Source organism: Vigna unguiculata, chromosome 2, assembly GCF_037176805.1.
Source record: "Vigna unguiculata cultivar grain cowpea cultivar isolate G323 ecotype 2 chromosome 2, ASM3717680v1, whole genome shotgun sequence".
In the NCBI taxonomy this organism is placed as follows: Eukaryota; Viridiplantae; Streptophyta; class Magnoliopsida; order Fabales; family Fabaceae; genus Vigna; species Vigna unguiculata.
In genome coordinates this window covers 5,780,721-5,852,809 of record NC_140793.1, presented here as the reverse complement: position 1 = coordinate 5,852,809, position 72,089 = coordinate 5,780,721, and the positions used below count along the sequence as shown (strand labels likewise).

General features: G+C 31.1%; 3 protein-coding genes and 1 long non-coding RNA gene across 5 annotated transcripts; all 4 read left to right on the top strand.

Annotated features, from left to right (window-relative positions):
- The first annotated feature begins 22,518 nt into the window (after window positions 1-22,518).
- LOC114174346 (protopine O-dealkylase-like) lies at window positions 22,519-25,797 on the top strand. The gene is made up of 4 exons (XM_028059183.2): window positions 22,519-22,816; window positions 23,600-23,847; window positions 24,807-25,131; window positions 25,320-25,797. Exons 1-4 carry the CDS (start codon window positions 22,571-22,573, stop codon window positions 25,584-25,586), a joined length of 1,086 nt encoding a protein of 361 aa, XP_027914984.1. The 5' UTR covers window positions 22,519-22,570; the 3' UTR covers window positions 25,587-25,797.
- A 2,907-nt stretch (window positions 25,798-28,704) lies between these two features.
- Window positions 28,705-41,832, top strand: LOC114173581 (tobamovirus multiplication protein 3-like). Its single transcript, XM_028058067.2, has 11 exons — window positions 28,705-29,032; window positions 29,136-29,226; window positions 29,354-29,406; window positions 30,266-30,358; window positions 30,517-30,588; window positions 33,024-33,096; window positions 33,188-33,233; window positions 35,254-35,317; window positions 40,681-40,734; window positions 40,820-40,897; window positions 41,337-41,832. The coding sequence occupies exons 1-11, from the start codon at window positions 28,862-28,864 to the stop codon at window positions 41,427-41,429; spliced, it is 888 nt and encodes a 295-aa protein (XP_027913868.1). The 5' UTR covers window positions 28,705-28,861; the 3' UTR covers window positions 41,430-41,832.
- A 1,202-nt stretch (window positions 41,833-43,034) lies between these two features.
- LOC114168676 (Pentatricopeptide repeat (PPR-like) superfamily protein) lies at window positions 43,035-45,141 on the top strand. The gene has a single exon (XM_028053579.2). The coding sequence runs from the start codon at window positions 43,095-43,097 to the stop codon at window positions 44,919-44,921; it is 1,827 nt and encodes a 608-aa protein (XP_027909380.1). The 5' UTR covers window positions 43,035-43,094; the 3' UTR covers window positions 44,922-45,141.
- Window positions 45,142-55,834: 10,693 nt separating this feature from the next.
- On the top strand, window positions 55,835-58,106 carry LOC114182251 (uncharacterized). 2 transcript variants are annotated; one of them, XR_014986534.1, is made up of 7 exons: window positions 55,835-56,649; window positions 56,788-56,853; window positions 57,005-57,047; window positions 57,144-57,222; window positions 57,490-57,532; window positions 57,685-57,770; window positions 57,843-58,106. It is a non-coding gene; the product is annotated as an uncharacterized LOC114182251 (long non-coding RNA). The 2 variants fall into 2 exon arrangements; XR_014986533.1 differs by lacking the exon at window positions 55,835-56,649 and having other exon boundaries at window positions 56,677-56,853.
- Window positions 58,107-72,089: the final 13,983 nt, after the last annotated feature.

The following is a 72,089-nucleotide window of genomic DNA, read 5'->3' as shown; positions in this document are numbered from 1 at the left end:
ACTCTACGGACCTCCCCGCCCGTAGTCCAACTCTACGAACCTGCCCGCTCGTAGTCCAACATGCGTGAACACCTACTATGAACCTCCCCGCTCATAGTAGCCTCAAGTGTGAGCACGGAACATACGAACCTCCCCGCTCGTATCCCCACACAAGAGTACAACAGATACGGACCTCCCCGCCCGCATCAATCACGCATCTCAAATCTCCGTTACGAACCTCCCCGCTCGTAACTAATCCAGCATATCCCTGACCAAGCTATCAAACCCATCCATGCAAATCCATCTGCAATGGATCCATGCCCATGCACTATTGCCTGGCGGTGCCTGTAGACCGTCTGGCGGTCCAACCCACACCACTAGACACTACTCTAGTAACATAAATTGACTGGTTGTACTAGATTTTGGCATACCCCAATCATCGTGTGCAACCATAAAACACCCAACAGAAAATACAAGCACTTCCATTAAATTCCTATCGCACCTCATAGATCATATTCATAACATGAACAAACACTTATACATTCATAAATTTAAACCCATTACATTATTTGAAATTTGTGGTTAATAATATACACTGCACATATGAGTTAAAACAAAACAACCAATCATGGTTTTCTTACCATTATATTAATATCTATAATATAAATGTTAATTAAAGCGGACCATGAATTCAAACTTGAATTCCCGTAACTCATCACATAAAACAATATATGCTATTGTTTATTAGGCGTTTCAAAGGTTATAAACAACACACATATCAAGATACCACACTAACACTTAATGCATATTAACCACCACCGGGACCCGCGGCTAAAATAAAAGGAAGAATTTATATACATGGCCACTCAAAGAACACATACGCACTGCAACTTCCATGATAGAATTCCAAGACCCCACTTTGGTATACTGAAGTGAACCATTGAAACAAAATCCTGCCTCCATTTTTCTAATATACTATTGTAATACTAATACTACAAAAACAGTTTAACAATTCACAACCCCAACAGTTTATTTCCCACCCGATCCTTATTTACTTAATGTTAAAAGTATATAAAAAATCAAAGCTACAACTAACCCATAAAAGGATTTCATCCACGTCAGTAAAACTTTATTCACAACAATCCATTTTTTCCTTTTTTTTTTCTAAAATACTAACATAATATAACTAATTGGATATCCATATAATTTATCAAGCCCCAATTTACATCATCACCCCTGTATACGTCAACCACCTATAAGCACATTTATTTTATTATATAAAATTCAACTACCAATGCATGAATCATAGTAAAAACAAAGACTAAATCTATGAAAACCCTTTTTAGCCAAACTTTAACTCATAATAAATAAAAAATACTAAAAAGATATTTCCAGCGTAATGCTTTTGCCACTTTATAAGAATTCAACCCATGCTTTTTAACATCCATGAACTTTATATAATAATAAGGAACCAATATGGCACAATACTACCTTAGACTTGTGAGTTAAAAATAATAATAATATCTTATAGAATATTCATATTATATATTATACGTTCATTGATACCAACATCACAAATCAATACTAATTCACCAGGCAACATATACATGAAATCAAATATTTCCATATCCCCCAATGCGAATTATGCATAAAGTGAGGAAAGACCAAACCAATTTTCAAAACTATCAAGTTTTTCTATATTTATACATATTCTTATGATTTCCATCCATTACTACTGCAATCTCTTTCTAATTCCATATTATAATACAATAATTAAAAAAAAGAAATTGTACCTACTGATGCAAAATTAAACTCAAAGATCTTCGATAATTATTTTATCATGATCATACCTAACCATGATTATCTTTATAATTTCAATCAAAATTCCAACTGGCTAAAAAAATGCAGCATAAACAAAATATATGTTATTTATGCTTAACAGTCCCACCAATTTTCTTTTATTATGAGCAATATGTAATTGGAAAGGAAACCCAAAACTCAATAGCACAAATTGAACCCGTCTCAACAAAATTCCCCACCCAACTAAGTAATTACCCAAACAGCACATCAAATCCATCATGATCTTGAACCTCAATTTCAAGACACCACGAACATTGATTTTTCACAATTCTTCTCCATCCAATTATTTTTCAATGCCAACGAACAAAAATCAAACAAAATCATAATATAAGGTTAGCTCCCCTTACCTGGTGTTTTAGCTTCAACAATTCCAAATGAATTCTTTCTTGTTTCCCAAAGCTCCCCCTCCTTGCCTCCACTCTAATTCCCTCTCTGGATTGCAATTTCTCAGAACTCCCTAGCCACACAATATGACTCTTTGTTTTCTCACTCACTCCTCCCCCTCTCACCAATTCAGTCCAAAATAAATAAAAAATTATGAAAACGAAATTAATTTAAATTTAAAGTTTAATAGCCATTACTACACCTAAACTACTACCTTTTTGATTTCCAGAGAATTTCTACAGTTTCTAGATCATTTAACCACTTGGCAAAATAGTAAAAAACATAAGGATAATATTCACTCTAACCAAGATTCGAACCCATATCCTTCCTACCCATCAAACACATGCACACCAACAAACTATCACATGATTCCTATTAATTCACACATTCGTATGAACCTAATTCATGCTTTCACATTCACGATATAATTGCAAAATAAAATAGAATTAAATAAATCTACTAATGACATACTCAGGATTTGAACCCAAGTCCCTCAACATAATCAAGTGCTCTAAACCACTTAGGTTAACATTATTTCTTATCTAAAATTTATCAAAGAACTCTCTTATCGTAGTCTCAACCCCTCATTTCTTATACTCTATTAATTATTAATTTTTATGAATTTCCTGGATCTCACACTTTTCTTAACCAATATCACTTATGATTTTGTGTTTCCTCATATATAACTACCCTTGAGCTCATGTTGCTTTTGTTAATTTTAAGGAATTGAATTCAAGATGGGATATATTGAACTATCTCAAATATTTGCAAAAACTTAAAATGAGATCTTTATTAAGTTTGTTAATTGCAAGATTTGGCGTCTTTATATTCTATGCACAGGAACAAACCAATAATGACAAAAACCAAATGATAAAGAGAAAGAAAGGGAGAAAGAGAGCGTGAAAGAGAGAGAGGGAGGGAGGGAGAGAGATGTACACAATATTTTATATCGATTCACTCTTGTCCAAGAGCTAAATCTACTTGTTCAACCATACCATTTAATCTCACACTAAAATATAAACGATTTTACAAACATAGAACCATTACAATGAAAGTAAACAACTCAAGAAATCAAATCTTGAACCCTAGAAGATTCATTTACACACCTAGTAACTCTTGGTTATTATACTATATATGAAATCATATCCAGTAGCATTTGAAAGATACAAAACGAATTGAGAAAATAAAAATAAAATCACCTAAAACAAGATCAACGCAATAGGAAAGAATAAATCGGGTGGAACTCTATGTTCCCTTACAAACACAATATTTATAACAAAATTTGCAAAAATAAAACTTTAAGAACAGTTTTTAGCTAAGTTTAGACTTTCTCTCAAAAGTAGAAATTTTTTTATATATTTTGGTTTTGATCTCGTGTGAAATGGTTTAGAACTAAAAGAGTTATATAGATTCTAATTTGTTAGTTTTAATTTGATATGTTAATTTAACATACCAATGAAATTATCAAATAACTCGTTGTGTTAATAGATTAAAAATGAGAAGTGCAAAGCCTTCAATGAACTTTTGAGTGATTTTAATCTATTAAAAACTCACTTTATAACATATTGAAACATAGAGAATATAAGTGTTTTTTTTTGTTTTAAGTGATTCTAATAAATTAAAATGACTTTCTAATGAAATAAAATATTTCCAACAATCATTCCGACCAAATAAGAGCATTTTAATAGATTAAAAACATCTTTTAATCAATTAAAAAAATAGTTTATTACCAAAAAGAACCCTAGTTCATTTGGAAAAACTTTTTAACTACAACTTTAAGATCAATTCATGAAAAAGAAAATTACAACAATTATTAATAAACACAACACAACCTAAAACACTTCTAGAGCTTCATGATCATTACCAATTTTCAAATTCTTCACAAAGAAAGGTTCATTCATGAAATACATGAACCATGACTCCAAAAACTTCCCGTCAATGCTCTAACCATCATTTCCATTTTGTGTTTTATTTTGCACCCTTAACCTTACTAAGTGGTGCTTCCATTTGTAAGTGTCATTTTTCTTTATTGTCAAACCCCATCATTGAGATTGGTTATTCATATCTTCACATTGTTATTAAAATATAATTCATGGTTGATTTTAAGGATTTCAACCACAAGTGATTTTAAGGATTTCAACCACAAGTAATGAATGAATGACTTCGTAAAAATTGTTATTGTGTGCTTTGTTAATTATTCATTGTAAAAATATTCTTCAAATTTTGAGAAATTTTTCAAAAATACAATTGACTCTTTCCAAAAACCTTAAAAGTATAGAAACTAACACTAGTGCAAAATGGGCCTTTAATGTCACCATTTTAACTTCAGCCCAGTAAATCGTCAACGTCAAAAATGATCGGTGACATTTTCATAAATAAAACGTCAAAAATGACGTCAACCTCTTGAACCCCGACGTCAATTGTCGAAATGACGTCGGCAATCCAGAACCCTGATGTCAATTGACGTATGTGATGTCATCTTCGACATTATTTAACATCTGGCAAGCAAAACCCGACGTCAATTAACGTCTATAAGCTAAGCCCCGACTTCAAAATGTGTTTAACTAACAACGTGAGACCCATTTCAGTGCAATGTTCTTTCACATTCCTCTTCCCCGCCACGTCAATTAATGTTCTTTCACATTCCTCTTCCTCGTTTAAACTCAAATGTTTCTTGATTTCTTGCTTCCCCACCACCGTTCTTGCATTTTGAATCGATTATTTTAATGAACCTTGCGAGCACTGGCGACGACGACGAGAAACTAAGGTTAGTTGGGTTTCATTGAACTTAAATGCATGACTTGTGGATGGTTTTGAACAAAAATTTTGTGTTTTGAAGGCTCGTTTGGGGCGGTGCAAGATATCTCTCACGGGCACCTCTTCAGCAGTAGTTGCAAGGTTTTCAAGCCACCTCTAACTTCGTTAAAAAAATTGAGACATTTGGATGTAAGATTAGTTTTTGGTTTCCATATACTTTGATTGCGCACTTGTGTCTTGATTGTTCTTCACAAATATTTTAGCAATTTGAGGATTTTTTTTTTTTGAAAAACAGTTTCTTATAGATTAATAAAATAATTAGTATCAAAATTAGTTTGTGAAATTTTCTAGAGATTAGAACTGTTCTGGAAATTTTATTTTTCAGGTGTGGGAAAATTATAAATACAACAAAATTTTAAAAAACAAAACATTTTTTACATTTGTCGTTACACTGTCAGACGTAAAAAGACGTCGGACTGAGCAACAACTAACGTTAAGGGACGTCGGGGTTGCACTCTGACGTCAATTTTGACGTCACTCGATATGACGTCGGAGTTTGGACAAATGTTAAAAACTGAAAATTATTTTGGTCTCTAATAGACGTCAAAAGCCTTTTTGTGTTACTATAAATTATTTTGGTCTCTAATTTATTTTTTTTATCTATATGTGATATAGATATTAGTATGTAATTATTTAAAAATTTTGTTTTTGATTTTTTTTTCATGAATCATTGTTTTGTAATTCAAAAAAGTAAATAAAAAGTAATAATAAAATTTAAATTTAATCAATTTTTTTTAATGAACTTAGATAAAAGAAAATTACCTATAAGCCATTTTTTATTTTTATATTCTATTTATTTGGATGTTGTGTATAGATTATTGGATAAGACAAATACAACATATCTTAATAGTTATCACATGATCCTTGAAATGTCAAAGAGTATGTCGGTTGAGAAAGAGCCCTAAGTTTCATTGTAGTGAGTTGAGACCAAACTAATTTATAAATGTTTATGTTTAGAAAGTCTCATTTTGGTACATGTTGGGACGAAAGGTAAGGACCATGGTGGAGTCTATGGAGTATTTACCAATGAAGTAAATATTTGGATATTTTGAAACGCAGGACTATGGGATATTCATATGTCAAGCTTGAGACTATCTTATACTTGTTCAATATCACCAAGGTTAGGTAGTGAATATATATTTCTTTTGTAAGTTGATAACTAGTCGACATTTTCAACAAAAAATAATTATAATTGTACCAATACTTTTAATGAGAAATACTTAATTATCTAATCACTTTCAAAGTAACTTTTGATGTTTAGAGTAAATCATCAAAAGTGGAATATAGATTCACATGATTGATAAAATGAGATTTAGTCTTATAGTTGTGGGTCAAATCATTGGTCTTCATTGTTTGTATTATATGTTAAGTTTATTAAGATTGATATTTAGGACATAAAAAATCTCACTCCTTTTCGTGATTTTTTTTTTCATATGAGCCTATGGTACTAGTAAGACTATTTGAAAAATATTCTTTTTAGAATATTGACTCATGGAGAACTTAATATTAATATTTTTAAGAGATATTAATTATACAGATAGTCTTCTATTTCGATTTAGACTTCTTAACCTAGTACAATACTTATATGCCTTTATAATAGACTATGTATGATTATAAAGATATAAAATATTAACCTCACACACACACACATATATATATATGTATATATATATATATATATATATATATATATATAACATTATGTTATTATTAGTGTTCTCTTTAAGAAAATTATATTAGCATAAATACTTTTAATTTCTAATTAAATAACATCTATTTATATAATAGTTTAAGTGATACAATAATTTTACAAAAAATGCATTAATGTTATAAAATTGTTAAAAATGAACAGTGATAGAGTTTCTTATAGTTATAGGAAACTCTGGCCATTAGTACAAAAATCACTTTTAGCAACTTTTTATACATGTTATAATCCACTAGGTATAGAAAGTGGCACGATGACATAACTGTAAAATGTAACAGTTTTTATATCGTTGGAGTTAGAACAGTGGCAATTGGTAGTACAACAAAACACTTCTTCTATCAATTAGACCTATAACTAGTATAGAAAGTGATGTAGTGACACGTTTTGTAATATTGTAGAAGACTTTCTATATCGGATCTAGTTATTACTGGTATAGAAAGTAGTCTATATTTTTTTTACTTGTAAACACATAAATAGGGGTTGTTTAGTGTTTCTTCTTCCATGCTTCTTCTCGACCCAACACCAACACCTCACCTCACCTTCACATCCTTTTTTCTCTTTACCCAACTTTATCTTCACCCAATTATACCCTATCAAACATCCTCATCCAGAGAACCAATCATCTCATCCTTCCACCCTTTCACTGCCACCTCCTTGCCACTGCATCGCGGAGATGTTTCCCTACCACATTTGTTTGTCTTCACGAACGGTGTCGCTACAATTTTTGGCGATGCATGTGATGGTTGGAGTGTGGATATCTGATGTGATGGAGCTACGTTGTTGGCGTCATTCGTAGTGGTGCAAAGTTGGATTTGGGCTTGCACAGTCTCTTTTAAAGGTCGATGGTAGTGAGGCATGGTCAATATGCGATGATGGTGGCCAACTTGGAGCTCTATCTACTATTTCTGGTGGTGGTTGAAGATGCTACGTTTGCATGGTGGATCACATAAATGGTGGCATGACCTGCAACCGTGTGACACTCTTACATCGTGGTGAGTGTCAACAAGGTACTATGTAATGATGTGGCTTTTATTCATTTATTCATTTATTTATTTTAATTTATTCTTTGATTATAAGTAGCATTGAGAAAAAATGTAAGTTTTGTGGTTTGTGTTTAAGTGTTATGTATTGGAAATAAAGGATGAAGAATCATAGAGATTGAGGTTTATAAAGGTGAAAGTGATGGAGATGAATGGAAAGTGGTTTCTAATGGTGAAGAGCATGGGGTAAAGGTTTAAAACTTAGTTTAGGAGGTATAAAATTTGTATAATATTATGTTGTTTTTGTGTGTTCTACAAGTGAAGAATCGTGGAGATAAAATAGTTGGATGATATGGAAACTAAAGAAGAATAGTTTCACGGATGGAGAAGGAGGGTAATTATGAAGAAGTTGTTGGTCCGTTGAAGGAAAAATGTGTAGTGGAGCACTACTAAATAGCTTGGTTCACAAGTGAGTATTCATCAAAGTCCGACATCGAGTAACATGAAAAAGAGAGTCGTAGAAAAGTATTATAAAAATAAAGAGTAGCTTTTAGAATTGTCACCACAACTCAATAGGTCTCTTGAGTGTATAAAGGCTTGGGTAGTTGTGTGTTATTAGAAGGTTTGCAATTTTTGTTCGAAAAATTGCACTATAAAGGGTTTGCAGTTTTGGTCCATAAAAAAATTGTAAAAAGATTTGCAATTTTTGCCTGAAAAAACACTTGAGTGATAATGTTTTTTGTTGAGTATTTGTTGATGTAGACCTTAAGTTGCCGAACCACATTAAATTTTTTGTTTGTGTTAACACCCAATTTTTTCCGGGTCAATACATTTTATTTTGAGAATTAATTAAAACCGTATGTTCAATTTATTTGAGAAATTAAAGAAAAGTGAAATATAAAAAATAAAATAAAACAATAACCAACTAAGTCAAAAGGATTCAAAAATATTTCTTCTTACACCTACAAATTTTGTGTTTACATCCCTTTCAAAATGGACTTGGTCCAAAAGCTATTTTCAATACTCCCTTGTTTTTCTTCACACACCTCCTCAATCCTTTCACTCTCACGTTTCCACATGGCCCGCCTTTTCTCTCTCCCTTTTATTTCCCTATCCTAATACATCACTTAAAATCCTGTCTACTCCTTCCACTCACTCGTGCACACAAGAGAAAACTTTTCCACTCACTCACGCACACAAGAGAAAAAGGAGATAGTTCCATCACTTCAGTCTCCTCCCAATGCCACTTTTCCATATGCACATAACACCACCCTCACATTCACGCTGCACACCTCTTCCACCCTTCACTCTACGAGACATCACCATTTATTACCACCCATCACCTTTATCTTGGACTTACACTCTCAAGGACTTCTCCATGAACCAAGGAAAGGAAGATCCTCCATGACCATCATCTTCTTCCATCATATCTCCTCATCATATCTTCATTAACTGCCCACATCTTTTCCACCAACCACTGACACCCTCATATGATTATCTATCCAAGTTACCAACAGAAGACTCCATCATCCTCCTGATTACTACGATAGTTATCTACATTCTCTTTTACCTCTCTTTCTACGAGAACCAAAACGGACTCAGAACACACTCTTCTCATATATTTCTTCTTCCTCTCTGTTAACAAGGACACCATCACCTTCTCCATAACATAAACCTGATAACAAAACCCACACCTCCATCTCCTCTACACCACAAACCAAACCCTTCCGCCCATCATAATACACCATCATTCATCATGGCCATTACCACCTTCGAAACACACGAACCCACCACCACATAACAGACAACATCTTGTCCTCCAAACAGAGAGCCCCGCCCTCCATTTAAACACACACAAAATCTTCATCATCATACACGTATAAAAGAAGTCAAGAATCCATCTCCAACCTCCATTCATCTTCACACAAATTCACCTCCATTTTTATCTTCATCCAATGCATAAATTCATCCTCACGACAGAAATAAAAAAGCATAAGATAAGGAAGCCTCGTTGCGGAGATGGAGGAATGGTCGCACATTGTCTTGTCGCGGTGGTTTCCAATTAGAAAACAAATGGAGAAGAAGAGGTTGGTTCGGCAACATTGATGGACACTCTGGTGATGAATGGCTTCGCCGACAGCGTCTCTCTCCAGCCGTGGCACGTGCGGGGGCAACGCCCGCTACTGGAGTCGTGATGGTTTGCGAAGATGTCGAAGGAGGAAGCTGATGAAGAGTGGAGGAGCTTGATGACCACCGACACCTCCGACAATGATGGCAGGGTCGAAGACGATCGTGGGTGGCCATGGATGTGCAATAGTGATGGATCTGTGCAAAGAGGTTGTGCTCACGTGAGAGGGGAAAAGGAGAAACCTTTGGCGTGTTAGGTTTTTGAAAGAAGAGAAATTTGGATTTGGGAAAGTCTTTTACTGTGTGCACCCCCATTTACTTCATCCGCTTTTTTTTTTTCTTCGCACCTTTCACTTTTGCTTTCCATTATTTCTATTTGCCTTGATTATTTTATTATTGAGTTTTATTGGTTGCACCCACGTTTTCTCCCTACACCCTTCTTTGTCTACATTAATTATTAATTTCTGTTCAGTGCACCTCATAATCTCCTACTATTTACACCCCACATTTTATTAGTTACACCCAATGTTTTTAGCTTATTATTTATTATTTACTGCTTGCACTCCTATGATTCATTACTTGAACTCTTTTTTTCATTTTTAAGATAAGCTTTTATTTCAATTTCACGACACTTATTTTATTATTAATATTTTAACTTTGTTATCTTTATTTTAATATTTTAAACTACACTTTCAATTTGGTTATTTTAATATTTTAAACCATTTTAGACGAATTTCTAATTTGGTTATTTTAAGATTTTTAATCACTTTGCATGCACTTCTAATTTGATTATTTTAATATTTCTAAATCACTTTAGATGTACTTCTAATTTGGTTATCTCAATGATTTAAACCATTTTGGATGTACTTCAATTTGGTTATTTTAATATTTTAAATCACTTTATATACATTTCTAATTCGATTATTTTTATATTTTAAAATCACTTTGCATATATTTCTAATTTGGTTATTTTAAAATTATTGGAAATATCTTTTTATATTCATAATTCAGGTTTTACAAAATATTACACTAAAATTAAAAATTTTTCTACTCACAAATATTTCCTATAAAAGTTTTCTACCGACAAACGTTTTTCAAAGAAGTACGGTACGTGATCCCTGATTCTCCATTATTAATGGAGATACGTAGGACCGAGGTCAATCTTTGTCGGGTTCACTTTCCAAAAATTCAAAATATTTCAAAAGTGTTTTTCTAAATAGTCTTTTTTTTATCTAGAACTACGGGTCCCTGATTTTTTATTATGAATGGAAATACGTAGGATCGAGGTTAATCCTTGTTAGGCCCAAAAGTTAAAATATATATTTTTCTTTTATTTATATACTTTTATTTTTATTTCTGGGGAAAATAAAAATTTATAAAAATCACATCTATTTTGCATATTTGATTAAAGGTACCGTCTTAGGATGGACTTTGTAGGGTGTTAATACCTTCGCTACACGTAACCGATTTTCGAACCCAAATTCTGATTTTTGCAGACCAATTCTTATTTTATGGTTTTTTCGTAGTTTTTCAGAATAAACTATGGTGGCGACTCCAAACTGTTATTTTTCAACTATTTATCCCTTAGTCACTGTCCCGTTGCGATTTAGGTTGCGATAGTGTGCTTTTATTTATTTTTATGCTCTTATTAGGTTGCGATAGTTCACGAGATGCATAAGAGATAAGTCTTACTGACACCTTTTATATCAATTATGGCTTTAATCGGTATTAAAAAGAGAACTTTCTATACTGTTCTAAAACGGAAATAGAAAAGTGAAACTGCTTGTTTCTATACCAGTTTTGGAACCCGTACATAAAGCCTTTTTTAATCAGTATAGAAGACTTTTTGCACTAGTGAGTCCTCTAATTTTTTTATACATAAATTGACACATAAAAGTATTAATTTATTTTAGTTTTAGTACATTTTATGTATGTGATATCTCTAAATTCAAAATATTTACCGAAAATCCATCATTAAGGTAAATATATTATTCAATTTAAATTAAGGAACTTATTGGAGTTGTTTGATAGGAATACTTTCAAAAGGTTAATATATTATAACTACGAGATCAAGAAGATATTGGGTTAGATAAATATATTTCCGATAACAAAGAAGGATAAATATGTTTTTTCTTTCCTTATTTTTGTAGAAAACATTGAAATATGTGAAGAAGATAATTATATATTATTGACTGTGTATAAAATGTTACAAGAGATGTGTTATATATACACACACAAAGCTAACCCTATAAATTATAAGTAAATGGGCCTAAAACATGGGCCTATGCTAATATCCCCCTCAAACTCACAATGATATGGCTAAATGCATTGTCAAATAAAAAACGAAAGTGTAAAATGGAGTGCGAATTGGTAAATATTAGGGCTAGCCAAAAAGAACTAAATTGCACTACACCGTTAAATACTGCACTAAACTATAAAATAGTTCACCTAAACTGCACTGAAAAATAGTTCAGGCAAACTAAACTGAATTGTTTTTTATTCTAAGAAACTGAACTGAATAGAATTGCAGTGAACTAAATCGCACTGTAATATGAACTTAATTGAACTATTATAAATTAAATTGTTTTTCGAATTGTACTATTTTTGAATTGAACTATTTTCCGAATTACACTATTTTTGAATTGAACTGAACAATTTTTGAATTGAAATGCACTACTTTTAATAAACTATGTTATGTTTGAAGCATTTTTAAATTGAATTGCACAAATTTTGAATCGATATGCACTTTTTTTGAATTGAATTGTACTATTTTGAACCAAACTGCACTAATTTTATTGTATATGGTTGTACTATGCAATAATAATCTAACTTTTATAATTTAAAAGTGTTTTCGAAATAATGGTTAAAAGTGTTTAGGAAACTACAAGATCTTACACAACATGATAAGTTTTGTATTTCAGGTATTCTATTAAAAACAAGCATAATATATTAATACACCAAAATTAAAATATTAATATATTTGTCAGCACCCAATTTTGTCTGGGTTATAATGTATTTTACCTTTTTTTTCTCATAATCTTATTTTACTTTTATTTTATTTTTTTCTTTTCATCTTATTTTACTTTTATTTTATTTTTTATTTTTATTTTTATTATTATTCTATTTTTATTTTATTTTATTTTATTTTTTATTTTTATTTTTATTTTGTTTTATTTTATTTTATTATTATTTTTTCGTTTTAATCTTATTTTATTTATTTTTTTTATTTACAATTTTCTTTATTTTCCTTTTTTTTATTATTTAAGAAAAAAAATGAAAAAAAAAGAGAAGACCAAGAGGTTAACGTAAGGTCTTTGATAGTTATGGGTGGTAGCTAGCTGGCCATGGTCATGATGGCTGAAGAAGGAAGGAGCAGGAAGCAACATCTGTTTTCAGCCTTATCCCACGTCTTGAGGTGGGAAAGGAACAGAGCAGAGGCACAACAAATATCATTAGAGTTCCTTCATTCAGAAAATGGACCTTCTTCACTCTTGGGGGCTTTTTCTCATTCTTTTCTCTGCAAAACAAAAAACAACACCTTCATCCTCAGGATTCCAACTAAAACACCATAACCCATTGTTGCCCCTTGATTCACTCAACAGATTCTCCTCCTCCCAATCCCTCAATTATCACTTTCATCTTGAACTTGCACAAAACCAACATAACAGATTCATACCATCATCCTTCACCCTCCATTCCTTTCACCATCATCTTCACTATCATCCGCCACTTCTAACAATTGACACAATCACACGCGTTCAACATAGAACGGTAAGGCAAAGGAGAACAAAAACTCGACACCATCAGCAAGCCAAAAGCTCTGAGGGGTGCGACACCTATAATACTTGAGTGAGCATGCTGCAGGTGTGTTAGTTCCCGTTGCACTCACCACAAACACCAAATCCTCCAATTATCACTTACTTCCCAACCAAACTCCCATGGCCACACATTCCCTCCATTTATCCCTGCCTTCTCCATTCCAATCTCGCAGCATCCCATTCCAATCCCGCCGCACTCAACACGAACATCATACCAACACACGAACATAACCCAATCATCTTCATCTTCTACCTGCACCAAAATAATAAAAAAAAACAGAGATCCAGAACCCCCATTCCAGCACCAAACATTCACGTCTAATCGTCCATAATTCTCGCACATCCAACACGGGACAACAAAAACAGAGAGGAAAGGAAAATTGCGGGCGGCATTGAGTCTCGAACGGTGGTGGTCTTTGTTTCTCATTTTTGGGCTTGTGTTTATGCATTACTCGTTGCACCTCCCACATTACTCATGCACCCTACTATTGTTGTTTTTTTTTTTTACTTTTATCTTTTTTGTTATTAGTTTTTTTTCTTTTCTTTTCCTAAAAAAGAGAAAATGAAAATCTTTTAAATTATAAAAAATTATAAAAAAATAGAAAAATTTTAAAAATGAAAAATATTATTTTTTGCTTTATTGTGTCTGTCCGGTCGCCCGCACCGTGTGACACTCATTTTCAAAAATACCAAAAATAGTTTTCTTTCTCTTTTAGTGTCTATTCGACCGCTCGTGTCGTATGACACATATTTTCAAGTAATTCAAAAAAACACCAAAAAAAATACAAAATTTTCAAAATATAAAAATATCAACATTTTAAAAAAAAAAAGTCTTTCTTAAGAACTACGTGATCCTTGATTCTCCCTTGTGAGATACGTAGGAGGAAGGCCAATCCTTGTCAGGTTTACCTCAAAAAAATTAAATCATTTTCCAATTAGTTTTTTATTTTTAAAATATATTTTCAAGAACTACGTAACCCTATTTCTCACTTTAAATGAGAATACGTAGGACCAAGGTCAATCCTTGTTGGGCCCAAAAATAAAAAAAAAATATTTTTGTTTCTTTTTAGTATTATTTGTGTCATTATTTTTGGGAAAAAATAATATTTTGAAAATCACATCAACTTTGCATTTTTAATTAAAGGTACCGCCTTTGGGCGGGCGCTGTAGGGTGCTAACATCTTCCCTAAGCGTAACCGACTCCCGAATCCAAAAATCTGGTTTTTTGCAGACTTGCTTTATTTTTATGGTTTTCCATAGTTTTCCAAAAATAACTATGCTGGCGACGACTCCAATCTCTTTTTAAACTCGTTTTCTTTTTTGGTTTGTTTTCTCGTCGCGATTTCGGTTGCGACAATATCTTAATACATAAGTTTGTAACTAAAAATTAGTAAAATATATTAACTTTTATAATTTTATATATTTTTATTTTATGTAACTAAAATTAAATTGGAAACTAAATATAAAAATATAACTTAAATTTATATTTTTACATTTTTCTTTCTTAAAAATAGAATATCTTTACCATTTTGTTTCTAAATAAATATAACGTATTTGTATATTTATAAGTGTATTATTAATTTTATATAAATAAAAATTATTTTATTATATTTATTTTGTAAATAAATTTGAATTCCCGCTAATAGTTGTAATTCTTTTATAAATAGCCTTTTAAAAATATATTACTATTACTTATTTATTATTACTGAATTAATTTATTTTTAGTTAGAATATACTATATTTTTATTTTTCTATAATTACTCTATATGTCATTCCTTGGGAACTTAATTAATTTTGTTCACAATATTTACTGAACTAAATATACGCTAAACAATGTATTAACAAAAATCAATTTGTGAAAGAATATTATTATTTCCAAATATTAGTTTCTTTAAAAACAAAAAGTATTTTTCTTATAAAATATTAAAATTAAAATTTAATTATATTAAACTAAAAAAATGAAAAATCCATTTAAAATACCAAACCGAATTCTAAATTGATAAAAATAAACTAAATAGCTAAATTCGAGTGGTGAATAATCCATTATAATTGAGATAGTGGTTTTGTTAAGAATATAAAAAATAAATTTGGATAATATTGTAAAAAAAATATTTGGTTTATGGTAAAGCATGTGTTACATGGCTGTTGTATGGCTGTTGTGGGTAATACTAAGTGTTCATGAGAATCACGTGGCAGCAATAAGAATTAGTTCGGCTGTTACAGCAACAAAGAAATAAAGAGTTCAGTTATGTAAGTAGTTATCTGTTATGGGTTCGATTTTTCAAAACTTAAACTCATGAATAGTATAGTTCAGTTTTCCAATTAATAGTTTAGTTATTTTTAGTTTAATATAATTCAATTAATTATAGTTTAGTATAGTTAAGTTATTTTTTCCTAATCCTAGTAAATGTATCTGCAATTTGTAGAGTTGAAAGAAAAAATGGTAAAGATAAAATGTCAAGTTGAAGATGATGACGAGTAAGATGACAATTTGTTTGAATATGTCTTGTTCACTAGTGCAGAATGGGGTTTTTAACTCGCCTTATAGGCTTCGGTTACTGCGGGACCGAAGCCTATAAGGAGGCGGTGGCATTTTTGAAATTTTTCTCAGCATTCTGCCTCGGGTCCCAAACTAACCGAAGCATATAACCCATCTGTGTCACCCAGATTTACAAAACTGCCACTGACAACGCACGCTTTGGCCTCGGGTGACAAAAAAACGAGGCCTATAACAGAGATTTGGCCTCGGGTTGCGAAGAACCGGGGCCTATACACTTCCATTTGGCCTCGGGTGATTGAAAACCGGTGCCAAAATGCGTGCTCTTTTTTCTTCTTCTTCTTCCCCGCCGCAGTCTCCATTTCTCTAAACAACTCCATTTCTCTCTTCTCTCTCCCTGCAACCTAGCCAGCCCTTTTTTCTTTTTCTCCTTCCCCGCCGCAGTCTCCATTTCTCTCTTCTCTCTCCCTGCAACCTACCCCTCCACCGTCGCTGGTTCGCTGGTTCGTCCTCGCCGCTGGGTCGCTGCCGCCGCTGTTCGCTGCACCTCCATTTCCTCGCCGCTGGGTCGTTGCCGCCGCTGGGTCGCTGCCGCCGCCACCGCTGGGTCGCTGCCGCCGCTGTTCGCTGCACCTCCATTTCCTCGCCGCTGGGTCGTTGCCGCCGCTGGGTCGCTGCCGCCGCTGGGTTGCTGCCGCCGCTGGGTCGCTGCCGCCGCTGTTCGCTGCAGCCGCTGGTTCACTGCAGCTCCATTTCCTCCACCTCCATTTCCTGATTCGTTGATTAAATTTTATATGTAGTTTTTAGGGTTTGTTGAAAAGGGTGGCTGAAATGCAAAGTGGAAGAGGGGCTGAAACCAGATCTGGAAATGGATGGTAATGAGGATGATACCACAGAGGGGTTCTTCCAACTGCAGTGGTGCTCGAACGACTTACCACAACTGCAGTGGTGGTCCAAAAAAATGTCCCCTATGGCCTCGGTTCTTACGTTACCCGAGGCAGAAAAAGCGTTTTATGGTTCCGGTTAACACCCGAGGCCAAAAGTCATACCTTTTGGCCTCACCCCAATATGCCTCGGTTCTAAAACCGAGGCAGAATAACAAAAACAACCGGGGCCAAAAGCCCATTCTGCACTGGTGGTTTGTTCATGAAAAACAGAGTTGCGAGCAATGTGAATAATAATTTTATTGTCACAATGTAGAGGTATAGGATCTTTCAAATAGACAACCATATCTGCAAGTAATCAACACAACTAAATAATCTCCAGGTAGTCAAAGCCATGACACAATATTAAGCTTTTGTGGACGATCGAGATGTAACATCTTGTTTCTTACCACTTTACTTGAGGGGTGAATACACTTCTAATGATTTTACCACTTTACTTGCCTATAATGGAAGTATACATTAAACCTTTTGCACTAACACTCCTCAACAAAATGGCGTTGTTGAGAGAAAACATCATCATCTTGTTGAGACTACAAGATCATTCTTGTTATTTGCTTATTTTCCAAGTGTCTTCTTGGGGGAAGCTATTTACAACAACTCATGTTGTGAATCAAATTCCGACTTCACATAATTTTGGTTTGTCTTTTTTTGGAAAATTGTATGGTTATGCACCTGATTGCTCTATTTTTCATGTTTTTGGATGTACCTATTTTATTTTAAAACCACATGTGGAGTGTACTCAATTATCAACTAAGTCTGCTTTATGTGTCTTTTTGGGATATGGGCTTAGTCAAAAGGGATATCGTTGCTTTTATCCAATTAGTAAAAAAGTGTATGTCTCACGTCATGTGTGTTTAGAACATACTCCATTCTTTTCTATTTCAGCTAGATCACATTATTTAACTACATCTAATGCCATTTAAATTTATCCTTTTGATATTAATGACACTACACCTACTTCCATACCAACTCCATAACTTGTCTTAACACCAATTACAGACATCGCACTAGAGATTGTACCTGTTGATTCCCTACCACGTCTGCTCAATCATCTTTTAAAGTTATGGTTCCTTTACCACATGTTTGACCTAGTCGTAAGTCTACTCAAATACTAGATTTTGTTTATTCCTCTTATTATGGTTCATTTGTTGCTTTTATTGCCTTTGTTCATCATCTTCATCCTATAGAGAGTTGTTTGGGATCCACTTTGGAAAAATTTTATAGTTGAGGAACTTACTGCTCTACATCAAACTCATACATGGGACTAGTTCCATTGCCACCAAGAAAACGTCTTATTGGATCTCATTGGGTATACAAAATCAAGACAAGTTCAGATGGTTCAATTGAAAGGTATAATGTTAAACTTGTTACTAAAGGATATACCCAAGAGTATGGCATGGATTATGAGGAAATATTTACTCCTATGGCAAAGATGACTATTGTTCGTACCTTGATTGTTGTCGCTTCTATTTTTCAATGGAAGATTTTTCAAATGGATGTGAAAAATACCTTTTTGAATGGGGATCTTATGACGAAGTCTACATGATTCAATCACCAGGTGTCTCTCACAAATCTAGTGGAGATTACAAACTTAAAAAAGCCCTTTATGGTCTTAAACAAGCACATCCTGCTTGGTTTCAGAAGTTTTCTACAATAATTGTCTCTCTTGGTTTTATTGCTAGTCAACATGATTCTGCATTATTTGTCAAGAAAAATAATGCATGAAGTATTTTGATATCCTTATATGTTAATTATATGATTCTTATTGGTGATAATTTTGAAGAAATTGCATATTTAAAAACTACATTATCCCATCATTTCTATAAAAGATTTAGGTGTATTGTGTTACTTTTTAGGTATTGAGGTTGCTTCTTCTTCCAAAGGTTATCTTCTATCTTAGTCCAAGTATATTGTTGACCTATTTAATCATGCTAAGCTTACTGATAATAAGATTATTGATACTCCTCTTGAGACAAGTGTACGATATTCCTCATCGGATGGTATTCCTTTTATTGATTCTACTTTATATCGAATTATTGTTAGGAGTTTGGTTCATCTTACCATGACTCGTCCAGACATTGCACATGATGTTCGTGTTGTTAGTCATTTTGTTTCAGCTCCTGCAATAGTTTATTGGGGTGTTGTTCTTCGTATTCTTAAGTATCTTCGGGGCACTAAGTTTCAGTCTTTTTTGTTTTCTTCTGCGCCATATTTAGACTTGAGTTCCTATTGTGATGCAGATTGGAATGGTGATCTTAATGATCGGAATCCATTATTGGGTGATGTATTTTTCTTAGTGATTCACTTATATCATGGAATAGTAAGAAACAAGATATTACATCTTGATCATCGAGAAGATGAATATCACATCATGGCTTTGAATATTTGTGAGATTATTTGGCTGTGTTGGTTACTTACAGATTCGGGTGAAGCTTAGGGTTTATGACTTAGGGCTCAGAGTTTAGGAAAAAGGAACTTACTACAAGAATCCCTTATCAATTATAAAATTTGCGAAAGAGACTTAGGACTTAGGATTTAGGAAAGAGGAACTACTACAAGAATCTCTTCTCAAATATATGGATCATTTGGGGCTCTGATACCATCTAGAAAACAAAGAAATTATGAAGAAAGGAATTTTATATTATTGAATGTGTATAAAATATTACAAGAGGTGTGTTATATATACATACAAAACTAATACTATAAATCATAAGTAAATAGGTCTAAAACATAAACTTATGCTAACCATTTCAACTATTTAAAAAATGTCATGAAAAAATATGATAAAAGTATAAATATAGAGTAAAAGTAAATATTATATGATGTGATTGAAACATATGTTAACCATTATCAGTATAAAAAATATTTTTTTAATTTTTTGGGAAAATGTAATTAACTTATACCCATATGTTTTATTTTATTAATGGACTAATTTTATTAATTTCTTATTTTGAAATGTAGATCTTCAACTTGTAGAAGAAATGGTTGGCATTCAACGACGTTGGACAATATTTTTGTGATTCAAAGTAAGCATAAACTTATCAAACTAGAAAGCTGTAGTTTATTTATGTTGTTTAACTTTCTGTTCAACAACTTGTACGATTATTTAAGCGTTGTACACCTTTTTTTAGTTATTATATATTATAATAACATAATTTATATTTTTGTTGTTGCTTTTAATAAGAAAAACAAACTTGCTTAAATGATAAAGACAGAGGGAAAAGATAACCATTGCTGCAAAGCATGTTTATTTATTTATTGAAGCAAGCAATTGACAACTTAACCGATGGCAGATGTCATTCCTTACAACAATGAAAATAATTAATGAAAACAGATATTGACAAGGAAGAGTATGCTCCAAAATTAGTTGTTCACAAATAATAATTTATTATTTTAAAATAAGATATTGTAGGAATTTATCGTGATTATTTATTCTGCCTTGTTTATCACTTCAAGAATACAATATGAGAAATTTGTTCTTTTCTGTTATAGCACACCAAGTAATGGAATAGAAGGTTTATTTCTCATAATAAGAATAAATTATCAATTACCAAATTTTATTTTTATCTATGACTTCATTAAATTTTTAAATTTATATATAGTGAAATTTTCTTATAAAAGGTTTTGATAAAAAGAAAGAAAAACTAAACAAACCAGTCATAAGGGACACAAAAATGTAAATTGATCTGTCCCTAATATTATATTTTATTATAATATATGTTCAATCAATTACTTTTTCTTTTATTAAAATCCTTCCTTTCACGATTTTATAAACATTTTAAATAAAATTAATTAACGTACGATTGAATTCTATGTATGATAATCTACTATTGAACAACGTAGTAACGTAGAAAACATTTAGTGTTATTTTATCCAATTAAATTCTATATTTTATCTATATATATATATATATATATATATATATATATATATGATGAGATTTCTTTTTTAATATCTATATTTGTTTTTCAATTCTACTTTTTAAATTTTAAATTAAAATAATTATTTTATCAATTCTGTGATCGTTTCCTTAAATTTAATTATTTTTTAATTTACTTATTTTTTTTTTAAATTTAAAATTTTTTAAATTAAAAATTACTAAAAAAGAAATAAAAATTATTTAAAATAAAATTATAAAATTTGTTTATATTTAATTTTATAATTATAATAATAAAAACAATAATAATTCTATTAATTTTTATTATCATAAAAAAATTAAATACTCGCAACGCATATTTGACTATTATCATAAGAATAGTATTATCAAAATTCAACAAGTGAATTATATGTAAATTAACATCTTCACAAATTAACTAATGCAGATGATTTAGAAGTTTTTTTATTAAAAAAAAAATATTACTGGGTACTCTGTATATTAAAATATTTTAATAAAAACCTTTTCTCAATGTTTAAATTTGCAATGATTATATCTTTTTGTTCAGTTTCAATCTTTGCAAAATATTTTTCTTGTATTTTCAGTTTTCAAAAAATAAAAATCACTATTTTCTAATTTTGAATTTTAAAATAAAAAAAAAATGAATTTTAATTTTGGAGGTTTTAATTGCTGAGATAATGTCATAAACATTAAAAATTGTTGGTCGAACTTTTGTTCAATATACATAAGAAGAAAAACATACTGTTACATAACTATAGATAGAGATAAAAAGAAAAGATTTACATGAACAATAATCTCAGAAACTAAAATTATATTCAATTATATTTCAACTTAAGATATTTTTATTACAATTTAATAATAAAAGCCATTTTTTCCAGCTATATATATCACTTAAATTTGAGCCCATGTGATTGGAACACAGCTTAGAAAATGCGTTTCTTCCGCATATGTTCCCATGGCTGCGCCTGAAAACAAGCCACCCCAGCTAAGCCATTTGCAGAAGAATTCATAATCACAATAATACTTTTTTTAACCTTTTATTTTCTGTGAATCCCTAATTTCATTATTATTCTCATAATTAAATTTGGGGTCAACGGATCATAGCTAAGCCTCAACTGTCCTTCCAATAAATAAAACAAAATTGCCCTAATTCCACTTTTATTCAGCACATACATACAATTTAAATTTCTTAATTTAACTTATTTTAATTAATCTTTTGGGAATGATCCACGTGTAATTTTAATTAAAATCAATTAATACTGCAACAAAAATTAACTTTGATTCTAGAAATTTAAAAATTATTTCATTTGACACAATTGAAATTAAATCCCTAAAATCATTTTTCATTTGATCTCTTGTTATTATTTTCCAACCCATTAGGTTAAGTATGAAGTCAACCCATTAGGTTAAAGGTCATGGCATTGGGTCAGTTGAAGACAAAAGAAAGTGTTATTAATTTTTTAAAAAAGTGGCTAATAATGTGTAAATATATACCTACATTCACACATATATTTGACATCATTCTCTTGTCTGAAAGAGAGAAGGAAACATTGTCCATAGCATTATGGAAGCAGAAACAGCAGAGATTGGATCACACCCTTGTGTGAAAGAACTAGCAAAGGAGGCACTAACCAAAGTTCCAGAGAGATATGTTCTTCCAAATATTGACCCTCCAATTTTATCTAACACACACTCTTTGTCTGATCAGATCCCCGTCATTGACCTAGCTAACTTGTTCTTGCCTCAAGAACTCAAGGCTCCTGAATTGGAGAACCTACACCTTGCATGCAAACAATGGGGTTTCTTTCAGGTTCGTATCTCAATACTATTCTCTCTTTCTATTTCCTTCTTGTGTTTTTTTATAATCATATTAAACTTTTTTTTTCACAAATATTGATTATGGAATATTTGGGATGTTTTAACTCTTTTACAAATAATACATACATAATTTTTTCAGTAAACAATATTACCTATCAAAATCCTACTAATCTTCTTATAATTTTTCACAAAAAACTCTATTCAGTACGCTATATGAATATAATTAGAATGAATTTATGAGGTTATTGCTTCACTTTTTACTGTTGTATCTAGCTTTCTAGCACTTGCAAATTTGTAAAGGGCAAAGATTCCCTTGAATCATTTGACAAAACGTCAGCAACATGAAAGTGAAGTTAGTTGGTTTTAATTAATACCAAACAATCCATGTTATTAAGTGTAATTACACCAAAATAGTGCTCAATAGCAATATGCATGTGTGTGTGACTTGTTTAAGAATTAATAAGCAAAACAACACAAATAAAGACGAATATAGTTTAACCAGTTTTTTTTAGTGGACTAACTCTGGAGAATTTAACTCTGAATTTAAGTTTTATGTTGAGTAAAAATGACAAAATTAAATAATATATAAAAGAGAAGACTCATATAAACATATTATATTAAGTTTTAGGTCGGAGATAATATCAATTTCTTGTATAAATTAAATTCGGATTTTATCAGTGTTGTATCCGTATGATAAATCTCCCGTAAAACCTATCAGTAATATATACATGTAAAGATTGTAAATGTTTTGGTACAATGTGATTTTGTGAAACAGGTTATTAATCACGGAATTGGCATGGAAGTGGTGGAAGATGTAAAGAGAGGAGCTGAAGAACTGTTCAATCTTTCAATGGAAGATAAGAAAAAGTTTTGGCAGAGAGAGGGAGATATGGAGGGATTTGGGGAAATAATTTCGAAGCCTAAAGATGAGCCATCGGATTGGGTGGATGGGTTCTACATTTTAACTCTTCCATCTCACCATAGGAAGCCCCACCTATTTCCTAATCTACCACTACCTTTCAGGTCCTCTTTATTATATTTTTCTCCTTTCTTAATCACTAAATTTCAATTGTCTTATTATGGAAATACGATAACAATTTTAAATTTGAAAACACTTCAATTTGTACTCGTATATCTTAAAAATGGAAAGGGAAGAATATTTTATTATAATAATTAAATTAATTAAGGATGGGATGCATTTTTCGTATCCAAAGTATTATATATAAAATATTGTGTTTCATATTTAAATTAAATTATGAAATATATACTAAATAACAAAGAAAGAAGTATTTCAATTATGATAATTAAAGTAACTTTAAATAAATTAAATTATAAAATAATAATTGTTATCTTTGTAACAACGGAATTTACAATATAATATAACTTCTATGTTTGTTAAAATTTATAGTTTATATTATTTACAAAATATTTTATAATTTAATTTAAAAATAAAATACAATTTTGTATAATAGTTTCGAGACAATCAAGTAATATTTAACCCTATAAAAAGTATAATTCTTATAAAACATATAAAGTATAAACGACTTAAACATTACATGATATAATAGGATCTCATAAAGTAAAATAATCCCATTAAAGATATTTTTAGATCTTTGCAATTGGAGTTAAAATATAGAATAGAATCTGAATCTTTATTATTGTTTTGATAAATAAGTTTGAAAATTCATGACAACTGAATTACAACTTAGTCATATAGATTAATGTAATAATTTGCGTAAATGAAAAGGGAAATATTTTTTTACACTAAGTACATCACTTGGTAATTCATTCAAAGGTAAAATAGTTGAGATGAGTTTAAAATTTTGCTAGGTGTTAAAATAATAGTACTCAAGTGAAAGCGATCCCAATTATGGACCAGGATTTAGTATTATTGAACTTAATAAATAAAATGTAGACAAAGTGTATGTATGAGTTGATTGTATTTGAAAAGGACATTGATAAGATAAAGTTGAAGATTGCAGGGAGAATTTAGAAGTTTATTGCAAGGAGATGAGAGACCTTGCCATGAAGTTGTATGGTGTTATTGGTGAATCACTGGACATAGGAGCAATGGAAATTAAAGAGTCAGTAGGGGAAGCAGGACAAGCAATAAGGATGAATTACTATCCTCCATGTCCCCAACCAGAAAATGTCCTTGGCTTAAAACCTCACACTGATGCTTCTGCACTCACCATCCTTGTGCAGGGCAATGAAGTTGAGGGCCTCCAAGTGAAAAAAGATGGAACATGGTTTCCTGTTCATCCCCTCCCAAATGCTTTCATGGTTTTTCTTGGAGATGTTTTAGAGGTAATTCATTCAACTTTACACATACCTTTTCATCCGTAAGTTATTTGCAATTTACATTATGATCCAACTTAAGTCTAATTTATTTTTACAAAACCAATTTGTAATGTAAGGATATCAATTTCTCAGTCTTATTTCCGGTGGATGTATGCATGGTAATTGAATTGTGGTATAAATTGTTCCCTTAACAGGTGGTGACAAATGGGATATATAAGAGCTGTGAGCATCGAGCAGTGGTAAACTCATGGAAAGAAAGGTTCACTATAGCTACATTCAGTGGTCCTGAATGGAATGGAAGCATAGGTCCAGCACCATCTCTTGTTACTCCACAAACACCAGCATTATTCAAAACAATTGGGGTAGTAGATTTCTACAAAGGGTACCTTTCACATGAGCATCGAGCCAGCTCATTCATAAACAATGTTTTGAGGATCCACAATGAGAACATCAAAGGCTAGCTTATTATGGGGTTGATATGCCTTGTAGTTAATGCAAATGTGATAATAATTAAGTAAGCCTTCAAGATATGGTATATATTCGTCACAAGATTTGGGTTCAAGCAAGTACAAATTTTTAGAGGTGTTCACTAGATGATGGGAAGTTAGAATTTTGTATGTCACAATTAATAATTGTTTTTATATGCTTTCATTAAAACTTTGTTTTTTTTTCTTTCTCTCCCCAAAACTATCTCTGGTCCTATAATTTATTGTTCAATGATGAAAGACATATTCAAATATATATTAAGAGTGAACAAAGTCATAATAAAAGGAATAGAAGATTAAATAAAAAAAAATTGGATAATAAAGAGTATAAAAGAAAACATACAAAAGAAATTATAGATATCTTAATAAAACATGAAATTGAAATTTCAACATTTTAATATAATTTTTAAAATGGATTATTCTCGTCTGATTCACTTAACATGGAACATGAAAATTATTAATCTTATTCGGATCAATGATAATGAATTAAATGGGAAGACGTATTCAAATTATAATGTAGTTATAAAGAGTAAAACATTTGTTTTTAATTTATTTTGATATGGATCAAAACATAATACATGAATTTGAGACCGTATATTGCAAGAAATTTCGTAATTACCAATAAAATTTTACTGATGAAAAAATCTACTAGTAAAATAGATTTTACACACAAATTTTAAAATTTTTATTACTGACGAATATTTTCATTGGTATTGGATCCATTAGTAAATTTAGTTGGTAAAATAGGTATCAAAGTTTTTGTATTTGGATTTTGACCATTTCCTGATAAAATATGTCGATAAATTTCATTAATAATAAGATGTCTTTAAAATTCGTTGATAATTAAATTTTTAAAATTCGTCGATAATTAAATCTTTTGAAAATGATTGAGTAATTGATTTTTTTTTTAAATTCGTTATTAAAGAACAACCTTGCGATAATTATCATATCTCCACTGCTATAACACCTATCGCGAAGATCTATGTCGCTTCCTCTTAGATCTATTTGGCTTGAAGGGTAAACGAAGTAGTTGAAGTGTTGGTTGCCTAACTTCACTATGCCAAAAAGAGACTTGCAACAAAACTAATTTATAAGATAAAATTTCCACACACTTATATATATATATATATTATATATATATATTATATATATTTATATATATATATATATATATATATATATATATTATAATTTAGCCTTATTTTTTTGTCTATATGAAACTTTCAACATTACTTATCATTGTTAATCATTTTTACCTCCTATTTTCTCATCTATGAAAAAAAAAAGTCCTTTTCCCACCTAATCTTAACTTTATTTCATTAATGACATTTTCTATTCTAATTTTAATTGATGTCTCTTCTTTTATTTACATTGTAACCAATGGTGTTAAAGTAAGTCAACCTAACTCACACGAATTGTCTCACTACGTTTTGAGCTAAAAAGATGTCACTCAATCCAATTCACTTTATGGTGAATTAAAAATTTTGTAATATATCTCGACTTACCATGAATGGATGGGTTGACTCATTGAAGGATGTTTTACTCATCTCATTTATTATTATTATTATTATTATTATTATTATTATTATTATTATTATCATATTATATATATATATATATATATATATATATATATATATATATATATATATATACATTATATATATATATATATTGTAGTACAATCAAAATAGATTGACTTGATTTATTTTTTGTAATAGTACAATTAAATTATTCATTTTCATCAAATATTATTATGAAGATAGTAGTTAAAAATTAAAGTGTGAACTTATATAACTTGACAAACAAATAAATTAAAAATACAAACTTTTCAAACACTATTTTGATAGTGACAAAATGAACTAACCTGATTCACTTGGGTTGGCTCACCACGAGTTGAGCTAAAAATGAGTTAGCTCAACCCAACTCACTTTTTGGTAAGCCAAAATTTTTGTAACCTATCTCGATCCAGCATGGGTTCATGGATTAGTTGGTTGACTCAATAATATTTTGTTCTTTGAGTTTTTTTTTTTATATTTAGTTATTACTGTACGTAGATGGACTTGACTCATTATTTTATAGCAATAAAATCAAAATGTTCACCTATTTTACCAAACATAATTATAAAGATAGAAATTAAAAATTAAAGTGTCAAGCTACATGACTTGATAAACAAATAAATTAAACATTTAAACATGATTGAATAACATTATAGTATTTGAAATGATCAAATTGTCAACCCACATAATTAGAATTAGTAAATAATTATAATAAAAAATTTGTGAAAAAAATGGTAAAAACCTAATAAAGGCTTGTTGTTGGTGGGTTGGGGGTCAATCGACCTACAACCTGACTTAAACTCGTTCAAACTCCAAGTTAATTGAGTCGGGTTCAAATTAACCCACTTATAAAAAAACTAATTTTTTTCCATCCCAACTTAACTTGAATCCATTGTGAGTTGGATTGTCTTATGAATTAAAACTCATTTTTAATATCTTTAATTATTAAATAATATTATAGTATTTAAAAAGATAAAATTGGAATAATAAGTAATTATAATAAAAAAATACATAAAGATTAAAATGTTGTTACAAATGGATTACATATTAATCCACATTCAATTACTTGATCTCATTTAATTCACAGATTAAATGATTTCGTGTTTAATTTGATCCAAATTTAAAAATTTAAATATTTTTCATCTAATTTGACTCAAGTCTCATAATAAAAACACATTTTTAAGATTTTTAATAACCATCGAGATATGCATATTTTATTTTATTATTATGATATAAGTTTAGTTAAGAAGAATAACTAGAGATTGGTAAATTTATTACAATTAATTAATTTTTTGTGAAGTTATTTATTTTTCTTATTAAGATAAGAATAGTAGTTTATAAGAGTTTAAGGGACAGAATTAAAAGTTTTTACAAATTTAACAAGATTAAAAAATACAATCTTGAACGGACAGAAGTTTTCTTCCATTTTTAAATTCAAAGTTTAAAGATAAATTTAATGTATCTCTATAAAAATAACTAAACAATTAATTTGGGCTTAGAATATTAAATATTAAATACTGAACTGTGTGCCATCTTCATTCTGACCGTCTCACTCACGCTCACCTAGATGCGCCCGCACGCATTAATTATTTGTTAATATCACACGAGCTTCGTCGGACTACTTATTCTCTTCCCTCCATTGTTTCTTCCTTCACTCTCGGCGCGTGTGATAAACTTGCCGTCGATTCGAGAATGGGCAACGACGGCGTGCCGGAGACGATGGCCGAGGTCATGGCCGTGGCGGCGGTTGACCTTACTGACGCCTCCAACTGGTGGAACGACATCGACGACTCTCCGGTGTGGCAGGATCGTATCTTTTACACCCTCGCCGTACTCTACGGTATCGTGGCCACCGTAGCTTTGGTATCGTCGCACACTCTTTCAATTCCAAATTAGGTTTTTTTGTTTTTAAATTTATCTCTAATTATTCAATTTCTTTATTAATTTTTATTTGATTGAATTTTAGGTTCAACTGGCTCGGATACAATTGAGAGTGCCGGAGTACGGTTGGACCACTCAGAAGGTCTTTCACTTTCTCAATTTTTTGGTGAATTCGGGTTTGTATCATTCAAACCTTTTTTTCTTCTTCTTCTGTATATCTTTTGAAATGATTTTTTAAATAATTACTTATCAATGTGATGCGACGTTTTGTTAAGGGATTATTCACTATTTTTGGTTTTGCAGTTCGGTGTGTAGTTTTCATCTTCTTTAGGAACGTGCAGAGGTTGAAGCCAGAGGTATAGGGAATGGAATGTAGCATTTAATTTCGGCCATTTTCTTCACATTAGATTAGTTGTTTATTGTTCGAGTAATTCAGTTCTCGAATTATCACTTTTTCTCTCCTACTGAATTCTAAAAATATATAAAGAATAATAAGTAGTCCTTAAAGTTTTATGACATGTATGCCTCTTTGTTAATTCCAAGGTTAAGGTGTTTTTTAAAAGTAAGAAGGCATCTTATATAATTCTCTTGCCATTCCAATTACTGTGAACATAAATAGCAACAAACCATTTTGTTGGAGAATTGCATATTTGCTTCTTGGTGTCACTTTTTAACGGTCTTTGTACATAATTCTTCTGACAACCAAAAGTTGGATTAATATCTGTGCTAAAAATAGTTGTGCTTCAAAATCTTCACCGAGTCGTATTTTTTATGTTAAACAATAGGAAAGTCAACGGACACGAAATGCATGTACATATTATAGAAAAATAATTGCCTAACGGAAGCAATGTCTTTTCTCTTTTCAAACAGAATTCTGCGTGTTTTGGACACTAAATTGGTGCTATGTGTTGCTTTTGGTTCTAATTCTTAGGGACCAAATTCATGGTTTTTTCTGGAGAAAAGGGATAGATGAGATAAACACTAAAGACAAGGGACATGTTCTACTAATGTTTAAAACAGTTTCATTAATAAAGGGACTACCAGAGCAAATGTCAAATCTTTAGTGAATTTCTTAACAACTTTCAATACTTTAAGGACTAAGTAGGAACGAGAATAAAACTTCGATGAGGAAATTGATGGTTCACTCTTTATTATTTTCTGTTTATGGAATTTGAGATTCACACTTACACTTGCTGCATTTCCTCGTGTTTGTAGATTGTTCAACATATCTTGCTTGATGTGCCCAGTCTTGCTTTCTTTACAACATATGCACTTTTAGTCTTGTTCTGGGCTGAGATTTATTACCAGGTACGTTTGATTTGTTGTGCATTTGCTCCCCTCTGGGTTGTTTGATTTGTTGTGCATTTGCCCCCCTCTGGGTTGTTTGCCTTGTATGATTTTCTTTCCATGGCAGTGTGTTTAGCAGTCTGGTTTTGATTCTGCCTCTATGTTTAATGCTTTTGCAGGCACGTGCTGTATCGACTGATGGACTGAAACCAAGTTTCTACACAATTAATTTTGTGGTTTATATTATTCAGGTGAAAATTCTATTTATTTAGGAATTTTGTGTATGTAATCAACTATTAAGCGATGATTGACTTTGGTTGTGACTCACTACATGTTGGCTAAAAGGGCAAGTTTATGCAATATCCAATATAGAATGCTATTTTAGTTAATTGAAGGATGTTTTGGCTCTAGCTTTGCTCACATTAAGCTCACTAACTATTTTAGATAAACATCCCTTAGGTTTTATGTAATCAACTATTGGATGATCTTTGACTTTGGCTACGACTCACTACATGGTCGCTAGAAGGACAATTTTATGCAATATCCAACATAGGATATAGTATTTTCATTGATTGCATGGTTATGGTTGTAGAGATATGAAGAAAAGAAGAATAATTTTTAATTGAAGAACTGAATCAAACCATTATTAAGCCTGGTACTAATTGTACATTTTAAGTTTAATGTGACTTGTTCGAAATTGTAATTCGGTAAAATGTCTTTTACTATAGAACATCATTTAGTCAAAGAATAATTCAGTCAAACCAAAAATAAAGTTAAATGTGGATATTGTTAAGGGAATATTCTTATAATTTTTATTATTAGTGTTAGATATTTATATTGTGTCTTATATGTTATTTTACATGTTTATTTGTATTTGGGCCTAGTCCATATTTTCTTTATTATAAATACATTACCATATGTGTATTTTTTACATAAGGGAGATTAACCCTATACATAGTTTTCACTATACTCAACATAGTATTAGAGCCATGGGTTAGAGCTTATCCTAGCAAAATTTGTTGTTTGTCGGATATATTGTTCCACCCGCTATCGAGTTGCTATCGGATCACCTATTAATGTCTAGTCTCACACATGAGATATATATACCTCAGCGTGAGGGGTGTGTGTTGAAAGTCTCACATCAATTAGAGATAAATCAAATTCACAGTATATAAGTGGGTGCAAACGTCACTTCACAAGTCAATTTTGTGGGATTGAATTAATCTTAAAGTTTACTTGTGGACAAACGTCTTAAAGCTCATATTGTGGTCAAAGGTTACTCTGAATAAAAAATAGAACATTTGAGAAACTTGTTTGTTTTTAAAGAAATGTTAAGATAATGATCACTTACATGTCATTTTATAAAATACATGTTTTAGCTCAAATTTCAAATATGTAGTGGTAGAGAAAGAAAAAAGAGGGAAATCAAGAACTTATACTGGTTCAATCTCACACAATAGTTATACCCAGTTGTCTTATCACTTTGATTAGACCAATCCACTAACATTCAAAGTTTTACAAGATTTTCACTAGAAAACTATTATGCAACATCTTGTGCATTCTAGGTTATCTCATAATACCATAGTAGGTCCCCTTTGAGCATGTCTCTATGGCTCACACTATATGATACTTTACTTTGTTACAGTTTACTCAGTTTCTTGTTGATTACAACCCTCTACGGACGGATTAGGACCCTTGCACTATGGGAACCCTCTATTAAAAGCTAGCTGTTAAGGGAGGGGGCCGGGGAGGCGGGGATAACTGAATATCTTATACTACTTGACGTGAGACAGGCATTCTAAAATACCCGAGTCCCTATCATGAACAAATGCCTTTTGGCTTATTTCTACCTTTCCTGATGATGCCTATGTTGGCTCTTTGTTTGATCATGCAGTGAATGTAGAAGGGTTTCTTTGCCAATAATGGTCAAAACAATAAGGCTTATTTGTTTCTTTTGTTGGACCTAACTGGTGATAAATTGTTTTACAAGGATTATAATCTTGGAGGTTGTGTTATCATTTTGTTGTCCATTAGTGGTTTACTTATCCATGGTTGTGATTGATTGTGGCTTCACAACTTTGCTTAATGTATGGACCTAGAGGGATTAATAAAAAAAGCATTTAAATTGTTATCTGCTTTTAAGGTGCTCAAAATGATTTTTGTGATAGCTGATCGTACCAGAAACAATGAAATGGAATCAGAGGCAGATTGTTCTATTAAACGGAAATCCTGGCTAGTATCAAGATGTAATAGTGCTGGTAGGAGAAATACAACAAGCAATGCAAAAAAATATGTAAAGGGAAATGATAATAATATGGGCTGATTCATGAAGTTCAAGCTCCCTCCCAAGCCTAAGTTTCCAGCCTATGCCACTTCTTTGCCTCCTCCTGAATACCCTCACTTTTGCATAAAAATTCCTACACACCCTCTACCATTATTGCCTACTTGACAGTTAGACCAGTCTCTCGTAATTATGATCCGGTGTATTGCACCTTTTCTCTCTTCTTATATATACCTTGGGTATTTTATTAGGGGTTGTATTGTATCAATTGATGTTAATTAACTTTTACATTTCAATGTATCTATCTTTTGTCTCATTAGTTCATATGCATTGAAAGTTTTACGTTCTGTTAGTTTTGAGTTTGATGAATTTGACCCAACTGATTTTTGGTCTAATTTATATCAGATTACTTTATGGTTAATATTGTGGTGGAAACCTATCAATGGACTGCTCATTCTTTCTAAGATGTTCTTTGCAGGTTTGTCTATACTGGAATTTGGTTTGTCATTTCTATTGATTATTACTTTTATTAGTTTTTGCTAATGCATATAATAAACATGTTGCAATAGGGGTCTCTTTGTTTGCAGCCATTGGTTTTCTTCTCTATGGTGGAAGGTAGTTTATCTGTATTCATATCTGACTCACTTTGATGTAATTTGACATGAAATTATTGTGTTTTAATTATTACATGCTCCCATTGAGTTGGGAATTTTGTTTTTGAAGAGAAAAATGAACTAGAAAAACAACTCATTGAAGTAGCAGAATAAAATTATGTCTTGGTTTTTGCACATACTTTATATTGGTGTCCATTTGTATTGAGATCAAGGTCCAATCTTGTAGTGAAAATTCTGTTGTAATTCCCAATAGCATGTAAAATTTAACTTCATAAGCTGTTGGTGTGGGTATGGTAGGACTCTTTATCCAAATTCAGAAGTATATACTGATCTTTACCATGTTTGAGATCTTATTTGCACGTGAGTTATTTTCAATTCCTAGATTCAACTGTTCCTTTGTGTCTTGATTGATCTTCTCATAAGATGGATTTTAAGGTTGAATTAGACTTAAAAACCATCTTATAAGGTAACATTTGCACCTTTTTATATACTATAATTTGACCATATTTATAGTTGATGAGAGATTTGCAGTACACTGTCATGCTGAGGATTTAACATCTTGAGTGTGGGAATAAAAGGGGTCCTATAGCGGATGACATGATATGTCCAACAAACATCACTATAATAGATTCTGATATCATCTTAAAAGGTGGACTTTATGCCATACTTACAAATCCGGTTTGTAAAGTAAGGTTTATGCTTACCTTAGTTAATCATATCTTAGTTGATATGAAATATCTAAAAAATCTTTTCTTTATTTGGGATCTGGTCTTTGAAATTTCTGATAGGTGTGGGGTACTGGTTCTGTGAGGTGGTAGGAATATAAATATAACCAAGATATCCATCAAGATGGATAAAAGGGATAATAATAATTGTAGTGTTCTATAATTCTAATGTGTAATGACATGATGTTTGTCATATGATGTGTTGTTTAGAATATTAAATATCAGTACAGTAACTTGTGGGGAATTGTTTCCGTACGTGCTGTAGTCCCTGTAAGCACAGTGTCTTGTGATATTTACTGTGTTCTGAGTTTGTTGTGCAATGTATGGATGTGGATATTCCCTTAAACACTCTTATCTAGAAAACCCAAGTTACAATAATAACTAGTTAAAAACAACTAAAGCCTTTTTTTTTTTAGTTTAGACAGATGAAATTATGCCATTTTTTTCAATTCAATACCAAGTGTTTAGGAAGACTGTTAGTTTAGATCTGTCCTTTTAAATGGTTTCACCAATTGTTTTACTCAATATTATTCTGTCTCTAATTATTTGACTGTGATCCATCTGATCAAGCTTTTATTGGCTGGGTTCCCAATGGTTTTCTCATATCATTAAAACCATCTCAGTTGTATCGCACCAAGAATTGTATATGCTTTACACTACAACAAAATATTAGACTCTTTACTTTCACCAAAGGCTTTGAAATTTACTGGCAGGAAAGTGACATCATCAATTACTTGATGCCAACAAGTTGGTATCAAATCATTTTTGTTGATCTCTTGTTGCCACAGTCCTATACAGAAATAGGATTGGGCTGTCTTGAATTTTGATAATAAATGAGAAATAGATTATGGCATTTCCCTTTACCAAGCTACTTAGTGACTGTACCCAACTCCCTGATCAATGCTAGTTGGAAATTCGAATTTAAGGAGCATATTTTTTCAAGGCTATTTGTTTTGTTTCTACTTGTTCACATTTTGGCTTATCTAGTGCTCTATCCATGTTTTCTTAAAAAGAATATATTTTTGAGCTATAGTGGCTTGCTAAATGAATTTGTTTCTCTGTTTACTTGTGTAACTTGCCCTCCTGTTTCTCCATGTCTTGTTCTCTAATGAAATTTCCTCTTGCTTAAAAAATAATTTTTTTAAGCCAGGTAAAGAAACTAAATCTAGCATTTTAAACTTCTGCTTTTAAATTGAAAATTTGATTGTCAGTGTGCACTTATGTTTTTGCATACTATATGTATTACCTTCTTGCTTCCTTTTCTGATTCCTGCAACCTGTTTTTGACGTTTTCCAGACTGTTCTTAATGCTACAACGCTTTCCCGTTGAATCCAAAGGGCGACGTAAGAAGCTGCAAGAGGTATGCATTTTGATGATGAAACATTTTGAAATTCAATCAGCTGTTAAGAAATATACTTATGAAATGTGTTAATATGATTAATTACCTTACGTTTATAAGTATTCTTAGCAATAAAATTGAATAATTTTATTGCTAAGAATACTAAATACATACATATATGTATATATATATATATACATATATATATATATATATACATATACATATATATGTATATATATATATATATACATACATATACATACATATATGTATATATATATATATACATATATATGTATATGTATATGTATATATATATATATGTATATATATATACATATATGTATGTATATGTATGTATATATGTATATACATGTATGTATATATACATGTATATACATACATGTATATACATATATACATACATATACATACATATATGTATATATATATACATATATATATATATATATATATATATATATATATATATATATATATATATATATATATATATATATATATATATATATATATATATAAGACAAGATTGGGAAGTTAAATTTGGAAATATAATAACAACACTTAATGTAATAAGATCCCTATGATTTAGACTTTAATTATAATTTGATAAATATGGAATAATAATTCAGGGATATAATCAGGTTCCTATTATATACATTTTCCATCCCCAGCTTGGAAAAAGTTCTTTCGAAGTTGTTGCCATTCAGCCCTTTGTTTGGTCTCCAAGGTTGTTTTGAGAGGAGACATATGGAATGCAGATTTGATCATTGTCCAAATTTTCTTTGATAAAATGTTGATCAATTTCAATGTGTTTGGTTCTATCATGTTGCACTAAATTATGGGCTATGCTAATAGCAAATTTATTATCATAGTAAAGTTTCATTGGTTTATCCCACTTTATTCTTGAGTCTACCAAGATAATTTTCAGCCATAGTAGTTCATGTTCCCTTGTGCCATGCCCTGAACTCTGCATCAACACTGGATCCTTCTACCACATTTTTCTTTTTACCATTCCAAGTTACAAGAGTCCCACCAAGGAAAGTACAATATCAAGTAGTTGATCTCCTATCCACAATTGATCCGGCATATTCAACATCTGTATATACTTCAAGATTTGCATTCACATTTTGTTTGAAGAAAATTCCCTTGCCTGCAGTCCCTTTCAAATATTGTACAATTCTTAGCGTAGCCCGTGAAAGAACCTCCTTTGACTGGTGCATGACTGGTTGACTAGACTCATTGCAAATGCAGCATCAGGTCTAGTGTGAGACAAAAATATGAAACTGCCAACTAATCTTTGGTACATTTCCTTTTCAAAAGCATTATCTTCTACATTTCCCAACTTCAAATTTGGATCAATTCGTGTACTTCAATTTTAGAATGAAATATGAAAATATCCTTTTTAGAATGAGCTACTTTAATTCCCAAAAAGTACTTCAATTTTCCTAAGGTCTTGATTTCAAATTCCTTGGCTAGATGTTGGCTTAATAGTTGTTGCTTCTCTTCATCATCACCTATCACTATAATATCATCCACATTTACTAGTGACACTGTTAGTCCCCTTGGCTCAGTGTGTTTAATAAATAGTGTAGTCTCCTTGACTTTGTTTAAAGTCCAAAATATCATAACTTTGGTAAACCTTCCAAACCATGCTTGTGGTGATTATCTGAATGCCTACAATACATTTTTCAGTTTGCAAACAGTATCAGCAGCAATTTTCTCACCATATCCAGGGGCCAATTCCATGTAAATCTCCCTTCAAGTTTCCTACAAAGGAATACATGTTTTACATCAAATTGTTGCAAGTTCCAACCATAATTAGTCGTTAGAGATTATATCACCTTGACTGTATTCATTTTTGCAATTTGAGCAAATGTTTCCAAGTAATCCACTGCATAAGTTTGAATGAATCCCTTGGCTACTAACCTTGTCTTGTACCTTTTAGTGGATCTTTCAGCCTTGTATTTTATAGAATATACCCATTTGCATCTTACTAGTTTATTTTCCTTTTGGTAGAGTAACCAATTCCCAAGTCCTATTCTTTTCTAGTGCTTCCATTTCTAGGTCCATGGCATGTTTTCATTTTTTTGTTGGTCAATGTCTTAAATAGAGAAGTGTTTGTTGTGGTATTGATAGAACACTTGAGGAGGGGTTGATACAGCACGAGAAAGATGGTGAAGAAGGCCGTGTTAGTGGAAGGCCCAAGATATGGAAGGTTTACTCTAGGAGGAAGAAAATAGGCCCAGAGAATATTAATTAGTTAGGAAGGGTAATGACGTGGAAAAAGAAGACAAGTATTTGATAAGGGAGGAAAGAGAGAGGGGGAGGGAGGTTTGTTATGAAATAGGGTAAGGAGACTGATCTCTCTGGAGGAGTCATAGACTCTGGAAATATACTATACTGTCGTACACCTGTTTGCTCATTTTCACATATTCAATAATACAGTTTTTATACACTATCATTTGCTGTGCTGTTTTGATTTGCTTTTGCGGTCATAGTTCTATCATTGGTCCGACCTGCCGGATATTTGCTAGGAGAGCTAGCGGAGTTACCCTTTTTTCCATGCCAGCAAAGATGGCAGATAGAGTGGAAGCATTGGAGGAGCGTTTGACAGCAATGGAAGCTTCAATGCGCCAATCGTTGGTGGAGTTTCGTCAATTTATGTTGGAGGAATTTGCCAGATTGCATATTGCAAGAAGTGAAGAGTGGGTTTCATCGTCTCCAGAAATGGAAGCGTCACCTGAGGAAAGGATGACGGTAAAGAAGGTAGAATTGTCTTTATTCGACGGAACTGACCCGGTGGGATGGATTACGCACGCAAAGACATATTTCGAGGTTCAGGGGTTGAAGGAGGAAATGAAGGTGCGATTGGCTAAGTTAAGCATGGATGGGGCCACTATCCATTGGTTCAATCTTCTCCACGACTCTGGTGAGGGGTTGACCTGGACGAAGTTAAAACGGGTGTACGACAGTATAGTATATTTCCAGAGTCTATGACTCCTCCATAGAGATCACTCTCCTTACCCTATTTCATAACAAACCTCCCTCCCCCTCTCTCTTTCCTCCCTTATCTAATACTTGTCTTCTTTTTCCATGTCATTACCCTTCCTAACTAATTAATATTCTCTGGGCCTGTTTTCTTCCTCCTAGAGTAAACCTTCCATATCTTGGGCCTTCCACTAACACGACCTTCTTCACCATCTTTCTTGTGCTGTATCTGGAGGAGTCATGGACTCTGGAAATATACTATACTGTCGTACACCCGTTTGCTCATTTTCACATATTCAATAATACAGTTTCCATGCACTATCATTTGCTAGTTCTATCAGGTATTGTTTAAGCTTGTAAGGAATTATGAGTAGGTGAGAGGTGTTTAAAGGATAGAGAATTCGCTAAAGGGTATTGTCGCGTGGTTGTACATTTTCTTGTAAGGGAAATTGGAATGTCCACGTCCTCATAGGTTGGTGTCAAATTGGATTCAAGTTCCTGTGTAGTTGAGAAATCAGAGATTGATTCACTAGAGATTACAGGATTAGAAAAAACAATTACCTTATGTAATGCTGTATAGGATTCATGGACATGGGCAGATTCTAGAATGACCTTTGTCTTCCTTCTATAAACGAGATTTTTCCCCAATCTTACATCATTCTCATCTTGAGTGGATTTAGTAGGTTCAGTGGGTTGAACTTCTTTCTCATAGTTTGTTTCTTTTTCAGTCCTTATTTCTTTCTCGGAATCAATGTCCTTTTCAGTCCCTGTTTTTGTTGTTTCTGGTCCAAGTCTGATATGATCTTAAGGGTTTTTTTGAGTTTTCTCATAATTTGTTTCTTTTACAGTCCTAATTTCTTTCTCAGAATTGATGTCTTATTCAGTCCCTGTTTTTGTTGTTTCTGGTCTAAGTCTGAAATGATCTTAAAGGGTTTTTTGAGTTTTCTTTGTAAATTTATCTTTTAATTAAATATAGGGAATAATGATTCATATAATAGGGATTAAATGAAATATTATTGAGTATTAAAACAATACTTATTGAGAATTAATGCGGAATATAGAGGGTCTTGTCTAATTTATCCATTAAAAAGATACACTAGTAATACAATCAAGATATATGAATTATGACAAAAAATGAGATTTCTCTTTGTGAGAACCTTTTGGAATTCTGAGTTATAAGAACTCAATTTTGATTTTATCAGATCAATCCCATGACTTATCACTCACCTTCTCATCTTTTTTAAGTGTGACATTATCAAATATCAAAATGATCCCTCCTATGGTTTCTCATCAAAGTCTAAGTAGAGGAGAATCATCTTTCTTTCTTATAGTCTTCCCTTGAAGATGATGAAGGTGAAAGTTACTTTGTTGCCCCAAAAAAGTGACATCTCTAGAGACAAAAAATTTGTCTGGATGGTGGGTGATAACATTTATATCCCTTTTGTGTGGGTGGAGTATTATCCTACAAAGACACATTTTAAGGCTCTATGATCAACCCTAATGTGGACTTGGACAAACAATAGAAATATTCTTGGAATGGGTTTATTTGATGTACATTGGGATAGAAAGAAGACAACCTCCATAGGACTTTTTGAGGCTAGAACACTAGAAGGTAGTCTATTAATTAGATAACATGTAGTAAGAACAACTTCTTCGCAAAGAATTAGGAACCTTATGTTGAAAAAGAAGAGTGTGGGTGTTTGGTCAAGTAAGTGTCCAGTTTTCCTTTTAGCAATTCCATTTTGTTGGAGTGTTTTGACACAAGATGATTCATGAATGATACCCTCCTTACTACAAAAGGAATTAAGTTCATGATTGAAATAATCTTTGGCATTACTAGATCTAATCCTCTTATTAATGCTAAGACCAAACTAATTTTTACTTTTGAGAAAAAAACGTTGAACAAAGCTGAGTTTGGATTTTTGTTTTAGAAGGAAGACCTGTGTAATCGTGGTAGGATCATCTATGAAGGTAATGAACCAATGACACCAGATACATTCGGGATATTTGAGGGACTCCACACATATTTTAATATTGACAGGAAGAGGTAGATGGTTGTGTTTGGCAAGTTCACACGCTTCACAATGAAGACTCCACATCTAATTTATTGAAAAGGGAAAGAAATAACAATTTTATGACTCTAAAAGAAGGATGACCGAGCCGACAATGTTGTATAAGGACCTTCTCTTTGTTGGTGTTTATTAAAGTTGAAGAGAAAAAATTGCTGCTGTTGTTTTGTAATTTTGGGAACAAATTCTAGTTGTCCAAATGATAGAGGTCATTCCATTCTCTAGGTTGGATATTTTATAGATATAATCTGAAAATGTTTTAGATATATTCTGACAATCTACATGATGCTTCTATTGTAGGTTGGCTATGTGACAACCATATGTTTCTTATGTTTCCTTGTCAGATGCATTATGGTGAGCCCCTTTTTATTTTTAATTCTTAGTTATTTCTGTGTGCTTGCTTTCGAAGTTTAGTTTGATTATATTTTTGTTGTTTCAGATGTGCTTTAATGCATTTAATAAAGATGCGAACCTTGATGTCTTGGATCACCCTATTCTAAACTTCATATATTACCTGGTAAGTTATTTGTTACTTCCTTTATTGTGGTATTTATATTACCATACTCCTTACCGTTTCTTTTTTAATTGCTAAGGAAGATAGGAGGGAAATATAGGTGGGCAAATGGTGTTTGAGGTGATTGATTGAACCTTTGAACATTATCTCCTCCCCTTCCTCCAACATAGATGCCACTTGGCTCCGAGGCCATTGGCTCCTACTGTTTCTAATTATTATATTAATGCTTATATACCATTTATCATTGTTTTAGTTGTGTCTAGTTTATACTCGTCGGGTTTCCTTTTCTTTAAGCTGTGTGATGAAGGCTGATATATCCTGTGCCTATATTTTTTCAAACCTGAACTGTTAGAACCTTTCTCTACTTTTCTACTCTTTCTGGTACTTGTAGAAAGCGTCTCTCCCACAATACCTCTTACTGTTTTCCTATTTTTTGTTGCAGGTGGTGGAAATAGTGCCTTCTTCTTTGGTCCTTTTCATCTTGAGGAAGCTTCCACCAAAGCGTGGTATCACGCAATATCACCCAATTCGCTGAAAAAGGGTATTATCAGTATTCACTATTTTATTGGCTGATTATAAAAGTCCTAGGTAATTTTTTAGAGTAGAGACAAGTCAGTCCTCAATGTACCGGTGTCAAAGCTTGTATCATGAACGTGATATATATATATATATATATATATATATATATATATATATATATATATATATATATATATATATATATATATATATATTTAATGTATTCTCAACCTTATTGATCTGTGTTATCACTTATCTTAGATTTTAAGCTTTGGCTCTAGGACAGTGTTAGTTTTGTGATCCAGCTTTTTTATACCATGATAGTTGGGAGAAGGTGATACTGAGATATCTTGTATAAATAGAGTTTTTAACCCCTACGAGTTCGTAAAATATCCCGTTCCATCCTTTCATGTTCTTTAGTGAAGCTTTGTTTTTTTGCGGAGTCGATTCTTAATATGTTTGACCTTTCAATTTTCACTTGGAATCGGAGTCTCCCTAAAAAAATTGAGTGGTGAAAACGGTTTCCCCGTGAAATCACCTTGTTTGAATACTACCATTACAATTACTAAAGATAAAAAGGAAAAGAAAAAGCAAGCTTACCTGTTCAGTACTTGCTTTCTACGTATTATTGCATTTGAAGATCGAGAATGCATACCTGGGTCACTTAGTGTTTGATGAAGTGATTAGTTTAAACCCTCTTGCTTGATTCCGAAATTTGCTTCTTCATAACCAATGATTCCTATAGACCTTCTTCAAGTGATATTATGATGAACTACCGGTCACTTAGTGTTTGAATGTTTGGTTTGACTCACCTTCTATGAGGAATGATAGTTTTGAATTGTTATTCATCAAGGTCACAAAAATAAACATCAACAAACTTTTGAGGGAAATACAATTAGAGGAAATAATTATGTCCATCCAATCCCTCGTGTATTTTTTTTTTTTTTTGTAAATGAGACGTTACGATTTAAATCTTTCTATTGCCAAATAAGAAATAAAGTAAAATAAGATGCACCTGGGATGCAACATTGTTTCATGTCATTGTCTTTACTGAGTTGAAATGTCATTGAATTATATTTTAAAACAATAGTAATTACTATACTGAATTGACATATACACACATATGGTAAAAAAATAGTTTCAAAATGTGTCAGTTGATTAACCGTTTTTTAAAAGAATAAATAACAAAAGAATACAAGAAATGAAAAGGCTATTGAGTACCTTCAAGTTGATTATAATTACATTTAATTGAACTGTTCCCATGTTCCGTTAATATTATTTAATTTGTTAATACATATGAAGAGAAAACGATAACATTAAAGGAAAAAATATTCTCTTACCACTAGTATTTTTTTTTCTGCATTCTTAAAACAAAATATTCTATTAATGTTTAGAATTTATTAAATATAAATCAATAAATAAGTGACCATTCATAAAGACACTGATGTCATTCTCTGCTGCACAAAATAGTGCAACATGGGTATGGCTAGGAAAGATTGACGTGGCATTATGAAATCCGAGATTAAACATTTGCGGTTGTTCCACACCACACGTTTTTACTTTGTGGCTAACTTGCTCCACATGTTTGAAGATATATCTATTCAGATAATGCCACAACATCTATGTAAGGTACTCATAACTCAACCACAATCTTCAACCAAAGTGTTCGATCTCTTCCAACATGGCCATTTCCTGTTCTGCAGAATGGTCTCTTGCTTGCACAAATTGTTGCAGAGCAACCCAGCACCTGCATGCAGTGATCCCCACGTGCCACTTCCCTTCCTGGTGCACTGTCTCACCTTCTCACCCACGCTTCTTCCATGTCAATTTCTCAGCTTCCCCCACACCCATTTTGGAAGAAGAACCTTCCAACACTCCCATCATTCATTTTGACGTTAACTTTGCTGGTGTTCAACAATATTCCAAGCCAGAAGCTGAGAACTTGAACGAGTTTTTATGTGGGTTGTTTGAGGATCCAAAAACAAGGGAACTTGCGTTTGACTACTACCAAAGGTTGAAAGAGAGGCCAGAGTTTAGGCCTAACAAATCAACACTGAGGTATGTGATCAGGTACTTGATGAGTTTGAAGGAATGGGATTTGATTTTATCAGTTTCAGAAGACTTTAAGGTTTACCATGTATTGCCTGATAGGGCTACTTGCTCTAGCTTGATTAAATTTTGCATTAAGCGTAGGAAATTCAGAATTGCTGATGTTCTGCTCGATGCTTTTAACTCTGATACTAAGGTTGCTTTCTTAGCTTGTAGTTCCGCCATGGGAAGTTATAATAAGCTGCATATGTTTAGGAATACTGTTTTGCTCTATGAACGAATGAAATCCACTGGTATTCTTCTGGATTCTGTAGGTTATCTACACATTATGGAAGCTTACTCTAAGCTTAATGAATGTGACAAAGTGGTTCAGTTGTTTCACGAATTCAAAAGTAGGAAGTTAAGAACTTCAGCCAGATATTTATCTCAAATTTATGGAATTCTATGCGAGTCACTGGGGAAATTTGGAAGGGCTTTTGAAGCACTTGATTACTTCAGAGAGATGACTAGGAAGGGGATTTCTGAACACTCAATTTACTCCACCTTGATCTACTCTTTTGCGAGTTTGCGCAAGGTTGATGTGGCAGAGGAACTTTTCAGAGAAGCTAAAAGCAAAACAGTGATAAAGGACCCTGAGGTGTATCTAAGGCTTATGCTTATGTACATCGATGAAGGTTTGTTGGAGAAGACTTTGGAGATTTTGAAGGCAATGGATGATGCAGATGTGAAGGTTTCTGATAGTATAATATGTACTATTGTGAATGGGTTTAGCAAGAAAAGAGGGTTTTCAGCAGCAGTAAATGTTTTTGAGGATCTAGTTTCGAAGGGCTATGAACCAGGTCAAGTGACCTATGCTTCGGTTATAAATGCATATTGGCGTCTTGGGCAATGCAGCAAAGCAGAGGAGGTGTTTGTGGAAATGGAGCAAAGGGGGTTTGACAAATGTGTTTATGCTTATTCAAGCATGATTGTGATGTATGGGAGAACTGGGAAGGTGGGAAGTGCAACTAGGTTGATGGCTAAGATGAAAGAAAGAGGGTGCAAACCAAATGTGTGGATCTATAACTCCTTGATAGACATGCATGGGAGGGAGAAGGATTTGAAGCAGCTTGAGAAGCTGTGGAGAGAGATGAAGAGAAGAAAGGTGGCACCAGATAAGGTGACTTACACTACCATCATCAGTGCTTATAACAAAGCAGGAGAGTTTGAAAGTTGTGTGAAAGTGTTTGATGAGTACAGAATGAATGGTGGGCTTATTGATAGGGCCATGGCGGGTATAATGGTTGGTGTGTACACGAAAATTGGTCAGGTTGATGATCTGGTGAAACTGTTGCAGGACATGAAAACAGAAGGGACAAGACTGGATCAGAGGCTGTATCAGTCTGCTTGGAATGCTTTTAAGGATGCTGGGTTGCAACTGCAGGCAAAATGGATGAAAGAGAGCTTTCTTGTGGCATAGTGTTCTTTGTATTTTTCAAACAGTGGCCAAATCTGAAGCACAAATATGTGAAACCGGTTAGTAATGTGATGCTTAATTGCTTCTTTTGTTACTCCAAATATTCTACTATATATGTTTATACACAATGTATAGTCTCTTGCTTGTACAATTATTTATTAGCCCTTTTCTGTTGTATCCTTGCAAAATCAAATTGTGATCTATAACACAAGATGGAACTGGATATAGGTTGCTGTAAAGTTTTTTTTTTTTTAACCAAACATGAACACAACTCAGCAGAAATTATATTTTATCCTCAAATTTCACGGATTTATAAATCTTGCGTTAAAGTTTTTATTTTTTTTTTTCGATGTGAGAGTTAGATTCGTAATTGAATTCTTAAGAATCAAACAGCATGAACACATATTTTTCCATACTATTTCTCCATCCATTGGTGTAGGCACACTTGTTTTGGCATCCTGGCTTTATATTCTTTATATAATGAAAATACCCTCCCAAAAATGTGTTTATGTGGATCATGATACAAAACAAGAACATGTTTTCATTTTAATTATGGTGGATATTTTCAATTAGAGTTATTAAAATTAGTTTTGATCTGATCTATATCAGACGATTAATATGGTATCCTAAAAAGGATTGAGTCACTTTAGTTCAGTTTAACAGACTAAACTGCTTTAGTCACTAAATCTCTCAGATGAACATACTTATACTATTTAATTTTATATTTTCTCATAAAATTAATATCACTTTAGGAAAATGGGTATTTTTGGATTGCGATTAGAAAAATTAAGTTTGATTAAATTAAATAAAAATCACATTTAATAAAAAAGTTTTATGATTTTTGTTTTGAAATTAATTTATATTTGGGATTCAATGAAACATAACCAAAATTTGTCATAACAAAAATTTGTCAGATAATATTTATGGCTTTTGATAGAAAGTAAATTTGGGATTAAGTTCTCAAATTTACAACCAAGCTCACACTAAGTTGTTCAATTGGAGTTAGGGATGGCAACGGGGCGGGGCGGGTACGGGTATCATGATCCCATCCCCATCCCCATAATAAAAATTCATCCCCATCCCCAAACCCAACGGGTATACAACTTTTGACCCATCCCCATCCCCACCGGGTAACGGATATTTTCTTATACCCATACCCATACCCATTTTTTTATTGTTCCATATATCAATTAAATATTTTTTATAAAAAAAATTTAAAAATCACACCAACGGAATCATGATACTATCAAAATATTCAATATTAAAATAACATACTCTTTTTGATTTTCATGATGTCAAATATTCAATATTAAAATAACATACTCTTTTCTTGCAATAGTTACATTTAGCTTTGTATTTTCCATCAACTTTTATCTTTTCAAAGTGTTCCCACACAACACTTTTCAATTTCCCTTTCTCAGGCTCTACTTGTGTTGTTGAATGTATTTCATCATGAACTTCTGAAGGTGTTTGCGTAGATGGATTCAATGGAGATTGACTGTCATTATTGGAACTTTGAAAGGGAGTTGGTTGTTGTGAACACTGTGGTGGACTTGGTACCTGCAAATCTTGATCTCCTGTGCTCATTTTCTCTAGAAACTAACATACGTAACAAAAAAAAATCAAACAAAGTAAAAAGGTTAATTTCTTTTTTAACAAAATATAAAAGGAAAACCAATAATCAAGTTTAAAAATATTTCAAATATTTTTTATACTATTAAAAATTTATATTATACCACTTAAACGAAATAGCACAAATAACAAAATTAAATTAATAATAATTCAAATTTAAACATAGATTCTTCATCTTTTGATCTTGAATTAAATTAAGGATTTATGCAATTGAGCACTTAAAATTGAGAATTAAACATTATCATGAAACAAAAAATAAATAATAAATAAAATTATCATAAAGGAGTAAAGATAATTAAATGTGTGACCCAAATTTGAGAATATCCATTTGAACATAACATAACGAAAAAAAAATGTATAATTAAGATTATGATAAAAGGAAAAGTACCTTGAAGATCTGCTTAAACCTTAAAGAACAAGCCAAACAATTAAAAGAGAGTAAAAAAGTGTATAACCAAAGTAACAAAAACAAGAGCTACAAAATAAGAGTCAAACATTTTCATGAAAATAAATAAATAAATAAAGATAATCAAATGTGTAACCTAAAAATTATTTCATAGAATGAAATTGAGGAACACCTATTTGAACATAACCATGTACAGAGAGTAAAAATTATGTAATAAAAAGAAGAAAAATTACCTTCAAAATTAAATCTTGAAAAACAAACCAGACAATTGAGAGAGTAAACAAAGTGTATAACAAAAAACAAAGAGAATGAGAAATATGTTATATATATATATATATATATATATATATATATATATTATATTATATTATATTATATTATATATTATATTACTATGTATATATATATATTATATGTGTGGATATCTTATGTTTATATATATATATATAAAATTATTTATATATATTATATTATATTATTATTACTATGTATATATATTATATGTGTGGATATCTTATGTTTATATATATATATATATATATATATATATATATATATATATATATATATATATATATTTATAGATATATATTTATTTTAAGTATATATTATATTATATTATATAATAATATAAATATAATAATATATATTATATTATTATGTATATATATTATATGTATATGCGTAGATATTTTATGCTTTTATATATATATATATATATATATTTCTTTTAAATTTTTATATATTTGTAATGTTATAAATTTGTTTATAAAAGATCTCACTAGTTAAATGATTAATTTGTTTTATACGTATATATTATATATATTATATATATTATTATGTATATATTATATGTATATTATATTATATTATATTATATTATATTATATTACATTACATGTATATGTGTAAATATATATATATATATATATATATATATATATATAAAAGTATATTTTATTTATATGTATATATACTATATTATATTATATTATATTATATTATATTATATTTTATGTGTAAATATATTATTTATTTATATATATTTTTTAGATTATTTAATAAATTATAAATAGTTTAGTAATTTAAGCGGGGACGGGTATTTGGGCGGGTATATATATATCCCCATCCCCATCCCCATCCCCAGTTGAAAATTTCGGGTATTACCCATACCCATACCCATACCCAGTCAAAGCGGGGATTCTCCGTCAAAACGGGGACGGGTTCGGGTGATACCCACGGGCACGGGTTTATTTGCCATCTCTAATTGGAGTTTGTCATGAGATGACAAATTTGACTTAAGTCGATCAATCCATTTGACAAATTTATTTTCGATGTAAAATGGAATCGTTATTTTTGCATAAATTGGTTTTATTAAAGCAATAAAAAAATTATGCATATATGTTGTAAGAGGCGAATCAACTATATCAACTGAAAAATTGGTAAACTGGTATAATGTTTGTTCCATTTTGACTATGCAACCAGTTAGTTTGATAACAATTGAAAAAAAATAAATCATAATAGATAAAAGTAGAGAAAAAAAATCATAATATAGATAAAAATTGGAAAAATCAGTCAAAGTTAAAAGTGATATTTTTTTTTAAATAATTATTTAGATGTTACTTTGATTTTCCTGTAAGGAGAGAGTGAGCAATAATTGAAAACAAAAAGAATTGGAGCACAAAAATAAAATAGAGGGAAAGATTAATGTTAAGAAAAAAAAGCATAGAAATGTCAATGAGGTAAGAAAACTTATAAATATTAACTAATTTTAGTGATCAATAATTATTAATAACTATAATGATCGATTTAAATAAAATTTTCTAAACTAAAATTTATTGGTTATTAAAATAATTACTATTATGAATAAAAAATTATAATTGGTCACTAGATTAGTCTTTCAAATTAACTATTATGGTTTTGACTATCAAAGGAAATTGGTTACTAAAAATTAGCTATTTAGGTTTTGATTATCAAAATGAATTACTTTTTAAATTGGTCTCTAATTAATCAGATATCAATTTATAATTTTTTATTTATAATAGTGATTATTTTAATAACTATTAACTTTAATTTTATAAATTGGTATCTAAATTGAATGTTTGTTTTCTATTCCTAATTGAAGATTTTCTTGTAATGGTATAAGTTTGAATTGAGGTTAGAAAAATTAAATTTGGTTGAATATAACTGAAAATCTCATTAAACCAAAAATTTTATGGTTTTGTTTTGAAAACAATTCACATTTACAGTTTAATGAAACAGAACAAAAGTCTGCCAAAATTCATTTGTGACTTTCAATACAAAATAAATTTGGGTGAATTTGAGCTCCTAAACTGAAAACCTAACACAGAAGTGTAGTTGTCTAAGAAGAGATGGATTTGTGGGTTCCATTTTCAACCCTTTTGAATTATATCACAGAAGCTTAATGAACATGGGGCAATGCTTTTGGTAGGAGATTTACGAGTTGCATTTATTATTATATTAAGAAAAACAATACAAGGAACCGAAACATTTTGAAAAATAAAATAGAAATATTTTATTTGGATTTGATGAAGTAAGACTCAGGTTTAACAAAAGTAGTTAATAAGTTAGCTAATGACTATAAAGTTAGTTTTCAATTAATAAGTTAGTTAATAACCTTGGGTTTCTAATTAATAAATTATAAACTATCTTGTTTGATTAGAAGTGTTTGAAAAGCCAATTAGTAAAATGATTGGTAAATCTAAATGATATAAAAGAATATAATTATACAAATTTTATTGAATAAATAAAATTTGTGCAATTTTATTAATTTCATTTGAACTTTATTAATGAGCGAGACAATTAAACATCTTAGCCTTGTCTCGTGTGTTTATTAAAAATAAAATATAATTAATCTTAAAATGAGCTTCTTACTTTTATTTTTTAATTTTATAAATTTAAAATTTTTAAAATATTAATTGTATATTAATATTAATTCTTCTTTTAATAAACATATATAAAGATTACTAAAAATTAAATATATGTTTAATTATATTAACCAATAACATACTTCAAACAAAACTAATTAATAAAATTAAAGTTGTTTTTTTAAATTGTAATTTATTATTATTATATTAAAAATACGTTAAATTTGTTAGAAATATTTTAATATAATTTGAAAAAATAAAATAACTAAAATAAAAATTCTATTGTTACTCATGTTTTTATAGACCTTTAATTTATGGGTTAATGTTTTTTATGGCTAACGGTTATATTCTTATTACTATTTACTTCTTTGTCTCCCTTTTCTACTTATAAATACCACCTAGGTGTATGGGGAAAGACACAACAACAAACAGAGACAACAAACACTAAGTTTTTCTTAAAAGTTTTATTCTTTATTCTCTATATTATCTTTAAGACAGTGGTGTTCATAAGGTTCGGAGATCCTTCGCTGCACTCGATCGATCTGACGGGTTGTTGTATCTTGGGAGAGAAACGCATATGATTTGAAACACATATGAGTGTGTATTTGTTTAGCCCTGTGCAGTAGGGGCGTTTTCTCTCTAAGGATAGCGCTATGCGTGCCTCAACCCAGGATATTTCTATTCCTTTCCTTGTTTATTTTTATTTATTATTGTTATTATAATTGTTGATCTCTTATTAATATTCATTGATTTATATATATGTTTTAGTATTACTATTGATTTAATAATTATTATTATATCATTTTATATTTGTATTATTATTAGTATTATTTGAGTAATCATTTTTCTAACATTCTTAGAGAGAAAAATTATTATTATTTCTTTTTTTATTACTTATTTGTATTCATTTCTAAAATTAAAAATAATATAGAGCTCAATACTGAAAGCACATTTTATGAACTAATGTGTTTGATATAGTTATAATTAAATCAATTTCAACTAAGCCTAAAAGTTTATGTGTATAATTGTTCTACTCTTATTGGTAACAATAAATAAAATTATGGATAAATGATATTCCTGCTCATTGAATAATTTGTTTGTGATACCTCCAGAACTATTTTGCCATCTAGTGTAATATTATTTGTGTTTCTTATATTATGGCAATATGTCCAATTTCTTGAGATTATTGAATGATATTTTTAATGTAGATTGGATATTGATTTTGGTGACACAAAATCACCTATTAGTTATGGTTATATTTTAACCTTGGATGAAGGTGTCCTATCATGAAAATATGTTAAAAAGTTGTTGTCATGGTCTACTAAGCAAGAATAAATTATTTCTTTTTCCAATGCATCCTGACAATTAAATTGTTATATTTAAAGTTTCTAGTAAAAATGTCAATGAAAAATTGACATATTAGAATGAGAGACAAATGTATTAGAAACTTAATTACTCATGGTTATCTCTCTTGACTTTGTCAGGTAAAAAAGAAATATTGCAGATCTGCTTATCAAAGAGTTGATGCATCAACAACAAGTATTTGAGTCATTGAGGGGAATGAGACTATAGCCTATAAATTAGTTGCAACAATGGACACCCATCTCCACATGAATGATGATCCCATGGAATGGAGTTCAATGGGTAACAACGAAGTTGTTGTTGACTAAAGTACACCAAATAATTTGATTAAATTTTATGTCTCATTCCTATGGCGAGGTGTACTATAAATTGTGGCAATAATAAGGTTGAGGAATGTGCATTATTATGCTTATTTTCTAAAATACCTCTTAATAAACCCAATGGTTGAGGTATGTGCATTATTATGCTTATTTTATAAAATACCTCTTAATAAACCCAATGACAATTATTGTAGGGGTGTGAGTCACAAACCACCCTTTGAGGGTTTACCTAGTGAGTGTGATGGTGGGGTCGCCATTGTGAGACATTGGCAAGTCTCTAAGTGACACTCATGAAACAAGATACATGCACAAGACCGTAACGTGCACCCACTGATTAGAACCTATAATGAACACCGATATTGTATGTGTTATTTACTAAAATTCGACCACAGGGGATGTAGTTCAAGACAATCAAGTCTCTGCATTTTCTCAAGTGAAAGTTTATAAGCACTAGGTGTAAGGGTCAGACCCGGAAGGTTCCTTACACTAAACTACAATATTTTGTTTTAAAAGATAATATATTTTTTGTTTTATTTTATTTTTTTTAAATTATGTGGGGGATTGTTAGAAATATTTTAATATAATTTAAAAAAGTAAAATAATTAAAATAAAAATTCTACTGTTACTCATGTTTTTATAGACCTTTAATTTATGGGTTAATATTTTTTATGGCTAACGACTATATTCTTATTACTATTTACTTCTTTGTCTCCCTTTTCTACCTATAAATACCACCTAGGTGTATGGGGAAAGACACAACAACAAACAGAGACAACAAACACTAGACTTTTTCTTAAAAGTGTTATTCTTTATTCTTTATATTATCTTTAAGACAGTGGTGTTCATAAGGTTCGGAGATCCTTCGCTGCACTCGATCGATCTGACAGGTTGTTGTATCTTGGGAGAAAAACACATGATTTGAAACACATATGAGTGTGTATTTGTTTAGCCCTGTGTAGTAGGGACGTTTTCTCTCTAAGGATAGCGTTATGCGTGCCTCAACCCAGGATATTTCTATTCCTTTCCTTGTTTATTTTTATTTATTATTTTTATTATAATTGTTGATCTCTTATTAATATTCATTGATTTATATATATGTTTTAGTATTACTATTGATTTAATAATTATTATTATATCGTTTTATATTTGTATTATTATTAGTATTAATTGAGTAATAATTTTTCTAACAAAATTAACTATTTATCCAACGAAATTTTTTTGTTTTGAGTATTTAAATGTAATTGCATATCTTGTCAAATATAAAACCCTTGATTATATAATAGTAATTTTATATTAATTTTATTCACAAGTTCATTGTGTAATATTATTTATTTATATTAGTTTAGCCATTAAAGTGGGTTGCTAAATTTGTACATGCTAAATTAAAAATAAAATACAATTGGTTATGTGAAAAAACAAAACTTTTTACATTATTTTAAAGGCATTTAATTTAAAAGAAGAGTTTAAAAAATTATTAGTTATTTTGAATATTATGCTGATAAAAAAATTATTTTGATATGATAAAGAAAATATAAAAGTTATAATTTTGTTTTATTTTTCAAGTAGGACAAGCGATGCATCAAGGTAGCATCGGTGCTAGGATCAATCATCATGATTGAGGTATTATCTATTTTAGAATTTGGAGTTTCGTCACGATTTTGCCTATAAGAGGAAGGTGTAATTGAACTCTCATTGGCCTCGATTCCTAAGCGATGTGAGATTATTAGATGTATTGTAATAAAACCTCCAATTGAGGGCTAAGGAAGTTTTGTCCCCATGGTAGGCGTCAATATTTCAACCTCAAGTTTGTTGAGATAACATTGCTAGGATCAATCACTACATCAAAAGTATTGTTTGCCTTGGAACTTGGAGTTCCGTCACAGTTTTGTCCTTCAAAGACATCTTAAAGGGTTGAAGTATGAAGGGTCTTTAAACTGCCCTTGGCCTCAAATCCTATGCGATGCGAGACTATTGGGTGTACTGGAACAAGCCCCTCAATCGAGGGCTAAGGGTTAATCATTAGGGTTAATCACCACATCCGAGATATTATTCGCTTTGGAACCTAGAACTCCATAATGATTTTATCCTTACACAGTGTCTCAGAGAGTTGAAGGGGGAAAGGGTATTTAAACTGCCATTGGTCTCAACTACTAGGCGATATGATATTATTGAGTGTGTATTGGAACAAGCACCCCAATCGAAGGCTTAAGAAGTTTTCATCCCACAAATGATGAGTGTTCCAATCCCAAGTCCATTGAGATATGATCGTTAGGGTTGGAACATTGATGTGTGTGTGATGATGGCCTAGTTCGGGATCAATCATACCAGTATGTGTACTGGTTCGACTATAGTACCAAGTGTTGTATCCACAGGAATTTGATCAACTTCTTATCAAAAATTCGTGATGTATTTAATATTTGTAAAAGATAGAAATGTTTGGCTTTTAGAATGATAATGATCCAGAACTTAAAATAAAGATAAAATAATGTGACACAGATAAAATAAAGTGTGTTGGGATTAGATTTCACTCTCATATTCTTATGCAAGATTATCATTTCATTGAATTATCAACATTCATTCATTGTTCCTAGAAGTACACTAATGTAATCCTTGGCCTATGCCTCGATCACCAAGATGTAAAGACATTCAAACTCAGTGTGATGTCTTAATCTTGACGAAGGAACACTTTGCATTATTGATTAAGACTCTTTACTCTAACTAAGTCATATATGGACATCTTTGCCTCATAATAGCCTTAGATGACTCAATTGGATCTGTAAGATAAGCTAGCTTTCGCCTAACTCAAGTTATATATGCAATGGATGATTGATCAATTCATCACACTTGAAACACAAACTGAATCACTTAAACATGAACGAAGTTGAATAAAACAGTAAAATAGTACCATTCATAAGTTCAGAAGAGCCACATCCAATCTCATCAATTGAAAGTTCAACAACTCATGATGATTCTGACAAATGATCCTAGGAGAAGTTGCATCTTCCTCATGTCTCCTCTAACTTAAGATTTTACAATAGAAATGGAAGAGAGAGACTCTAGAGAGAAAAACTAAATGTACAATGGAATTCTAGATTCGCTTTTGGATCAAATGTAAAAGGTCTGCCCTTAGAAAAATTTGGTTAGTTCTGTCGCAACCGAGATCGGGGCGGGACGACCCAAATAAATTAAAAAGGTACAGAGGAGTCGCCACCATAATTTATTATGAAAAACTATAGAAAAACCTTAAAAAAGAATGATCTTCGAAACCAAATTTGGATTCGGGAGTCGGTTACGTGTGGGGAAGGTATTAGCACCCACAACGCCTGTCTTAAGACTGTTCTCTCTTTAATTAAGTGTGCAAAGTAGAATTTGATGCTTAAAATATTTTTTATTCCCCAAAAAATCAAACAAAATAAAAAAACACATACAAAAATATTAAAGATTAAAACAAAATTATTTTTTTTATTTTTTGGGCCCGACGAGGATTGTACCTCGCTCCTACGTATTTTCATTTGGAAAATTAGGGATAACATAGTTCTTTGTACAAATATTTGTTGTTTCATATTATTATTATTTTTTTTAATTTTAGATATATATATATATATATATATATATATATTATTAATATCAAGAGAACTCGAGATTCTACATGATAAAAGATTTAGTTATCAAGCAAATCCGAGATTTGACATGATATTAAAAATAATTTTATATTTTTATTTTTTATTGTTATTAATTTCCTTTTAAGAACAAAAAAGAATTAAAAGCCTACGAAGAATTTTTGATTACCAAGCAAGTTCGAAACTTGACATGATATGCAATACTTATATCAAAGAAATAATATAATATTTTTATTTTTTATTTTATTTATTTATTTATTTTTTTGTTTAGAGAGAATTAAAGCCTACGAAAGAAACCTTTTTATTTATCAAGATAAAAATAAAGGGAAAGAGAAAGGTTGAGCACATCAACGACAAACCCAAAATTATCTAACATGAGAACCCCAAACACATTTAATCATACAACAGTTCAAAACGATACATCTAATACTATATACAATTCTAAACTAACAAATGGCAAGTTCTTTAATTTTTTAATATTTCTGAATCACTTCCATTAAAAAAAAAATTTCTACAAGAGGAAACAATGGATACGTGTCAATCTCTCAGAATTTTGAACATTAAAATTTAAATCAAAAATCAAACACTCTCACTATTTTTTTCTGACCTAACGTGTCCCATACACAATTCCTCTTTCTCAGCCTCTTTCAAACCTCTTTAGCTTCTTCTTTCTCTTTCTCACATTCAAACCTCTTCAGCTTCTTCTCTCTCTTTCTCACTCACACACATTCAAACCACAGTTTCTTCTCTCTCTTTCTAACTCACACATATTCAAACCTCTTCATCTTCTTCTCTCTCTTTCTCAGTCGCACGCAACATCATGGTTTCCAGATAAACTTCATATTCTTCTCACTCACAGATAACATCATGGCAAAGAGTTCATCTTCTTCTCAAGCAAAGAGTTCATCTTCTTCTTATATTTTCTTTTATCTATGTGATTTTTGTGTTGATGCTAACTTTTTTTTTGTTTAAATGCTTGAAATGAAGAGGTCGAAGACATGCAAGAGTCTTAAAGAAACATCAGACATTTTCTGGGTTCTTTCTTTGTTCTTGATGATTTTCAAGTGTTATTTTTCTCTGAGATCTACATATTTTGGTTGGGTGAATTTTTCAGATCTACTTTTCTTTGTTGACCAAATGTGTTGGATCGAGGTTTTTGTCTAAGATCTACTGTTGTATGGATTTGTTATTCTCAAATCTACTTTTGTTTTGGTTGATTTTTTCCTCTGATATTCTTGAGCACCTTCACGAGACTTAAAATAAGGTAACCACTTCTCATTTTATTGTTCTTCTACCATGTTCTCAGATCTACTTTTCTTTTGGTACGAGATGTGTTAGATTTGGGTTTTTCTCTCAGATCTATTTCTCTTTTGAATGGTTTCGTTGCTCTCAGATTTTCTTTTCCATGTATACTGTTCGATGGATTGTTTTTCTCAGATCTACCTTTATTTTGGTTGATGTTTTGCTATGAGAACCTTGAGCAACTTGACGAATACAAAAAAGGTAACAAGAATTCTGTTTTTTTTTCGTTCTTCTACCATCTTCGACTTTTTTCTCTCAGATCTATTTCTCTTTGAATGGTTTCTTTGCTCTCAGATTTTCTTTTCCATGTATATTGTTCAATGGATTTTTTCTTCTTAGATCTACCTTTATTTTGGTTGATGTTTTTCTCTGAGAACCTTGAGCAACTTGACGAATACAAAAAAGGTAACAAGAATTCTGTTTTTTTCGTTCTTCTACCATCTTCTCAGACCTACTTTGTTTTCTATTATTTTTATTTTTGTTTCTCATGGATATTTTTATCTAAGATCTACTTATTTTTGTCCGGTGAATCAAATATTTGGAAAACACAATAAAGGTTGAATCTTTGAACCTTTCACTCTTTGACTACGACAATAAAGGTACACAAGTTTTATACCGTGCTGAATCCTTTGTTCTTCTGTAAGATTTGAATGATTTTTTATTTTTTAAACTGATGAATGTATATTTTTTGCAAGGTGGATCAAATCAAATATTTGAAGAACATAGTAAAGGTTGAATCTTTCAACCTTTAACTATTTGACGACGACAATAAAGGTACGTAAGTTTTATACTTTGGTAAGTTTTATACTTTGGCTGATATTCTCTTCTTCTCTAAGATCTAATTTTTTATTTTATTTTTTTTAAGTTTTATTCTTCAGTTTTGATTTAAATTTTAAATTCCTCAACATATTTTTAAATCTGGTAGATCATTCATCTGTTTGAGACATCAAAGATACAATTTTTTCGTCTTTTCTTTGATGTTTTCTACTTCTACCATATTTAAGTACTTCTGCATGTCTTTTTTTGCTGTGATGAATGAAGTTTTTATTCGAGATGGATGACATGTTTGAAGAAGACAACAAAGGTACAACCTTTTTTCTTCTCTCGGATCTTTTCTACTTCTACCATTTTTATGTACTTTCTTATGTATTTTCTCTTTAATGAATGAATGTTTTCTTCGTCTGTAGAATTTTTTTTTGCATATAGAACATTATAGTAATGAAGGTTTTCTTTCAGATCAATGAATTGCTCGAAGAAGACAACAAAGGTACAATTTTTTCGTCTTCCATACAAAGGTAGGATCTTTGAAGAACACCAGAAAGGTACAAGCTGTTTATCTTTCAACTTCTATCGAATCTTGTCTTCTTCTACTAAATATAATTCCTTTTTTTTAGATGAATGATTTGTTTGAAGAATACAGGTTGGTTGTTTCGCGAAAAAAAAAATTTAGTGAGGTATTTTCGCAACAGTGGACTTTCAACTATTGTGTTCCATGGACCACTAGACCAAGTCCAATGCAATTTTGTGATAACAACGTCTGTGAAGATAGGTCATGGCTGGAAAAAGTTTTGTGCCTTTCACTCACTAAAGGAGAAGGGTTATGTTATTTTTGAAGTTGAGAGTGAAAAAACAAGCATGCATGTAAAAGTTCTTTATAATCTACCATATCTTTAATATTTGTAGTTTACTATCTTCTCAAAAATATTAAGTAACCTGTCATTTTTTTGTTATTTTATATTTTATGTACTTTCAGAAGAGTCATTAGTTAAATTGTTAAGAACTTTAATGAAAGTAATGGACAAAAATAAATAATAAGAACTTTTTAAAATATTGTTCAACTTTTAAAGATATCATGTTAATATGATTTTTTTGTATCACAATATATTCTTTAATAATATGAAATAAAAATCTATGTATGAAATTAATGGATAAAATTAATTATTACAAATTAAATAAATTAATTTAAATTGAATAAATATTACAAATTAAATAAATTGAATTAAATTAAATTAAAAAAATATTAGAAATTAAATGTTTTACCATCATTAATGCTTTTCATATTCCAAGATTACAATTACATTTAATGTAAACGTATTCCAAGATAAGCTGACATTTCACACTCTCAAGAAACATTTGCAAAATCTCTTTGTATTATGAAATCTTTTCTAATTTCAACTCATGGAATCTCTTTCTATTTAAAATTTGAAAAGTAATTACTTTTGAAATAGCACTTAATAATATTTGTAATTTAACTTATGTAATTAATGTCACATAAAACCGTCATATCAATTACAACACACTTTTTTTGCATTTCAAAATTTTTTAAATATAATTTGAAAATTAATGAAGAAATTTAATTTGTAGCAATGATAAATTGTTTTGTATTACAATGTATATGATAATTTACATTGCTCAATAATTTTTTTTCATCTTCCAACACCTTTTGTAGGTAATTAATGTCACACCTAAGCCAGAAATGATTAACATTTCATATCAAATAAATTTAAATATTTATAAATTTATTTTTATAACATATTTTCTTTTTATCTTTGCAGTTTTTGCAAAAACATGATAATATAAATTGTTCGGGTTTAGATCTAAATTAAAAAAAATGTATTTAAAAGTGTATGCTAATGACTTCTCTAATAGGTTAAAACGTTTCATTTGTATACACTTTGTCTATCTTTTATGTAAGCTAGGAAGCATGTGAAAGAAGGTTTATACTTCTAATGACTTAGAAGAAGATTTTCATATTGAATTTGAGTGTGATGATGTTAGATATAATGAAAATATTAAAGTTCTATGTGTTTAAGTACTATGTCACTTTTAAGTGTTATTTTTACTTTAGTAATGTTAATATTACTATATTAATTCCATTTTCTACACATTATTTCATTTTCTTCACATTATCTAAAGTTATTCACATTATCTATTAAATTTTTTTATAATTTGTAATTTGGATAATAAATAAGGAACTTTAAAATTTAAGTTTAGTTATCTTTATTATATAAAATATTATCACTCACATAAAAAATGTATTACATGAAATACCAACCTAACATAAGAATTTTTTTTTTAAAGTTTAATGTAGGTTTCTTCAAGAAGCTTTTTCATTTTCCAAGGAAGCAATTAATATTAGCAACAATCAAAATTAACTTTTCATTTTCCCAACGTTACTCCAAGTATCCATAATTACTTATTAAAGAACTAATGTTTATTGGACTTCATGCACTGATAACACATGGTTCTCAAAATTTAAGAAAGTTTTCTCTCTTCCAAGACATCTTTCTCATTAATTATGGCATATTAAGAAAGTAATTATTTTTTGTGTCTCGGTGCAATGCCATATATCTATGTGCATTTCAACCCAAAGTCTGAAAACACTAATTATGAATAACTTTTTACTTTGCATGTTCCCACCAAATAAATTGGTGTTGGAAAGAATATCAAGAATTTTTCTGAATATGAATAATAGTTATACCAATATCTGCAAATCAAACACTTCTCACTTTTTCAAGGATTAGTTTACCTATTCCAAGACATTTGCATTAATAATTATTAAAACTTTAAATATCAACATTACAAATGATGTTTTGTGACACTCAATTCACCTCCAAACATTATAGTGTTATCTACACATCTACCACATCCATCTAGATACAATGTACTTTACATATTTCTACAACCTAATTGATTTAATGTATTATAATTTATAATTAATAGTAATTTAATTTTTTTAATTTAATCTCTTTATAAACGTTTCAAAACCTCTCAATTTGCCATATTTATTCTCATCTTCCACCATCACCTAATGTGGATTTAATTATTGAATTAGCTGTCTATATTCTCCATGGTTAGAATTTGAATTTTACATAACTGAATTCAAAATTGAAACCTTGTTACATATCATAATTTAGTCTTCAAGTATACAATATTTTTATTGAATTTCTAATTTAAATTGGACTCTCTAAATTTAAATTGTTTAAAAGAAATGTAAGTTCTTATATTTATAGTTATTAAAAAAAATCATATATTTGATTTTGGATAAAAATATTAAATATTTCACACCATCTGTCTTAATTATTATTAACATAATTACTGTTACTATTATCATAACTATAATTCTATCAAATAATTTTTAAATGTTAATGTTATTATTACTATTGATATTGTTATTATAATTATAACCTATTATATTATATTTTAATTTATTTCTTTAATTATTTTTCAATCATTAATATTAATATTGTAATTATTACTATTGTTAATTAATCAATTATTTTATATTTTAATTAATTATTGCTATCATTAATGCTAAAAATATTAGTTTTATTTAATATTATTATTTAAATTAATAATTATATTTTAATCAATTATTATTTTTTTTATTATTATTATTTACTTATGAATTTTACATTTGGATTTCCTCTAAATTAAAATCTTTTATTACACTTTATTATTTTATTAACAGAATTTGTTGTAATATTAAATTACTTTTTAATTATGATAATGTCATGTTATTTTAATCACAAAAAGGTTGTAAAATCTTATTTTTAAATATAATAAATACATATTTATTAATAATTATAAAAACTAACTTTTAATGGTGAACATTCATAAATACTTGCTATAATAAAATGTAATAATAAAATTTAAAATATTAAGTTTTAAAATATAAAAATTTTAATAAAAATTTATTTAAAATATTTTTAATCAAATCTTATTATTGTAAATTTTATAATAAAATGTAATACTAAAATTAAAATTATTAAGTTTTAAAATATCAAAATTTTAATAAAATTTTATTTAAAATATTTTTAACCAAAATTTTATTATTGTAAATTTTATAATAAAATTTAACATATTAAGTTTTAAAATATCAAAATTTTAATAAAATTTTATTTAAAATACTTTTAATCAATTTATTAAAAATTTATTTTTAAAAAAAAGTATATAAAACTTTAGAAAATATATAAAAGTTAAAATTAAATAAAAAAAATCAAATCATTTGTAAACTGACCATGTCATATAATTAATTAGTAAACTGACATATTTTTATAAAAAGGAAGTCAAAATGACCCATTTTTGTAAAAAAACCAAATTTGTTAAATATTTATAAAATTGCAATTAATTTTTTTTATTTCAATTGTAATTATTACTTTTTATTTAAATTAATTTTAAAATATTATTTGTAATGTTTTTTATTTTAAATTATAACTTTTTATTTGATTTTCATTTTAAACATTATTTTTAATATTAATATTAATATCAAATGATATGTAACCTTATATTTTATTAATTTTTTCTTGGAAATTCACTCCATTATACTTTCTTTATTATGTTAGTATATTAATTAATTTGACATACTAATTTTTTTTAATCTGTTTAATTTAATAAAACCAAATCGTTTACGCAAAGTTTTTACTTATTTATTCGCAAACTTATCTCTTAAAAGAAATTTACCTTTAGATTTTTCAAAACATCTTTACAAAAGTAAATTAAAAATATTGTTTTTCATGGATCATTTAGCTCAATAAAATGCAAATAGTTGTTAATAAATTGTCCAAGAATATAATACATACAGTATAAAATAGATACGTATAATTTATAGTATATAATATATATTTTTCAAAAAGATTTGGGAATATTAAAGTTTTTGAATTTGTAAATAAATATATAATAGATGACTTGATTGCATACTTTTATTAATAAATTTACTCTCATTAAATGAGTGCACGTTATCTCATGCATTGATTTTGATACAAACATTGAATGAATATTGAATCTTCCAACACACATTCTTCAACCTCTGCCAGCCAAAAATGTTTTGTATGAACATTTTTGTAAATGTCTTAGACACAACTTTACATCTTCTAATAAATGTCTTTGTGTAGATGCTATATAACCATATCAACACTATCATACCACCAACATCAAATAAATTTAAAAAAGGTATGAATGAAAAACTAAAAGTCTTTTTAATTACCAAAACATCTTATCGCATACAAGACATTGAAAATCTTAACTGATGATGATGATAGGTACACAAAGTTATAACTAGAAACTTTTTGTGTGTCATCTAAATTTTATATTTTTAAATAGTCTTATTAACAATTTTTATATTGTTCATCATTTTTTTTATTTTTGGGAATCTAATATTTATGTTTTTCTACGTTGTTAAATCAATATTTTATTTAAAACTAAACTTTATTTCTTAATTTTGATTAATTCAGTATATTATTTAAAATAATTATACATAACATATTTTGCTGAAAAAAATATAAATAACAAATAATTTTTTATATTAAATAATTAAGATATTATTATTTAATTTTATTAAATAAATTATTTATATTAAATTTAATTATAGTTGTATAATTTTTAAAATTATATATGGGTACAAATAATTATATACAATACATTTTATTAAAAATATATATAGATAACTTAAATATATTTTAATCATAAAATAAATTAAAAAATTATTATTTATTTTTATAAATATAATATTTATTCTAAATTTAACTATACTTAAAATTTAAAATTAATTTATTAAATATATTACAATTTTTAAAACCCGTGCATTGCACGGGTAGAAATACTAGTTTGATATTATAAGAGAATTATGAATATCATTAGGAGCAAAGAGAATTTACTTTAAGGTGACTCCTTTTGCGCGTGCTCTAGTAATAAAAAAGGAGAGGGGTTTTTTGAAATTTTTGTCTCTCCCTTACATTAGAGAAATTTTGTGCTTATTATAGACCCTTTGGGGTATCATTGAGATCTTAGTCTTTAATTATAATAAAATATATGGGGAAGAAATTGGTCTTATTAAATCATTGCATAATATCCACGATATTGATTATAATTATTAACGAAATATTGTCTGTAATTACTAGAATCATATTCTCTGTCACATAAAGATCGTGCTCAAATCATAACATATTATTCATATAATTGATTCTAACTGTTACTAGAAATATTTTCTTCTAAATATTAAAATTGTACCATTCTTTAAAAGCATTATATCAGGAATATTTGCTTCTAATTAAAATAATACCTTCCTATTCTGACAACACAAATTATTCAAATTATTATAAAAAAAAATTGCTCCTAATATTACACCCTTCTCTAAAAATAGAAATTATGAAAAGTTCTTTTCTGATAGGTCATGTGAAGAGTGTAAATAGCTAACAGTGGAGGTGAAAATATGTAAAACATTTGGGCTCATGAAAAGAGTGTGATAAATAAATTAGATTCTCCTTCTCTTGATTTTTTCTTTTTTTCTTTTTTCCCACGGTAGAATTAAAGTTAAAAAAAACCTACTATCAATCAAACATATTTTATATTTTATTTTATTATTTATTATTATTATATTATATATTATTTTTGTTATTATTTTTTTTAACCAAACATATGCATTTATCCGGACGAAATTGGGTGTTGACAGCTGTCCCTCTTTATTTAGATTTGACTAGATAATATGAAAGTGAAAATTTCATATTATCATAGTAAAAGATAAGTAAAGATAAAAACACTAATTTCGTTCGGGTTTTAAAAATGAAAAAAGAGAACTCGACCATTGCCTCGCAGAGGGCCGATATATCAAAAGAACACATGGGCTCGACCATTGCCTCATAGAGGGCCGAGATACCAAAAGAAAACCTGGGCTCGACCATTGCCTCGCAGAGGACCGAGATACCAAAAGAAAACCTAGGCTCGACCATTGTCTCGCAGAGGGCCGAGATACCTAAAGAAAACTTAGGCTCGACCATTGCCTCGTAGAGGGCCGATATACCAATAGAAAACTTGTGCTCGACCATTGCCTCACAAAGGGCCGATATACAAAAATAAAACCTAGGCTCGACCATTGCCTTGCAGAGGGCCGAGATACCAAAAGAAAACTTGGGCTCAACCATTGCCTTGTAGAGGGCCAAGATACCAAAAGAAATCTTGGGCTCGACCATTGCCTCGCAGAGGGCCGGGATACCAAAAGAAAACCTGGGCTTGAGCATTGCCTCGCAAATGGCCAACATATCAAAAGAAAACTTGAACTCGACCATTGCCTCGCAAAGGGCCGATATAGAAACAACAATTTTTAACCATTTTGTGAAGAGGGTTCTAATATGGAATCATCACCATGTGAGAGTCAAGTTGAATTCTGTGAATGCATGAATGAAAGAGACTCGTTTGTTCTTGACAAGACTTGTGATAAGTGTATACTTGAATCTCTAGATGGAAAAAAATGATATGAAACAAACAAAGTTGCCCCAGGTTATATACATGAAGCAAAATAAATGACTCAAACGAATTGGTAGGGGATCTTTGTTTAACGTAAAAAAATGTGTAAAAAATGATGACAATGTGTGAACTTTGACTAGCACAAAAACAAGGTAAGACTAGGCTTGAGGACTAGACAAAGCTAGGCTTGAGAGATATGTAAAACTGAGCTTTGAGGTCAGATAAATTGAGCTTAAGGGGCTAATGCTAAACTAGGCTTGAGGGCTAGACAAAGCTAGGCTTAGGGTGGCTAGATGAAACAGGGCTTAAGGGGCCAATGCGAAACTGGGCTTAGGGGCTAGACAAAGCTAGGCTTAGGGTGGCTACATAAAAATCGACTTGAGGGGCCAGTGCGAAACTAGGCTTGGGCTAGATAAACTGGGCTTGCGAGCTAGACAAAGCTAGACTTAGGAGCCAGTGCGAAACTGGGCTTGGGCCAGATAAACTGGGCTTGGGCTAGATAAACTGGGCTTGGGGGCTTGACAAAGCTAGGCTTAGGGGCCAAATAAACTTGGCTTAGGGGCTAGACAAAGCTAGGCTTAAGGGCCAGTGCGAAACTGGGCTTGGCCAGGTAAACTGGGCTTGGCCAGGTAAACTGGGCTTGGGGGCTAGACAAAGCTAGGCTTAAGGGCCAATGCGAAACTGGGCTTGGGCCAGATAAACTGGGCTTAGGGGCTAGACAAAGCTAGGCTTAGGGGCTAGTGCGAAACTGGGCTTGGGCTAGATAAACTAGGCTTGGGGGCTAGACAAAACTAGGCTTAGGGGCCAGTGTGAAACTGGGCTTAGTGGCTAGTGCGAAACTAGGCTTGGGCCAGACTGAATTGGGCTTGAGTGGCCAGTGCGAAAACTAGGCTTGTGGGCTAGACAAAGCTAGGCTTAGGGGCCAATGCGAAACTGGGCTTAGGGGCTAGACGAAACTAGGCTTGGGCCATACTAACCTGGGCTTTAGGGGCTAGTGCGAAACTAGGCTTCGGCCAGACTGAACTGGGCTTGAGTGGCCAATGCGAAAACTAGGCTTGTGGGCTAGACAAAGCTAGGCTTAAGGGCCAGTGTGAAACTGGGCTTAGGGGCTAGACGAAACTAGGCTTAGGCCAGACTAACCTGGGATTTAGGGGCCAATGCGAAACTGGGCTTGGGGGCTAGACAAAGCTGGGCTTAGGGGCCAGTGCAAAACTAGGCTTGGGGGATAGACAAAGCTAGGCTTGAGGTGGCCATATAAAACTGGGCTTGAGGGGCCAGATAAATCTGGGTTTGAAGATATATGAATGAAGAGGACCATCAATCCGAGAAATATTAAAGAAGCAAAATTTTGTATCTTTCATATTTTCTTCGTTTTGAAACAGAAGGATTTGAAAACCATTCATGTGAATAAAGAGGGTTTTGATCCAAGAGTGACAAGAATTTCGAAAAAAAAAAGAACTATGACGCATGTACATGATGCATGATGATTAAGACATATGTTAACATGATATGTGCATGAATATGCTAATATGATATATGCATGAATATGCTAATATGATATATGCATGAATATGTTGGCATGTATGTGACTTTTTTTTGAACCAAATACTATATAGAACCTAATTTTTCTAACACATGCTTGAATATTTTTTGTTTGACAATTGATGTCATGTGTATGAATGCATGTAGATGCTAACACCTTGTATGAATTTTATTTTTATGAATGCATGAGTATGTTGATGCTTATTATTTTTTTTAACATTTACATTATATGTGCATTAAAATGTTGACACATGCTATGTATTATTTTTTTTTAACATTGATTATGATGTGTGATAATGTTGTTATGTTTATTTTGATAATGCATAATGAATGATAATGTTGGTATGATTAATGGATTTTCTTTTTGAACACTATTACAATATTAGTTTATGATGCATATGTTATGATATATATTTTTTTACATGAATTAATGTATGAATGCATGATGAAAGTGCCTTTGTCTGTTAACCTTTTTTCACAAAAATGAATGATGTATGTATGATTAGATATGAATCTATGCATGAAGCATGCCCTCATGTATTTTTTCACCTTTTACATTGTATAAAACTTATTTCAATTGATCCCTAGTTTGTTGTTATTTTTAGATTTATGGAATCCCTCTGTTTTGATTTTTTTTTCTTTGAAAAATATTCTTTGGTCTAATCAGTTTATTGAGAAACTCGTTTATGTATTATTGCTTTTTTAACACTATTTGAGTGACATACATGAAATTGCCAAATCTCTTGGAAGGGATTAGATGAGGTAATTGACTAAAGAGTTGCCCCAATTTGATAGTTAAGGGTTAACTTCAAGACATGAGGTGTGTCTGGGCTTGTCCCAGTTATTGATAAAATAGATGGAGACTTCAAAATTTGCCCCAATTTGAGGATGTAGATTGGTCTCAGGGTGCAAAATGTGTTTGAGCTTGCCCTAGTTGTTGATAACATGAGAATGTTGAAAATAATTGGAGACTTCATACTAGTTGCCCCAATGTAAGCTGACAATCAAAGTCAATAATTGTCCAAATTCAAGATATCCGACTACAATGTAGGAACAACAAGTGAAATGTCTCCCCAATTTATTTCAAAGTGAGAATAATGAGTAATGGTAGGAGAAAGGTAGATCAAAGTTTTAAGCTCGAAGCAGAAAATATGATAGGAAACGCATGAAGAATGAAAGAATGAGAGGGCATGACCTTGATATAACTTGACTACTCGTGCTAATCTTCATCTCTATAGAAACATGTCAACCAAAAATAAACTGCCCAGTGTTTGAAAGCAAATCTTTGAACACTTTTTCAATCTTTTTTTTTGGACAAACCTCTTAATATGACAAAATATTTTCCTCTAAATTAAAGTTTTTTCGAAAAGCAACAACCAATCTTTGATTTGTGTGGACTTTATTAGGCTTATATTGTGGCCAAGGCTAAGGGATAAAAAGATGGGTAGTTTAATTCAAATGTAGCTGAAAGGGAGTAAAATCCACAAGATATTCAATGAAATCAAACTAGAAAAGTGCTAAAATGCATGTGTAAAATAAGTAAAATGAGAACTTATTAGTGGGACAAAGCGTTCTTGGCCAAAATTATCTATTTTTTATTTAAAGCTTGCAATTGTTGTTAATGGGCTTGTAACTCTTGTTGTTGTTGGGCGTGCATATGCTCCAATTGAGTTTCCAACTCTTGTCTGCACTACTACTTCATCTTCTCCATCCCCGCGATTACTTGTTAGATACTCTTCTCATTTTTACCAAGGATTTTCTCCAAAATGAGTTTTGATTGCATTGACCGCTTGTTGATCCATATCTGCTACAGAAAAACTATATGCTTCAGTTTGAAGGTGCATCAACACATTTGAAAAACTATATGCTATATGATAGGCGACGCGAGCCCCGTGGTTCAGATTTTTGAGTTTTATGGAGTTTGGTGGCAATGGTGATGTCTTAGAATTATTATGCATGACGGTATTGGATGATTTTCTTGATCAATTAATGATAAACTACTAAAGTTGATGCTAATGTGGGGATTGAACAATGTATGCTCATAAGGGTTCTAGGAAGACTTTTGAGAAATGAATTGGGTTATGAGTATGATGTTTGGTGCCAATGTTGGAATTAAAATTGTATGAATATTGGATGCATGATTGATTGAATGTTCGAGCAATTACATGATTGGATCGTGTACTTGGATGCTTAGGACGTGTGGAATAGGCATTTTTTCAGGAAAACGCTATTTTTCAAATTTTTTCCGCAGCAGGGATCGCCGAGCGGTGGTTTCCTAACGCTAAGTGCCAAGTCTATGGTCTTGTTTTGCTAGGCGGCAAGATCGAGTCGCTGGGCGATTATGATTTTTCTAGTCTGCGTAGTTTTCATAAAATTGTGTTTCCCGATTTGTTAACCGTCTAATTTAGCTGAAAGTTTGACAAAGGGTTCATAACATGTTGCTCTTTAGTTTGAACGATGTGATCCTAGTTTGGATGTCTATAACTGGACATATATGATACACATGATTGCTGGTTTGAAAGTCTTTAAAGTGCATGATCATGTAGTGATGATAAATTAGGGACTTGGCATAATGCATTTGGAATGAATAAATTGTTGCAGAAACTGTTTTGGAGTTAAATTCAATATGGCATGATTAATTGATAAAATAAAATGTGCAAGAGATTATTGTGAAACCTTAAGTGATGGTGTAATGAATTCATGATGTATGTGATTGAGTTGGACTGTGATCCAATCATGTGATTATGACTCGATAAGCATATTTGATGTTATGGATTATATGTTGAGTGCTTGGGGTTCTTTGAAACTTGCTTCAAAGTGCCAAAAACCGCTTGGCAGCACACCCCACACTGCCAAGTAGAGAAGTGTACAACGCATGGTGCCTGGCAGAAAGGGTGATCCCGCTAGGCAAAAAATATCTTACAAAGGCTTTGGAAAGCGCATGGCGCGTGGTAACATGAGGTGTCCGTTAGGGGGTCTGGAACAAGTTTTTCCCTAGTGACGCAAGTGATGCGCCAGGCGGTTTTGGGTGCAAAGTTGGATTATAAGGATCGATCAAGTTATCATCAAAGGGTGTAGAATCAAGAGGCGTCTGAAGGAAGATGTGAATGTTTGGGTCTTAGGTTTTGGTGTATCAGGAGTGTTCCTGCAGAGAACAAATAAGATGAGTTAGGCAAAAGTATCAGCTTACCCATAGTCCACCATTTCCTTAGTAGGCCTATTCCCGGTTGGCATATGTTTGCTTGGACCTGGGAGGGGTTACCTGCAGAAGGGACTCCGAAGCTCAAGTCATTGAAATCTCTCAGAAAGTCAAATCAGGTGATTAGGGAAGTAATGAATATGTACCTTTAATTCGTGGGGTCCATGTATATTTATAGATTATTAATTATGTTTGACCATTCCATGGGTGGGCCATAGGTGGGCCTGGGCCCCAGTCCAGGCCCTTAGTCTGATTATTGTGGGCTTACTGAATTTTAGGAGTGCTTCGATTTCGTCATGTTTCTTAGAGTGGTCGGTGTAGACCGACTACCCTTTTAGCGGCTTATGCCGTTATTGTTCACATGTCATCTTAGGCTAGCTATTCTCTTAGCAGCTTAGGCAGATTGCTCTTTTAGCAGTTTAGGCCGGTTAGGCTTAGGTCGACCTAGGCCGGCTACTTGATTCATTTTGCGTATAGATATGGTGATCATTTATTATTATTATTTGTTTGGATCAGCTAGGTGTGATACAAGTAGTATAAGGGGTTTTAAATTGCTATTGTAATGTATATTGTAATGTAATTTTATTTTGAGCTCACCTTATTTGTGTGTGTTGGGTGATGATCAAGTAAATTGTTACATATAAGCAGATGTTGTTGCAGGTGAGCATGTGGATGCTTAGAGTTAGAAAGGGGTTAGGATGGGGGAATTTCACGGATTCATCCTTGTGATGTTTTTGTAGTAAGTTACTTGTTTTTAATAATTTTGGAATGTGGTAGATGTAAGACCCGAGAAAAATTAAATAGTTATTTAAATAATTATTTAATTATGGCGGGTAATAGAAACGTTTAAAGCAATTAATGTGTGGGACAATGACGTGGAAAAGTACTAGCTCAAGTGGTTAAGAGTACTTTGGTTTGTGTAAGAGGGCTTGGGTTCGAGTCCTATGTGTGCCACTTGGATGTTATTTAAATTATGTATTTTTATTTAGTTATATATTGGAGGCTTGACATGATGATAAAATTCTAAAGATGTAGGAATTATCACAAAAGATGATTTGGTTGAATTGGTTGTGTTCTTAACTTGGTAATTGATTGGTTATGGGTTCAAGTCTTGATAAGAACCAAAATAGATGTTTCATTTTTGATTACTTCTATTTTTGCATGGCATTGGAGAGGCATAGGAACCCTAACTGCAGAAGGAGGCAGTTGAATGGTTGAAAGTTTTATGCTAATGTTTAGTTGTCTAGTCATTAGGCACATGAAACCTAATTCTGATTTATGGTGGGAAGGGGGCACTTAAAAGTTATAATTGTGAGAGAGGGAGAGAAAGATTATCGAGAGAGAGGGCTGGAAACTAAGAGTGAACTAGACAGCGACACTTTTGTGTTTTGGCACGAATAGTTGAGAGAAGTGAGGGTGGAAGATAGTGTGGGAGTGCAAGAGAAGACTCAAGGAGTGTTCGGGTTAGTGAAATCATCGAGAATTCGAGTTTGGAGCGAGGATCAAAGGTAAGGGGAGTTACTTTGTGTGTTTCCTTTAGTTGTATCAATTACACTGTGCTTGTGTGATCACAACTGCATGTTTACTGTCATTTTGCGCACTGTTTCATCGAAGTTTCTGGGTTTTTCCCAGAAATCGCCTGGCGGTTCAATCCCTACTGCCAGGCGGCACATCAGTGATGAGCATTGTTCTTGTTTTGGCTTGAACCGCCTGGCGGCGATGAATTCCTACCAGGTGGTGCAATGTCGTTCGTGTTTCTTTTGATGTTTTGATGCTATTTGTACAAGTATGCATGTGGTTTTTGTGATTGATGTGAGTGGGTTCTATTGGATGCCTTGCTGGACCGAAATTGATTACCAATTTGGGGTAGGGCAAGGTTGAGAGATGATAGTGTATGAATTGGGGCTATGCATGAGAGTGAATATAGAGACACTATTATGAATCAAATTGAGAGTAGATAACTAGCACGTAATATAGGTATGGTTGCATCTTGGTGACTAAAATTGGGAGGAATGGAAACTGGAAAATGGATTGAGCATGTCATAGGAATGGAGAGCCTGCGATTCTGCAGAAAACTGGTATACCGCCCGGTGGCGTGCTGCTTGTCGTCAGGCGACAATGGGTGCAAGTCTGGTTTTGTGTGCTTAAAAGAGTGAGAAAAGAATGGAAGGGAGTAGAACTTGGACAAGTCATGGTTTTAGACAATTATTGGTAAAACGGTAAGAGATAAATAATTTGTAGTATATAATTAGGGAAATTGGATTAAGTGTGAAGGTATGCACATGATATGGTAAGGTTGTAAGAAGGTTAGTTTGAAATAGTAAGAAGAAGAGTTTCAATGACAAGTCTCAGGTTTGAATGAACACACTTGTTGGGGATTGCATCGCTGGAATAAGGGATAGTTGGATTAAGATTCAAGGTATTACCATGATTTGTGTAAAATGAATTATAAAATTAACTGAGTAGGAAGTGTGGTACTGTGATAATGCAATTTGAGCAGAGAATGTGGTATGAGGAAATGTACTGTGTGGTTTCATTATGAATTGGGAGAATTTATGGCATAATGTTGGAGGGAATAGGTGAATCGTAGGCGAGATAGGGAATTTAGAATGGGAGTATAAGTGCTGCGAACGGTCAAGAGGTTGGCTAGGAATTTAGA

Coding starts and splice junctions, on each gene's coding strand:
- LOC114173581 (XM_028058067.2), top strand. CDS start 28,862: ATGGGCAACGACGGCGTGCCGGAGACGATGGCCGAGGTCATGGCCGTG. Junction 29,033..29,135: donor TCGTGGCCACCGTAGCTTTG/GTATCGTCGCAC, acceptor ATTGAATTTTAG/GTTCAACTGGCTCGGATACA. Junction 29,227..29,353: donor CAATTTTTTGGTGAATTCGG/GTTTGTATCATT, acceptor TTGGTTTTGCAG/TTCGGTGTGTAGTTTTCATC.
- LOC114174346 (XM_028059183.2), top strand. CDS start 22,571: ATGGAAGCAGAAACAGCAGAGATTGGATCACACCCTTGTGTGAAAGAA. Junction 23,848..24,806: donor AATCTACCACTACCTTTCAG/GTCCTCTTTATT, acceptor TGAAGATTGCAG/GGAGAATTTAGAAGTTTATT. Junction 25,132..25,319: donor TTCTTGGAGATGTTTTAGAG/GTAATTCATTCA, acceptor TTCCCTTAACAG/GTGGTGACAAATGGGATATA.
- LOC114168676 (XM_028053579.2), top strand. CDS start 43,095: ATGGCCATTTCCTGTTCTGCAGAATGGTCTCTTGCTTGCACAAATTGT.